This window comes from Xyrauchen texanus, chromosome 10 (assembly GCF_025860055.1).
Source record: "Xyrauchen texanus isolate HMW12.3.18 chromosome 10, RBS_HiC_50CHRs, whole genome shotgun sequence".
NCBI lineage: Eukaryota > Metazoa > Chordata > Actinopteri > Cypriniformes > Catostomidae > Xyrauchen > Xyrauchen texanus.
The window spans coordinates 13,611,628-13,683,716 of NC_068285.1; the positions used below are offsets into that span (position 1 = coordinate 13,611,628).

A 72,089-nucleotide genomic window follows, 5' to 3' on the forward strand; every position below is an offset into this window, starting at 1 on the left:
TTGTAACTGAACACTCAGGAACAAAACAAACGGTGCACATGACTAAAAGACTTAAAAATGTCTTTGTTTCTGTGTGGATAAACAGACCTGATGCCACTTAGTATTTTCCATAGCTGTGCGAAGCCCAAACCGATATTATAGAGCAAGCTTTTTTTCCCATCAACACATTGTACAAATATGTTCTGTGGTAATCATAGTTTCAGCCCAAAGTACCTCATTTAGCATAGTAATTGTTAATAAAGCTGTCAAATTGGTATTAACAGTTAGTGGTTTCTGAAAGCTTCTTACACTGTTTAAAAGATTGCATTTTTAATTACTTTGATGCTGTTTTAACTAAGTGTAAAAACTACACTTAGAAGGGTACATGCCAGGAGTTACAAAACAGTACTGCAGTAATACCATGGTGCAGCAATGGGATAAGATGGTAATGCCACCAAATTGAATAATGATCATATACATAAACACCACTAGTTTTACATGGTACCCGAGGCTACTTTCAAAGAAACCGTGGTATTACCACGTTTTTTCTTATGCATGTGCATAAGAAGAAAATTAAAAAAAACATGATTTTACCATGGTAAACCTTTTCAGGCTAAAAATATTTAGGGTAGTGACAATGAAAAAATATTACTGTTTACTTGAAGTGTTTATTGTTGCCATTCTGCAAATGCATTTCTACTTATACCGACTCAACTGCATATGCAGTTCAACAAGGGCAAAATGAGGAAACCGACAGATGCAAAGGAATTAAAGGACAACAAGACCACTTGATCCGCTTTTACCTGTTTTAATGAACCCTGATTACAGTTTTAATTACAAGAGCAAAAGAAACCACATGAGAAAAAAAAAAGTGTATACATGGTTCCTTGTAATGTCAAGTTTCGTCTCTTTACAAGTGTTATATAACCGCCGAGAGACCAAGATTGAAAGAAGAGAGAAGCATAAAGGTGGGAGACCTTGAACACAACAAAGAAATAATTGTCTTTTTCTTACATCATCCCCAAAAATGTAAAATATATATATGTACACATAACCAAAAAGGACATAATAAAATAAAAATAATGTGATAGCATTACATCACCCCTCCCCTTTCACCTGGTTTTCTTAAATACAAAAAAAACCCAGCATTAATACAAAGCCAGGGCACTATTAATCATGAGCACTTTTACAATGTGGTATCAAAGAGGGTAAAAGAGAATGCATTTGTTAAAATTATCGTTTTGAAAGGCTAAAATTTGGGTACGGGTTACAAACAAAAATACCAGCAATAATATCAACATTTAAAATGATAAATGGTCATATAAACAAGAGTATAATAAAACAGCAGTTTATACTGACAAGAGAGAGGAAAAAATATTTTCTAACACAAATAAGGCAGCTATCAGTTGAAATACAGATACTGAACCAGTTTAAGGCCGCCAAACAAAGAACAAACTCCCAAAAAATAAAAGAGAGAGAGAGAAATGAGTGTTGAGTTTGCCAGGTCCTATATTTCCTCCTCAGATGAGGGCTAAGTGTCTGCATGTCCTCTTACTTCGATTCAAACTGTCAGTTTAATAAAGCAAGGTCCCTTTTTTGAGGACATGGTCATTCAAGAAAACAACATCATTGTTTACTAGGATATCCTTAAAGTTTGCTACAAAAGGAGCTAGTCGTGATTAAATGACGTTGACGTTCGCATGTATGAGTGATCCAAATAGTGATACCTGTTCAATCTTAAACATGTTGAATTAAACACAGTCTCCAACAACTAAAAATACTGCAGAGAGGCAGAGTAGGAGAAATGAGCAAATGCGGCAGGAGGTGTGCGTGATCTAAGTGAGCGAACTATATACGTAGACCTTATAAGGCCAAGAATAGCTGTGCCACTCAAGGTTCTCAATGATTGGTCAGTAATGTTTAGCTTTGTCTGTAACAACACATTTCATTCAAAGTAAAGCACCGTAGGGCACTGAAACTAAACTCTGCTTACTTAGATTTTTATATAGATTTACCTTCAGAAATATAGCTCATATCAAAACCTACATTTTGAGTTTTTTTCTTTTATCAAATATATACGACTATCTTGGAATTAAGTGAGAGAATATATGCAATCTAATGCAATCTTATTTAGGATAATTTATTTTAAGGTAAAAAACTAAAAGGCATATTAGCAGTGTTTAAGGTCATGTTTCTAAGGCCTCTCCTTTGTGGGAGTTTGTATGTATTGTGGTTAAAATGAAGCAACCTAGTTAAAAGTATTGGGCATTCAGTCTTCTGTTTGTACATAAAAAGGCACAATTCTTTGTTCTTTAGAAGGCTTCATTTTCAAAGATGACCTATGTAATAGAAAAGGGGTATATGGTGAGGTATGCCTGAGATTTATGCTCAAACAATGGAGATTTTCTGCCTTTAAGAAAGACAGGGGTGTATTGGGTTTTATAAATGTGTTTAGTCAGTATTAAACATTTAAACTATAACCATACGTTCACTGCAACACATTCATAGCTTTTAAAGCACCTGAACCCACTTATATGATGCCCCAGTGTTCCTTCTACTTGCTTCCAAAATGGGTTAAAACTGCATTATAAAAAAAAGAAAATAACATCAAAAGGTGGAGAAGGAATAATCATATGCAATCCATAATTTGTATTCCAGCTTGTGGTCATGTAGATAGACTAGTGTATATAAAACAAATCCCCATTATATATACATGTACAAGATAAGTTAAGAGGTTGTTGAGTGGTCCCATAAGCCGAAGGTATAACTTGCTGTTCAACTAGCAAAGCTGGTGTCTTAAGCCTTGGTTGGACACTATGGCAGCAAAGGCAGCATTTCACTGGTAGCACTCAAGCATTAACTGCTCTGAAGGCAGTGACACAACACGAAGGTCCTGATTTGAGAACGAAAGGCAAGGTGGTTCTGTGAATGTCTGGGGGTGGGGGGGCTATGATCAAGTTTGAAGGGGGCGGCCAGCATCCTCCTGCACTTTTCACTTTATCCAAGAATGTCTGCTTAAAATTAGATAACGTCCACTGGACTGTGATCCAAATTTCCATGGGCATGAATGACAAAGGGGAAACAAGATGTTGAGGAGACCAATTCACAATCACATAATCACAACCCATATTTTACAGGTGTGCATCAACATCTGGTTCAGGCACTTCTGTAATCGCTTGACTTTGTTTTCAAGGCCTTGAGTTGAACCCCAAGCCAGAGCAAAAAAGAACTCAGGATGGTGGGATGGCGTTAGTCTACACAGCAATCAAGAAGTAATGAGTTCGGTAAAGGAGGGGCTCTGGCAAAATTTGGGGGAGGTGTCCTGTTACTTAAAATTCATAAGAGAAGATGTCAGTATTACTAATTCTTAGTGTCACAATATTTTGAAGCAAACCTTTAATTACAGCAGTATAAATGTTAGTTTGGGCTTCCAAGTCGAATGGACTTAAGCTGTTGCATGGTTAGATGGATCTGCGTGTAACTTCTGTGGTCGATACGAAAGCATTGAGCTTAAGGACGACTGCTCTGTGTAGGTACATTTATCTGACCGTGTCTCTTTAGCAAACATTGTTTTCTAAAGACAGCTGTGCGGTTGCTCGCTGCAGCTCAGAGCTCACCCTCCTCTGGCCCGTCCCAAGAGGTGCAACCAAACATTCTGGACTCTTCTGGTATCCAATTTCCTCCCCCAGTTTAGGCGCGGCCTCCTGGGTAAGCTCCTCCCTCTCGGCCCTACTCTTCTTGTCCTCTGCCTCTTCAGCTCCCGCCTCCATTCGCTGGTCTTCGCTCCAGCGTCGTTTAAAGCGCAGCTTGAGAGGGATGCAGAGTGTACCTCCGGGACTGATGGGAGCGCCCTGGCTTGGGTTAAGCTCTCTTGGTTCTGCTTTAAGACCCAGAAGTGTCGGGCCGATCCCAGAGGTAGGGGCAGCTGGAGTCTTGAAGACATCTTCCTCAAGATCGTCATCATCGGTCATTCGATTGTGGTTGGGTGGAGGGGCGGGGCCACCGTTGGTATGAGGAGGGGAAAAGACATCACATTCATCGTCTTCATGCTCTTCCTCACTGATATCGGTGACCTCAACTTCTTCCTCTGACTCCATGTCTGAGATGGGTTCAACCTAAAGATGGAAACAAAAAGGAGCAATTACATTTTCAATGCAACTTCACTTTTTCAACCCACTATAGTCTTTTTAGAATGATTATATTTGCATTTTATTCAAAGTGACTAACAAAACAAGTAGTACAACACTTTGTATTCATCATGAGAGTAATGTTAAAAGTGCACTGATAGAGCCCCATCAATGATGCATTGATGCTTAGACACAATCAGTTTAAACTCAAGTATCAACCAATCACCAGTGTATTAAGTGATTACATTATATGGACAATGTTATATGGGAGTTAATGGGCTTATACAGTATATGCACTTTGCTTAATTCCGTTGTGCTCCGTCTAGCTGTTTCTGAATGTAAAAACCTGTCTTGTCTGAAAATGGGCCATTTAAGTTAATTTTAAGTCTAAGCCCAAGGTGAGTGCAAAGTAGCCTATAGGCTGTTAACAGATTTAAGTAACTGATCACCAATAAAACTATGGCAGAACTTAAAAGAAAAGAAAACACACCTTGATCTTTGGTGGCACTACCAGGGTTGAGTTCATCATTCCAGATGAGGAAGAGTTTGAACCCTGCCCAGAAGCAGAACCAGGCTCACCAATATATGAGAAGGAAGCAGCTGCCCCTCCAGAGTTTGCTCCAGCTGAGGCTGACCCTTCTCGCTGTTTGCGGCCCAGAGGTGGTGGCTGTAGTTTAAACTTGAAAGGAGATAGATGAGGATCCTCAGCCTGGTAGTGCAGAGGGTGACATTGTAGGTTTGCACCTACACCTAAAGGACCTCCTAGCCCCTTGTCTGGGCGCTGGGGCTGGGGGATTACAATGTTTGGGTAGTGGAGGAATGCACGGGGACTCAGATGATAGTTGTAGACACTCTGAGTGTGAGCTTGCAGGTAGCGCTTCATGTCTTCTGGATTAAACGAGAAATGGGACCCCAGCATGGGTGACAGGGATGGGGATGGCGTGTAGGGCATGTGAGATGTGGGGGTCATTGAGAGAGCTGGAGAAAGAGCAGGAGCCAACAAGCCTCCAGGGCCTGGGAGAGGGGACACTGGGAAGGGGGACAGGGGTTCATGGTGTACCCTGTGAGGGGGCGCATGGGGCCCACTTCTGGACAGCCCTGTTGGGTTGGGTGGTGTACCGTAGACGCGGAACAGCGAGTCATGGGACAGTCGCGGGTGGAGAAGGTTTCTGAAGACCCGGTCGGATGGGCGGTCATCACCGGCAGCTATGCCTGTTTCGTCAAGCTCAGAGTTGGTAGAGGTGCCATCACTGCAGTCTGAGACAGAGCCACGAGCCATACGTCGAGTCACACCACTGAAGACACCTGGACTACGCAGTTCCTCACTGGGAGAGAGGACATCTGATTGGGTGGATGGTGGGAATCGGAAATGATTGCTAATGCCGGATGGAACAGGTGGAGCACTCTGTGGAACACCAGAACCTATAGAAAAAGTGATGGAAAATTATTACTACAACATTTTGAATTCTTGATAAATAAAATGATATTAAGAACACATGTTTCATTTTCAATATAGAACCAAATGAATGGGTCTTAGAAAGAGAGGGGTGTTAGGAACAAGGATCTTCACCTGCAGAGCCCATGTCAATGAATGGATAGTTGACCATCACCAGCTTGTTGAAGTTGAACTTGTAGGTGAATCTTTTCCCTTTGGTCTTGTGCAAGATCCTTTTGTTGTAGTAGTATCTGCAGAAACAGTGTTGGCATTGTTACACGCTTTATTTGAGCCATTATTAGGAGCCACAATTTGTTGAAGGCCAACGATTTGTGTTTGACATTCTTGCACTGGCTAAAATTTGCACGGACAATAATCAGTTTACAGAAAATAAAGGTCTGTAATGCAGCAAAAGCATTGAAAACTAGCAAATGGATAGTTGCTTCACAAATAGGCAGTGTTTATTCCAAAGCGACAACAATTTACTGTTATCTTTACTGTAAAACATCCAATAGGTCAAAGTATCTTGTAATTTTGTTCTCTCCCAATGAAGTATATATATATTTTATTGATTCTAACATTTACATTTTTGGGTGAACTAACCCTTTAATGGATCTGTAGTAGTAATGTATTGTAATTGTCAGAATGCAAAAAGTCAGGCCAGTAATGTTGAATCAGCTTGTCCAAAAAGTGAAAAACCAAACCATTTTAAGACTAAATCCAGACAAAATTATCTGTACCATTTAAGATTTCAGCATATTGTTATATACCCTATAACAAATTCAATTTAAATCAAATGTTACACTTTTGCAAACATGATGGAAAGGATTCAGTCGATTCGTAACAATGTTCACAACAATCTGAAGTTAGGATATTTAAGAAGAATCGTGAATTCAGTGTCTCTAAAAGACAAGTAAAGCTTAATTAAGACACCATTGATTGTGTGGAGACTAAATGTGCTGTGGCATCTCTGTGTGAAGACATTATATTGATATTCAATGGTGTAAAATGAAGCACAGAAAAGTTATGACTGCACATTGCTCACAGATTCAGTGCTGTTGCACATGCTCAAACCATACAGAAAAGGGCATATACACATGAACACAACACACCATTACACTCAGACACAAACATGCTGAGGCACACAGAAACACACTCTTTGAAGTACATTTGAACTAGCTTCAAAAGAGCACAAAGAGCTCTTAAGTGTGTCTGTCTTTGCCCATGTGTGGTGTGTAGACATTCATATAATAAGTGCACATGCGGCACATAAGCCACTCAGTAAACTGGCTGATCCAAATGGTTGAGAGTTAAGCTTTTAACAAAGATTACATCTACCATGGAAGCACTGGTCTGACTATATGTTGGTCTACAAGTGGCATTAGGTTAAAATATGACGAAGCAAATACGACAACTGAGCATGTTGTTTTTCATTGTCTTTTGGCCGTTTTTTCAAAGGCAGTCTGTTCAATTGTGTGTGTCGTAATTACGTCATAGGACGTCTGTGCAGCCTGAAGTATATTTGAATGGTGTTTGGGTGTAAAGAGTTTTAAGAACACATGCAACCTGTTAGGTACAGATAAAGAAAAATTGAAAAGAGAGAGAGAATTCCTTCAGGCCAATGTAAGGAATGCCGATGCTTATTTCTTCCCTTAATGACTAGACCTACACTGAATCTGCACATTTTCTCAAGTTTTCTACACTGGTTGTGGGAAAAAAATCTATAGAACAGATTTAACTATGGTAAAGTGTGTTAAACTGAGCTGAGAATACAAAACCAAAAGTTTTTATTTAATTAACCTTAAACGTTCATATATGTTAATGTCTATTTAAAAATGTATTCAAAACTGCAATTATTTACTTGCAAATAGTTTGATGGTGTTACATTTATTTTGGTTGTGTACTACGATAATACCATGTTTTTTGTTAAGCACCTATGCATCAAGAAAAATAGTTATTAACTAAATAGTACATAAATAAACAACAATTGTGTTGATGTCAGAGTAGTTGTTGCATTCAGTCGATAGCTGTATTGCAATGTCTGCTATTATTTCCAAACAGGCTAGCAAATTGTGTATAACTTTTGGGTGCACTCGTTAAGCATTAATCGAGAAGACATGTTTTTTGTCTTCAAAGTGACATCTCTCCATTTCTCAGAAGTCATCACGATCTCTGCTGTGACTCTGAAGAACTGCCTGCTCCACATCTGAACTGTACATATGTTTTTGCCCCCCCACCCACCCCACCACCCTTTCATCCATTCATATGTCTATATCTCTTTGAAAAATTGAAAGAGTTCTCAGAAGTGGAGAATGTACGCTAGTCCTGTAAGTGATGGCTGATGAGCGCTAAGTGGGCTTGATTATTCTGGTACGGTGAAGCCAGGTTCGGCAGGTTTGAGTGGGCATCCACAGGTTGCCATGGTGACCGGTCCAAAGAGTTGAATAACAGGAAGAGACAGACAAACAGGCAATTGGACAGATTGCGAGTGAAAGATAAGAATGGAAATAAGCCAGAAATAAATTGTCCGTATGGGGAGGCAGGCTAATGCATATAGAAAGGTGTTGCTAATGAAAAGAATGTCAAGAAGCAGTAATATGGCATGTGGAATTGTGAGATGTATGAAGTGAAATGAGATTCAAGACTCATTTACTGGTGCCACACAAATAGCCATCCTTCAAAGTCACGACTAGTGCTCACAAATGCAGATAGATTCTTATGTTAGCACGTTGCTAAGATATGCTCTATTATCAATTCTGTTCATATAAACATTTTTGGTTTTTTTTATTGATTCTTAACAATTTTAAATAAAATATGTATAAATGATATGTCCATCAACTATGTCATCTTGGTTAAAGTTTTTCTTAAAAACATATCTGGGACTATCCGTGAGGGATACATGTGATGCTACCTTAAGATTTTGTGCCAAAACGTGGTCTCCACTTGGAACAGTCTCTATTTTTGATGCCTATTCATGTTGCCTAGGTAGGCAGTTCACTTGGATTTGAACTAGAGCTATTACCTTCATAAATCCAGCTACTCTACGGACACCTTTTGGGCTATCAACGAAGACACAGCTGATGAAAATGTCAAATGACAAGCATATTTTGTGGATTTATTTGGCAAATGTAGTTTTTACCTGAGCGCTCGGCTGAGCTTGTCATAATTCATCTGTGGCTTGCACTTGCGGGCGCCCCACAGTCGTGCCACCTCGTCCGGGTCTTTGATGACAAATTCACCGTAATCCCCTTGCCAGGCGATAACATCGTGGTACTCCTCCTTCCGCAGCAGCTCCAGAATGAAGTGCCACAGCTGGATCTGTCTGGAACCAGGACTCGACTCCGGCTTGTACGCCCAGTCTGGGAAAGCAAACCCTAGTGATCAGACACAAAAATGGCTTTGTAATGCCTTTCACTTTCATAAAAAGTTTTGTTTTCTTTATTGTTCCTTCAGTGCAATCTAGTCATGACAGTGTTCACTGAGGGATGAGGTGAGGGTATGTTTTATCACTCTTGTCTTATCAAGATTAACAATGGGGTCAAGTTACTTCTTTTGTCTGTTCAAAAACTTTAAGCAAAGGGCAACATCCTTATAAGACTAAATTACTATGTACTGACAGTTAAGGATGATGTTTTTCCATGAAGTCTGCTGGACTTCATATTTCATATAGTATATCAATATATTGCATTTCTTGTACTCACAATATTGCAATGCTTTGAATCTTTATCACTTGTATCACAATGGTATTAAGTAGATGTGTATATCCAGCACTAGAAGTCTGTAGGCTCACATGTTCTTTCCAATCAATTCCCTGAATTTTAGTCTGATAAAAAGTTGCATGCACACTGGCTTAGAGGTACAGTACAATCTGTTTAGCTCCCAGTCACGTCTGAGAACATGAGTCTGAATAAGTCGTTAGAATGTCATGTTGTCAATTAAACAAATTTCAATCCAGAATCCTTGAGGCAGGAGTCAAAACAACACTCACACGTTCACAGATGGAGCAGCAGGAGTGTGCATGGTCTCTACTTTTAGAATCAACTTCAAGCAAAAGAAAAGCAGGAGAATGTTGGAGTCGAGACAAAAATGTGGCCATGACTTTGAGGATCTTCTGTTTCATTACCAAAACTGTTTGCGCTTTTGTAATAGCAGAGGAATATGAACATCTGACAAACGGTTACACAATGTTCTAAGAGACAGACTGATCACAAATCCATGCACAATGCTGAGTCAACGTGAGATCTAGAGGCATGAACACTATGGGACTGCAGAAATCTCTTTAAATTGACAAAGGTATGAGACTGCCAAAAGCCATTTGATTCAACAAACTAAGATGTAGAAAGCAAATTGATAATCTAGATTGCTGAAAACTCTTTGAATTTACAATCAATACAAAAAACAGAGAAATATGGAAGAAATCTGAAAATATTATTCCATATTTAATATTGGTTCAAGAAAGAGACCATAGAAAACAATTCAAATCAACAAACTACAAGAATGCAGAGAGCATTTTGAATAAACAAACTGAAACTGCGGAAAGCGTTTTAAATTGACATCACAGAAAGCTCTCTCTTACAAGCATGTAAAACAAGAAAGAGAGAAATATGGGAGAAATATCAAAAATATTTGCCATAAGGTTCAAGAATGAATAAGGCATGCATTTGAATTGGTGGTAAAAAAAAAAAATGCAAAAGAAAAAAAAAACCAACAAACTCCAAAAAGAAGTTAAGTATTTTGGTTGCCCCAAAATTAGAAATTACACAATTTCCCCATTGGTAAAGAAAACATTTAAATCACCCCAAAACACAATGACCAGTCTTACACTGAGATCCCATCTAAGCGCACCATGTCAGGTGGGAATGGACGAAAATAACACACAATATTTCCCACACTTCCAAACAAAAGAGAAAGACAGAGAGTCTTGGCACACAATGTGTTGTTTTGCTCAGTGGAATGCCCCTTTCAGACTGTTTAGAGCTTGGCTGCTAATAAAGCAGATCGCCGTGTTAGGCAGCTAACACAGAACAGCTCAGCATTACCACCACCGCCAACCCCGCACATGTGCTGCGGGGACCCACGCTGCGCAGGGGGGCGGTAGGATGACTTGGACAACGTGGGCTGGTACTAACTGTCCGTGACAACTGCTGAACAGTCGGCAATGCGGCTTGACTCATGGTTGAGATGCTTGTTTGAGAAATCTGGTAGTTCAAAGATGGTAAACTAATTTGACCCACTGAACAGAAGCAAGAGATCAGAAGCATTTGCCTTGCTTGCATGGGTCAAGATTAAGGATGTTAATGAACAATCAAAGATTGATTTTTTTGATGTTAATAATTTGATCGATAAAGCTTATTTATCATTGATTAATCAAGCTCAAATAGCACAAATAAAGAGCTGATAAAGCACATAGAGAAGGCTGTCATACAGTCCTCCGCCGCTAGAGGGCACACCGTTGCGTGCGCGTTGCAAGTCATGTCTAGTCAGGAATGGAACAGATACTTATCCTTCACTTCCTTGCTAATCATGGAGTGTTTCTCTAGATGAACGTTACGTTTACTGCATAAACTGTGTGTTAAAGTACAACATGAAAAGTAGGGAGGGATGTGCGAAACGACTAATTACAATTATGTTTAAGCCTACATTTTGGAGTGGACTAGTCTAAAACGTAAGACACCCTCAGAAAACTGCCAAAAGAACATTGTGTGTTTATACAACCCAGTTAAAATACTTAATCTATTCCAAATCAGACCCTAAATGTATGTGATGTGCTTGCCTTGCATTATGATCATTGTACATTAAATACAGAACATGACACGCATTCACTGAATCAAAGTTACCTAATACAGGCATATTTATTGGAAACAATTGAATGAATAGTGCTGGACCAATAGAGCACCCCTAATAACCTGTTCTAAATGGAATTCGCCAAGTAAAAGTTACTTAACATCATTAAACATTGGTAATTAAACAGGTAAGCCAAATCTGTGTTGACATTAACATGTCACCTGACTCACCTGATCATTCTTCACTTGAAAAAGTCAGCTCAGCGGGAAAAATAACTTGCAGGCACTCACAGATTTAAAGTGTAAAAACATCCATAGCGACTTGCGAATCCACTTTCCACACCACCAACAATCAAAGTGATTTCCATAGCTACCATAGCTTATCTAGCGTGATGCATTTTCCTGTATGTGCTGCGATTGTCAGAGGAAAGAGGCATGCTCGGCCTGAGGTGAAATTAAACTTTGTATACATGTTCTCCAGATATTCTCTTTTTTAATATTTTTTTTTTATTATATTTAAAATGTAACATTAACATGACATTAATTTAAGCGTATCCTTTGTGAAAATACGATAGCTAAATAGAACAGTTAAATGGGAAAAAATATTGAAGGACTGGTAATTCCAGAGTCGACTAGCAGCATCAGTACCGTTTATTCGACTAGTCTCACACATCCCTAACAACGAGCATTGTTGATCTGCCGGTCTCCCTGCATCATCTACACTTACAATCACATCAGTTCTAAACAAGCAAGCATTCAGGTTTGAATTCACAAATGTACACAAAACACAGCATGATTGTATTATAAATACACTTAACTTAAAATAGGCTGAGAGGAAACTTTTAATACTTGCATTATAGAAGTGTATTTGTTTAAATTCTTTACACAGTGAGCTACATTGACAAATAATGCAAATCAATGCAAACCAATTAATAAAATTTCTTAGAATTTACAACCCATGTCTGGATACTTTAGAGGTTAAATATCCAGTAATGTTTAAGAGCATTGGGGGATGTATCGCGATATCTTACCTCACAACACTACATTGACATTTAAAAACTTAAAGCCAATGCAAATTATTCAAATTTGTACCAAAATCAAAACAAGTTGTGAAACCTGTATTAATACCCAGCACTACATGTGGTGAGTAAAAAACATCATTTTAATTTTTGGGTGAAGCATCTTTTAATATGCAATGTCAACTAGTAAGCCATTTGTAGGTTGATTTCCCCCAAAATTTGAATACTGTGGCGCTCCAAATATTAGTGTTTAATCAACCAGCCCCACACAGCAACGTTGGCTTCACCAATGGCATAAGTTTGGGGTGGAACCAGCAGTTTGTCCAACCAGAGGAGTGTCTAAATGCTTTTTGTGATGCTAGTGGTGCAGAAATTATCCACTTCACCTTTAAGAAAAGTTGCAGAAACTTGGTTTGAAAAGGCATCCAAAAAGCCACAATCCTATTGATTTTAGCCTATAATTTCAAACCTTCTCCCAGCAACAAAGTTCTACAAAGTTTGTAGAGCACGACTTCAAAAAAGACCCCAGATCCTCAAGTGCCATGCTTAACATGTCCCAGCTTTCATCCTTTCTTGAGACACCTCACACTAAACAGTTCATACATGATTAGTTGAATGTTTGTGGGACCAATCCTCCACCAAGAGAGTGGGCATACAGGAACACAAAGCTTCCTACTGCGTGTGCACGTCAGAGCTGACTCACGGCATGCGCGTGATTGTATTTGTCATTCAGCATTCATAAGAAGTGCTCCTTTTCTCTCTGCTCTCATCCATTTGTTCACTGGGTCCCTGGCTCCCACACAATCTCCTAGCAACAAGACAATTTAGCTCTATAAATACGCATAGCTGAGAAAAAATTAACTCAATTAATCAATTAATGAAATCAAAATGGAAAACTTGTGACATATCAAAAGGTACATTGATGGGACAATAAAAAATAAAGAAAGATTGAATGAGAAAGTAACAATTGGCAATACGGTCATGATCAACAGGTTGACATTCTTGGAGAAGAACGAAGCAGCAGCAACATTTTTAGTGCATGTGCAAAACTCACCACCATAATTCTTTGCTATGCAGTTGCTAGGATGCTCTGGATGGTTATGATATTTATTTTTATTTTTTGTGCATTTTATCATTTTATCAAAATGTTTACAAACGGGATGCAACGAGTAATGTGCTGAAGTTTAATACTTGGGGTTATTGGTTTATTCAAATCCCTTAACCTAAGAATGAGCAACAGTACAATTGACAAAACTGTCACAATCAAGAGGTAGATGTTCTTTGGAAAAGGGGCTAAAAAAACGAAAACACACCCCATCTAAAAATCAGACTCTGGGGATGGCTGAGAAATGACTTTACAAGAAACCACTTTGAGGTTCTTTCAAACAAACCAGTATACCATAACACACTTTTTTCACACAAGACCACAAGACAACTTAGCGTGTGCACACAAACACTCTCAATCAAAGTGCAATAACAGCTATAACAGGCACGTCCCTTGGTGTCTGTGGGTTCTGTTGGGACTGCCATTTCTCTGATGGTTACTGTCACTAATAGCTATAGAGTCTGGAGACCGCCAGACAAAACCCTCGCTTGACAGGGCCCTGTACACACACATGCACAAACAATATGATACAAGCCTTACATGATACCATCTGTACAAACTCAAACACAAATAAACAATCCAGCTGACGAACATCTGAGCGAATGTTACACAAGGAACGGTGCTTTTCAGACGCAGGAAATTGGATGGACGACAGTAATACATTAACGTTTGTTTAGGCCCTTCTCATTTAGTTCTTGCATTTCTGCCAAATAACCCATACGTAAAGGGTATAAAAGCAGCACTCATTGCCATCGTCTCTGTTTGCTCGGTTTAGAGTTCAGCTGTAAAAGCTCTTTTTTATGGTGACACTATGACGCAAGTAAGAAAAAGAAAACAAAATGCCATCCTGCGTCTCTGGTCTGTATTTAAAGGCTCAGAAATGTTTAGGGCCCTCGCGCTCGTTCGTTCTGCCCCCCACTTCCCTCCCTTCCTCCTATTCTTTGTGGGCTCTATATTTAGGTGGAGGAAAAGGTCGTTCTCCATTTACTAATGATGGTGGCGACAGGGGAAAAAAAAATTAAGAGTGTGTGCCACTGTGAATGTGTGCAGGATGAGTAACACAAAGACTGTGCTGCTGCCTAAACGTTCCACTTACAATCTGCAGGAAAATGTCACAATGCCCTGCAGAGCGGTGAAAAATCTTGAGGAACAGATGATACGGACACGTTGCTGTCCATCTGTGTACGTTTGGCAGTTTGTTGCATTGATCTGTCTACATAGAGTGAGTCAGCACTGTTTTGCTTGAATGCATGTTTAGCGCTATTCGCCCCCGACGAATAATAATAAAACTAAAACTCTGCAACTGAATTTTTGTTTCTCAATCTGGATTCCACCTTCTTATTTGCATTAAGACATTAAAGTGGACAGAATTCCTCTTCTGAGGTGCCCAATACCTATGGTCTGCTTGGTTGAGTTACCCAAGATGAACAAATAATCATTGACTCAACTTTATACAACATTGATAAAATGGTGTGTTCACGGATAAATCTAAACAATATATTGTATATCTACAATAACCTACATGATTAAGTTGGCAATAAGATGTCTGATCTCTTTTCGATGAAATTTAACCAATTTCATGATTTTCAGCAGATGTTTGACTCCACTGAATGACTTTGTTGCTTCACGCTCCAGCTAAGTAGGTGGCGGTAATTAACCATAAGCTGCCAACCACCAATAAACATCACATGAGGAAGAAATAATTTCATCTTTATCAACAAATTTGCAGATGTGACAGCAGTTTGGATCATGAAATAATGTTTAACTAAATAGTAGATAAATAAACAGCAATGGTGTTGATGTCGGAGCTGTTGTATTCACATGAATCCAGTATTGCATTGTCAGTGCTGTCTTGTATGGTACATAACGATTTCATATTAGCCAGATAGCTAGCTAGCCTCATCACTTGTTTACTAGGGATGTAATGATATCAAAATCTCACGGTACGATACAATTTCGATATTGACCTCACGGTACGATATTTATTGCGATATTGTGGAAAAGCTCACGGTATTGTTAAATAGCTCACGATAGTGTTTGTGATGATAATAGCGAAAAAATACTGACATTTATTCTGCTTTTGCCAGTCAACAGGCAATTTATTGTTGTATTTATGGATCATGACAACATAAAACGCTGATCACATAGTGCTTTTTTTTTGACACGGCGAAACCAAAATGTTTCCAGACATCTGATTTAAAAGCTGCAGGGCCTGGCACAATCTCAACTTTGGGGTTGTTGTTTTCATCCTTACATGTATCGCTGTCGGCCATGCTGGCTTGCAGTGAGCTTGTGTGGACAGCGTGCAATCCTATTGGCTTAACAACGGTTGTTGTTACGACGCAGCGCAAAGGATCATGGTCTATGTAGTTAACAATGATTTGTTCCGCGGGACTGTGTTTAATCCTCTTGCTTTTTGACGGACACCTGTCCTTTTAATATTGTAACCCAACCACGATGATATCGAGACACGTTTACCACCACAATAGCACGATATCGTCAATATCGTTACATCCCTATTGTTTACATGACAACAGGGTGAGTCAGCAACTTGCTAACCGGCCGATTTCATGACTGTGATTTAGTTAGCAAGTTATGTGTATAACTTTGCCAAACTTCTTGTGTTGTTAGTTACATGCACTTGATCTGATCATCTAGATGTCTAGAACATAAGCTAAATTAGGCCTGGGTGTTTTTTCAGATTTTACGGTTAATTTAAATTTATGTTTTGACACAATCTTTTATTAAGCCAGCCCGTCTGGCACCAAAAAATCATGCCACAGTCGAAATCACTGAGATAATTTTTTTCCCCATTCTGATGGTTGATGTGAACATTAACTGAAGCTCATGATCCATATCTGCATGATTTTATGCATTGCACTGCTGCCACACAATTGGCTGATTAGATAATCAAATAAATAATTAGGTGTACACATGTACCTAATAAATTGGTCGGCAAGTATGTGTGTATATACACTCACCTAAAGGATTATTAGGAACGCCATACTAATACTGTGTTTGACCCCCTTTCGCCTTCAGAACTGCCTTAATTCTACGTGGCATTGATTCAACAAGGTGCTGAAAGCATTCTTTAGAAATGTTGGCCCATATTGATAGGATAGCATCTTGCAGAGATTTGTGGGATGCACATCCAGGGCACGAAGCTCCCGTTCCACCACATCTCAATGATGCTCTATTGGGTTGAGATCCGGTGACTGTGGGGGCCATTTTAGTACAGTGAACTCATTGTCATGTTCAAGAAACCAATTTGAAATGATTCGAGCTTTGTGACATGGTGCATTATCCTGCTGGAAGTAGCCATCAGAGGATGGGTACATGGTGGCCATAAAAGGATGGACATGGTCAGAAACAATGCTCAGGTAGGCAGTGGCATTTAAACGATGCCCAATTGGCACTAAGGGGCCTAAAGTGTGCCAAGAAAACATCCCCCACACCATTACACCACCACCACCAGCCTGCACAGTGGTAACAAGGCATGATGGATCCATGTTCTCATTCTGTTTACGCCAAATTCTGACTCTACCATCTGAATGTCTCAACAGAAATCGAGACTCATCAGACCAGGCAACATTTTTCCAGTCTTCAACTGTCCAATTTTGGTGAGCTCTTGCAAATTGTAGCCTCTTTTTCCTATATGTAGTGGAGATGAGTGGTACCCGGTGGGGTCTTCTGCTGTTGTAGCCCATCCGCCTCAAGGTTGTGCGTGTTGTGGCTTCACAAATGCTTTGCTGCATACCTCGGTTGTAACGAGTGGTTATTTCAGGCAAAGCTGCTCTTCTATCAGCTTGAATCAGTCGGCCCATTCTCCTCTGACCTCTACCATCAACAAGGCATTTTTGCCCACAGGACTGCCACATACTGGATGTTTTTCCCTTTTCACACCATTCTTTGTAAACCCTAGAAATGGTTGTGCGTGAAAATCCCAGTAACTGAGCAGATTGTGAAATACTCAGACCGGCCCGTCTGGCACCAACAACCATGCCACACTCAAAATTGCTTAAATCACCTTTCTTTCCCATTCTGACATTCAGTTTGGAGTTCAGGAGATTGTCTTGACCAGGACCACACCCCTAAATGCATTGAAGCAACTGCCATGTGATTGGTTGATTAGATAATTGCATTAATGAGAAATTGAACAGGTGTTCCTAATAATCCTTTAGGTGAGTATATATATATATATATCCCATCCCTATCCACCAATATGACAAGTGTACTAAAATGGAAAAAAAGCAAAGTAAACAGCAGAGAACCGAATAGGGTGAACAGTGGATGAGAGAGGCAGACAGAGAGTGGGAGAGGATGTGGAGTCAACCAGAAAAAGAGAATAAACACTCAGGTTGAGAGGAGAGGATCAAAGAGTCAGCCAGTCATCTGTGCACAGTGCCAGCCTGCAACCCTCACATGATCCTCGCCATGCAAGCTTACATAACACGCTTTTTGTGTGCGTGTATGTGCCCACAACAGTCATGCTGCCTGCCAACCTTGACAATAAATGTTCAGGGTTGTTGCCCCTGACAGGGAGCAGACAGGCATTCAAATCCCTCCGCCTCATCTTTCACCTCCAAAACTTAAAAAATAAACAACAAAAAAAAAAAAAAATCATTCAGACCCATATGACCTCATAGAGCAGTGCTAACTGGAGAAGACATGTTGATACTCTGTTGGTTTATCTCTAGTTACCCACTGAAGGGTCAGGGCAATGGGTTGAGTTTCTTGAGGACACTGTTGAGTAGAACTGGGTAAAAGTATATACACTGGCAGCCAAAAGTTTGGATTAATGTACAGATTTTGCTCTTATGGAACGAAACTGGTACTTTTATTCACCAAGTGGCATTCAACTGATCACAATGTATAGTCTTCTCTTTACTGTTGTACATGCAACTAGTGTCAAGCGGGTAGAATTCAATAAAGCTGTCAGCTGAGTACATGTGAGGCGTCTATTTCTCAAACTAGTGACTCTGATGTACTTATCCTCTTGTTTATTTGCACATCTGGCCTTCCACATCTCATTGTCCTTTGTCTATGAAGACTGTAGTGTACACCTTTGTATGAAATCTTCAGTTTTTTGGCAATTTCAAGCATTGTATAGCCTTCATTCCTCAAAACAATGATTGACTGATGAGTTTCTAGAGAAAGCAGTTTCTTTTTTGCCATTTTTGACCTAATATTGACCTTAAGACATGCCAGTCTATTGCATACTCAAAAACAAACACAAAGACAATGTTAAGCTTCATTTAACGAACTAAATAGCTTTCAACTGTGTTTGATATAATGGCAAGTGATTTTCTAGTACCAAATTAGCAATTTAGCATGTTTACTCAAAGATAAGGTGTTGGAGTGATGACTGCTGGATTTGATCAAAAATGACTTTTTTCAAATATTGATGGTGCTGTTTTTTACATCAGTAATGTCCTGAATATATGTGATATGTGATCAGCATAGAATGGATGAGGTAAAGCCATAAGATTCTCTCATTCATATTCGCTCATTCACAGATATGGTAAATGGTCTGCACTTATATAGCGCCTTTTAACCTTAACGGTATTCAAAGCGCTTTACACATAGTGTGACACATTCACCCATTCATACACACATTCATAAACCAATGCAAGGCGCAAGCCTTGGCCGGCCATTGGGAGCAACTTGGGGTTCAGTGTCTTGCCCAAGGACACTTCGGCATGTGGAGTCCATGTGGAGTCATGTGGGCCGGGATTCGAACCACCAATCCTCAAATTAGTAGCCAACCCACTCTACCACCTGAGCCACAGGCCCAGTCAGATGCTCTTTTCAGAGATACTGGTGATGTCAACCATATGCAAGCAAAATGGACATTATAACTGAAATGTACCCATATCGAATCAAACAGAAGTCGAATAGGGAAATATGCATCTAAAAATATTCATTTGTGTACAGTAGGTCAGTCAGTCACACATATGGGATGGAATTAGTAAATTATGACAATTAAACTTTTTGGGTGAACTATTTCTTTAAACTCAAATGATAAACACTTTTTTGAATGTAACAATTCACCAAACGTTTGCCAACATCACTTTAACATCACTTTGATAAATTGTGTTGTCTACATCATTTAATTTAGCAAAGCACACTGTGATTAGTTTTTTAATTTTGGAGGCTCATTAAGCTGAAAAATAAAACTGTCCTGCATTCTGTGAGTGTGAAACTGGAACAGTTATCACTTTAATTGTAAATAAGTCAAGGTTGATTGCACAGCAGGCTATTTCCATCAGGGCCACCGCTGAAGTTCACAGACGCATGACAATGTGCAAATGAATTTGAAAAGCAGTGACAGAAATGGCATCAGCAACAGGTTTATACAGAGCATGGCATCTCTACAATGGAGGTACGTTTATTCAGCGTTGACAGGCTGAAACATGAAAGGCCAAAAAACAAGCTCAATAAACAAGTGACAAAAGATTAATTTCTAAAGCACTTTTTTATTAAGGGAAATTAAAATGTTTATATGATGCAGGTTATCAAATTACTCGCACATGTTTTTCACATTTGAACCGAGAAAAGTTTTGAAGTGACTGGCTAAGACATATTTAAATTTACTAGATATATGCAGATTTTTTTATATTAAACCTCACCACTTTAGAAAAAGGTACAACTCTAAACATTTTTGGACAATAAAAAAAAAAAAGAAATACACTGCATTTAAACTGTACAACTGCAAATTGTAATTACGTGATAGAAAATGTTTCCAAGTATCTATGTTTCTTCCCCAACGAGGGTAGACTCCACTATCCCAACAGTATGAAAATAAATAACACAATCAGTAACCCACACCAAACATTTTTGTTATAGTCATAATATGGATAATCGGTCTCCTTGATCTAAATTGCTTCATATTCCACACTTAAGACAGGTGTTTAAGGAACACTTTAACCCAAATATGAGGGAACTGAAGGCAAAAGGGATCAAGTGTTTGATTTAGGGCTGAAACTAATGATTATTTTGATAATTGATTAATCTAACGATTATTCCAATGATTAATCATTAGCCCTTAACTGATTTCTCAGCTTGTGTACTTAAATGGTAGTATTAAATGTGCTCCCTAACAATAAAGAGGAAAAAATGATCTTTTAAAAATACATCTAAATGACATTCACTGAATTAAAGGGGAAAAAATATACTTTAAGTTTAATTCAGAAAAGAAATTCACTGCAAAAGATCCTTTAGTAATCAAGTGTTTTGTCTCGTTTTCCATTTAAAATTGCCTATAAATCCTTAAAAAAAAGATACATTTACTTGAGAAGCAACATATAAGATATTTAGCCTTGCTCTAAGAGAATGTATATTAAATATAAGTATATTTTGTTTATAAATGTATTTTTCGCTTGATTATAATGCTGCGAGTGCAGTAAATATACAATATATTCTATTCAAGATCTATTCTCTAAAAGCAAGCATAAATATCTTATATGCTGCTTATCAGGTTTTAAAATATTTGTATTTTTAATATCATATTCAACATTCTCAGATAGCAATTTTTTCTTATGCAGAATATTTCTTAAGTAAATGTACGTTGTTTAAAGAGTTTTACATATTTACATAGGAAACAAGCCAAAACAAAAACAAAAACTTGACAATTTTCTTCACGGTAATAAATGCACAGTGACATTAATTATGATTCAATAAGTCGCAAGCAATCACGTTATAATCTAGCTGCAGCAAGGTGACGAGCGTCCCCGCGACAGAGTGTGTATCAGCCGGATGCAGTTTCAATCTCTCCCCCTTAGATCGGGACACTTCGCACAACTCATAGAAAAGGCGCTACCCGCACAGAGAAATGCCAGTTTCGGAGTTTGTAGTTATTTACATGACCTGCTTGCATATTATTGAACTATATTAAAGCTATAACGCTCAACACGCAAGTTTTGCTGCAGCGACAGCTCCACTTATTCCACAACGAGTGTGCTTCTCTATTTACTTATTTTGTATTTTTGCATTATAATTCCCTCATACTTTGCGATCTACATCACCTTAAGCTGTTTGGAAAGTTTAGAGTGCATCTGGACTGTGAGCTGTGTAATTCTTCCTCTCTTCAATCAGCTGCGAGCTGCAGTGCTGCTCTCATGCCGTCATTAGAGTTTAATGTGATCTCATGTTACATTAAATAAGACCAAAAGGACTATTCGACAATGAACATTTTTGACATTATTTTTATTGTCGACATGTCGATAATGTAGACTAATCATTTCCGCCCTAGTTTGATTATGTTTGCACGAGTGTTATACTTTACATGACTCAAGACTCTAGGTCATTTGGCCACCCATGTCACACCTTGAGGGTATTTCCCACCCAAGCAGACAAGAGAAAATTGCCTTATGTCCTGACAACCGTCGCCATTAGCTACGTCTAATACTTTAACAGCTGTGGCTCTCTAAGCTAAACATCTAGTAGCTGTTATTTTCACATCAACAATTTTCATGTCAACACCGTCGAGACCAAAACTCCAGTTACCGGCACACAGTGGTGGAGACAGTGCTCCAGATGTCCGGGACGCCGCAGTACGACGGCCAACTCTGCCCAGACAGAAACCAGACGCGTCACAGGGGAGTTCCTCGTAGGGATATGATTAAATCAACCATAAATGGCCAGGCAGGGCGCGTTTCTGGGCCAATTTTCCTGCTATGTGAGGACTGCTGAGCATGAGGAGCAGCCTGCAATGGCTGCCTTCCAAACAATCCTTACCAACAGGCCTGTGCAGGTCTACTGAACTGTATGTGCACTCTAACTGGGCCTAAGAGTTTCACACAAAAAGTACTTTTCTTTGCAAACACTGTACCTCACAACATGACAGTGCTTTTTTCAATACCGATTCCTATAAATAAGCTGATTGTAAGCAGATTGTTAAAAGGTGCACCCAATAAATTTAGTCATTAAAGATGACTACAGTAAGACTAGTCATATTAGTAACCTTATAAAATTGGTTTATTCTTCACTGAGAGGCTCCCCTAATGGGGGCTGCCATGGATAGACCACATGTCGAACCAAATACTATTCGCTTAATCACAGTAACTGCTCTGCAGTTAAAACAATACAATTTAAAACTTTACAAAATGAATATATGCATTTCAGTGATCATTCTAATAAGCAATTAGGGCTGGGCAATAAAACAAAATATTTTTTTAGAGAATAATAATCTCAATATCGATATTTAGCCGATGTTCTACATCTAGACAATCAGATCAGGTTTGTGTCGCTAAAAACGCAAGCAGTTCGGCAAAAGTATTAGTATAACTGCTAACTGAATCATATTTATTAAATCAGCTGGTTTACATTTACATTTATTCATTTGGCAGACGCTTTTATCCAAAGCGACTTACAAAAGAGGAAAAACACAAGTTACACTAGCATCAGAATAGTATTCAAAACAGATTAAAGAGCAACAAGAAAACATTTTTTGTGACTGGTTAAGTGCTCATGGAAAAGATGTGTTTTTAGCGGTTAGTAAGTATTAACTGGCTAGCACCTAGAGGTGGGTAAAAATATAGTTTTTCCAATTAATCACGATCTTCATTTGAAAAATCTCAAAATTGATTAAGTCCAAAGATCGATCTTTCACTCAATGCACAACCCTCTTCTACAATGAGAGGAAATCAATCACATTTGCAAACAAATGCCATGCGACTAAAGTGAATATATTTGGCAACTGGCTGATAAATGTTTACATTTCACTCACCAGCAAATGTGTAGTTTAGTCGTGAAGTGTTCAGCAGCGAGATAATTTCAGCCTGTTGAGAGTAAAAGTTGTTCTGTGTAATGTGTCTCTGAAGAAGAGATTCACGCAACCCATTTGTCATTGAATACTGTCTATTTAATACCCTCTAATACCCTGTTCTTTAAAGTCAGTTGTTGATCAAAAACAACTACAAAAAACATTTAATTCTAATCATGCATCGCACAGATGAGGTAAAGCCATTCAAGTCCGCTCTAGTTAACATAAGCTCAAATTCTGCGGGAAATCTGTATCAATACCCAGCCCTACTAGCAGCTACCTAGACCTGCGGTCAAGTAAACCAGTAATGAGACTAGGTAGTTAGTTAGCTATCCAGCTAATATATCTGTGTGTAGCAAACAAGAATGCATTGACAAAGCAATACAGCCATCGACTGAACACAGCAACAATTCTGACATCAACAGCATTGCTGTTTATTATGTACTATTTAGTTAAAAGTTTTTTCATGACACATAGCCCTGTCAAGTCAGATAATATTCTGTCATAGGTATAAAAAAAACAAATTGTTTTAAACTATTTTTCTTCCTTTACATTTTATGGCATTGGAAAACCAGCTTATGGTGCCTTTTCGCCAGATACTGGGCTTGAGTGTGGAGCAACAATGTAGGATAGTCACCAATATACTACACAAAATAACTTACCTCAAATAATAATAACAAAAATAACAATAAAGTAAAAAGAAAGAAAGGCGTGGGTAAAATTGACATTAATTACTACTTAAATCCTATTAAATGCCTAATAATATTTTTGGCCATACTGCCCAGCCCTAATACCAAAAGTTTAAAAAAAGTTTACAACTTAAATTGCAATGCATTATAAATAACAATCAAAACACTCAATAGCCAAAAGGCTAGGCTTCACAGTGTCCCATTATGTCTTGAGCAGGGTCGAAAGTTTTAGACCATGTATACTCTTTTGACTGCAAGCCCATAGGGGGGTGTTCACCATATACACACAACGACTGTTTTGCGATTACTTCTAGTACAGTCATGTGCAGACTTTCAGCGAACAGCACGGTTATTCTAGATATTTGGACAGTCCACATCTGTGCATTATGTACTGATGACAAAATTTGACCAACAAAAATTACAAAAACACTAGACTGTGTGCGAGACATACTGTCATCCAGAAAACCGTAGTATAATTTGTTCTTAAATATTCAGTAAATTTTTTTGGGCAAGAAAGAGATTTTATATAGTCTGAGTGGCACCTTGGAGGTTCAGTTGATTAAAGGCAGCCACATTTTATTTAGTAATCCAATGAACCTCTAATAATATGCATTAAAACCCTGACACAATAAGAGTTCACTAGCTCAATATAGAGTTAGAAATAAAAAGAGTTTGATAGTGTCACACTTTTAGGTGAAATCAACCAATAAACTATTTTCACTAAGAAAAGTCACGAGAAAGAAAGTCATTGAAAAACTTTCACATCATATTTGAGAATATAAACTGATTTACGATCAACAAAAGCGAAGTTGGAAAGGCAAAAAAACAGCAACCCCTTAAGTTCACTGATAATGTGCAATCTTCAATCTTAAGACTCCTCCAGTCATCACATTCTCTTCATCAGAGTATTAAATCACACACTCCAGTGGCCTTCGCTCAGGTAGCTGAGCAAAAGTCATTAGAACCGTTGAGGTTGCAAGGTTGATAGTGGCATTACGTTTTATCAGCAAGATGTGGATTTTTATCAGAGTAAAGCTTTCATCCTTGATTTATCTTTCACTGGGAGCCACATCTACATGAACTTTTAACCTATTTCTTTTCCTTCCCCCACTTCTGTTCACACTTAGTCATGGGCAGAGAGTCTTCCAGAAGGATCAATCAAAGGAAAACCTGCACAGATCTGCTTGCTTTATCCGGTTCCAGACACCACTTCCAGATTAGGCATCACAAAAAACTGAGAAGTCAGTCACATAGGTCAACCTAGATGTTTTAATGCAGTTTAAATACGTGGCTTTTCATAAAAACTTTCTAAAATTTGCTGAAAGTCTGGCCAAATCTGAGATACTCCCAACCAACAGTATTGTGTGGAAAACATGGTAACGCTTATAACTATAGTGAAACTAAATGAACCTCACCCTCCATCTGTACGAGGGCAGGTGGAAGTCAGCCAGCTTGAATCTGGCTACTATCAATCTCAGTGTTTTCTCCTTGATGCTCCAAGCTCTTTCAAAGCAGCTAATTTTAACTGCCATTGCCCTGCCTATGTCAGATTATACTGGGTTTGGCAGGACCAATCAGGAGAACTCTTCTCTGGAGTTGCCGAAACACAAACTTGTGGATGTGCAAGGCAGCCAAATGGACTTTGCAGAGCAATAAACATGGTGTACTTTTATACACTGTCTCGCCCAATCACTACTATTCCCTGTTATTGGTCGGTTCAGAAAGTAGCTTACTAAATTCTGTATGGTGTTCCCTCCCAGTTGTGGGTTTTGATTCAGGTTCTTCTTTGTCCAATTGTTGGGGATCATTGTTCTATTATTGGCTTTTTCACTTGGCTACAACTTGTGATGGAAGCCGTACCTTCCCTTGCAGCAATATAAAGCCATTCAAGTTCAAAAACAAAATAGGCGTGTTCGTTGGCGAACCCTGCAATTTCCATGAAGTTGAAAACAGGATAAGACAATTCTACAGCAACAGAACCTCAAGACATCTAAAAGATAGCATTTTAATATAAAGCAGAGAAGCTTGTTACAGCATGTTTGAAGATGTCCTCAGTTGATGTCCCCATTGTAAGATCTACCTGTTTGATGGGGGGTGGGGTGGTACTTAACTGATTTGCAAACTTAGTTGAGTAGGGTAATGCTTACTCAAAAGATACCAAAAAAATTTTTTTGTCATAATGGCATCATTCAAACTTTGGAGTGCTGGATTTGAGAAATGCGTAGAGACATCATTGAAGCAAACTTATCTGCTGCTGCTAAGTTTGCTCTTTGTCAATGATGCAATGTCTGATAACACAAAGTGCCATTGTGATCGTCTGAATTCAAACCTTGGCACCCTGCTGAGATCAGTGATTGGTCTACATCAACAGCATGAAAGCATTATTAAACCCAAAGGCTGGCCAGGAGACAATCATCTGGGCTCCAGGTGATTCTCTAGATTGTATATCTGTAACCTGGCTGAGTGTGTGTGTGTCTGTTGTGGAATGTATAAAGAAAAGAGAACGAGTGTTAGAGGGTGGCAAACAGGAGACTAGGTGTCTGAATGTCTCCATGGGGACCCTGGAGGCAACGTTTGGTGCGCTGTACCTCCCCCGTTTAATGAGCAAACACAACAGGCAACAATAACGACTTGTGTCTCACCTTTAATTCCCCTTTCCACATCAATAACAGCAGGGATGGGCATTTTGGTCATTTTTAAATCTTAAGAACGCAACAGATAAATCAACAGAGTCCTTGGGGGGGGCTACGACTGCAGTGATGAACATCTGATTTTAGTTTCCTCCATGTCCTCCTTACCTGGCCAGGTTGCCCAGTTAGGTCCTCTGTCGTGCAATGTACAAAATCATGCAAGGAGTCTTGGAGTGATTTTAGACTCCTCGTTACTTTTCAATAAGCAGATTCAGTGCTGTTGTCAAGGGTAGCTTTTTCCACTAAAATAAAAAATATATATTTCCCATAGAGACTTGGAAATTGTGATCAACTCACTTATTACATCAAGGTTAGACTATTGTAACTCATTGTACACTGGTCCCTCAAACTGCATTATCCCGCTTATAGCTAGTTCAAAACGCGGCAGACAGACTTTTAACAGGGTCAAGAATGTGGGATCACGTTTCCCTGGTTTTAGCATCTCTACACTGGCTTCATGTGAAATTCAGAGTCGATTTTAAATTCAGATTTTTTTACTAAAAGGTACTATCAGGTCTAGCGCCCCAATATATCAATGACCTTCTACACCCTCACTCCCCAACCAGAGCCCCCAGTCTTCTGATCCACTTCTATTGAGGGTTCCTCGTTGCTGCTATAGATCTAAAGGTGACTGTGCCTTTTGAATAGATCATTGAATAGTCTGAAATGGATAAATGCATGATGTTGTATTTAAATGTTTTATTTTATTTTATTATGTTTTATATTTAACTTTAAATCAATCTGTTTTTATATCACTCTTTCATTTTATTTGTTTGATCTGTAAAGCACTTTAGGTCAACTTCTGATGTTTTTAAATGTGCTCCACTTCTACAGTGTTTTCTATTTGAAGCCAACTAATTTCATAGTTGAGAAACAGTGCAGCAACAGAGAATATTACTGAGCAAGAACGTATGTTAAGCATATTTCAAACAGACCCTGCAATGGCAATGTAGAGGCCATATATATATATACACACACACACACACACACACACACACACACACACACACACACAGTACTGTGCACAAACAATCACTTTTGCAAATAGAAAATATTCGAATATAAGAACAGGGCGCTCTGCAACAGATGTCATGTCCCCCACAAACCCCCACTGAACATCGTGTCAGTCTGAGTTTACATAAAGAGACAGAAGCAATCGAGTCCGCCTAAATATATAGAAGAACTGTGATGAATTCTCCAAGAAGCTTGGAACATCCTATCTGCCAACAACCAAGAAAAACTGTGTACCTAGGAGAATTGGGGCTGTTTTAAAGGCAAAGGTGGTCACACCAAATACTGATTTAGCTTTTTTTTATGTTTACTGGACTTTGTATGACATTAAGTGATAAATGAAAACTATTTATGTCATTACTTTTGAAGACATCCTCACTATGCAACATTTTTCACAAGTGCCTAAAACTTTTGCACAGTATTGTGTGATTTTATATATATATATATACACACACACACACACACACACACTTATAGATATAAATCTATACATAATGTGTGTGTGTGTGTGTGTGTGTGTGTGTGTGTGCACGCACATGTGTACACACACACACCCCAATCAGCCACAACATTAAAACCACCTGTCTAATATAGTGATCTGAGTTACTGTAGACTTTGTCAGTTCGAACCAGTCTGGCCATTCTCTGTTGACCTCTCTCATCAACAAGGCCTTTTCATCTGCAGAACTGCCCCTCACTGGATGGTTTTTGTTTTTGGCACCATTCTGAGTAAACTCTTGAGACTGTTGTGTGTGAAAATCCCAGGATGGTGCCCATTTGTCACTAACAATCATCCATGCGATTATCTAATCAGCCAATCATGTGGCAGTAGTGCAGTGCATAATATCATGCAGATATGGGTCAGGAGCTTCAGTTAATGTTCACATCAACCATCAGAATGGGGAAAAATGTGATCTCAATGATTCGGACCGTGGCATGATTGTTAGTGCCAGATGGGCAGGTTTGAGTATTTCTGTAACTGCTGATCTCCTGGGATTTTCACATGCAACAGTCTCTAGAATTTACTTCGAATGGTGCCAAAAACAAAAAACAAATGGCTGTTCTGTGGACGGAAATGTCTTGTTGATGAGAGAGGTCAACAGAGAATGGCCAGACTGATTCGAACTGACAAAGTCTACAATAACTCAGATAACCACTCTGTACAATTGTGGTGAGAAGAATAGTATCTCTGAATGCTATTCTGAGATGCGGGTTGGTGCGGTTTTGGCGACACGAGGGAGACTTAAATAATATTAGGCAGATGGTTATAATGTTGTGGCTGATCGGTGTGTAGTGTATATATATATATATATATATATATATATATATATATATATATATATATATAGTAGAGTGCATAATTTTGCATGCCCCTCTTCAAAAGTGGTCCGGATGGCCACAGAGACAACAGAAGTGTTAATTGAATGAAATTCCAGATCAAGTTTATAGCACTAAGCCAATCTCAATCATTAATAACCAGAAGATAAAAAAAAACAAGATCTGGTACACAATGCTAGACTTTTAAATTACAAACAAGCCCAAATTACACCTGATTCATTAAAAAGACTTGGTTCAAAAGAGTCATTTGTTCGTTGTTTCAGAGCTTTCATGCTTGAAAAGACAAGAGATGCGTGGAGTGTATTTTAACACTTCCTCAGCTGATGTCCTTCCTTCAAATATTCGATTACGCATGGTACCATGAATACTTGGACAAACAGATGAAGACTGGATAAAACCATCTGCTAAATAGATTAACAGTTAGTGTACCCCACTAACTTTTTTCATAAAGTGTAATCAAATATATCTGCAATGGACTGAAAGTCATCATGTATTGTGTTGGCACAAATTGCTTTGTAACGTTGACAATAACAGCAATCTTAAAATTAAAAATGAGATCAAGAGAGAACAGAGCAGAGAGAGCATGATGGAGTGGAAAAAGGGGTGGCAGTGATGGGAGGGGGGTGAAAATTAGAAGTCAACAGATTGCCTCGTTTCAAGTGCTATGTTGTGGTTAGGTCTCAAGACTCGCTCTTCACTTTCATTTTCCTCCAAAGACAAACACACATACACACAGTCACTGACGGCACATGCCACGGCTCCAGCTATGGGATTTGAATGCCGTCTCCATGGTCGCTCCCTGTTTTCTCTCCCACCCCAGGCCAAGTCTGCAGCACCAAAAAACTTTGCCAATCCTTTCCCTCACTGCTAATGGGCCTTTCATTTACAAGCTTTCCATTAGCGCACAGACATCAGGCCTCCGCAAACTATGCACAGCCACATGTCAGTCACAGCCACTTGTTTTCAACAAAGTTAGAATTGGGTAAAATGTCCCATCAAGGCCAGCACAACTTTTTAGTTCTTTTTAAAGGTTCAGTTTAAAGGTTTTGGAAATCACCTAAATGCCACAAGACACCAGAATCCCTCTGAAAATGTTTGGTTCGCAAATGATTACATTTTTTAATACTCTAATTTCCATTGTTCTGCAAAAGTGTCTGAAAGTTCCAGCGCCCTATTTGGTGGCCTACGCGGAATCGGAAATCCACTGACAGGATCTGAAAGCACTCTCTCCTCCACACAGATCTCTGTGACACAGATTATGAGCTGTGATCAAACCTGCGTGGCCCACGTGTAGTAGGGCTGCACAATAAATATAATTATTGAGATCACAATACGGCTGCCACAATTAACTAAGTGAAATGTGTCAATTAAAGCAATAAATCAAGGTGTACTTCTCTCGTTCTATAAAATTTTCTATTTAAGCCCTACGAGGTGTTTTTTGCTACAGTTGAGCACTGTAACCAATTACATGACCACTGACCATCTAGGCACTTGATTTACTGATGAACAGTAGGCCTGGGTATCAATACAGATTTCCCAGTTTGATTCGATTCAAATTCACAAGCTCTCAAATCAATTAGATTCTGATATGACTGGATTCAAATCGGATTCATTTTGGTATGTCATGGTTATATTTTCCATCTTGCTTTTATATAAAATAATTTTTCAGCTAATGCTGTAAATAAAACTGGGAACCTTTGAACTTGGTCCATTATGAAATATTAATTAAAAAAACTACCAGCAAGGCCCAAACTATGCAGATCAATTGCCATTTATTTTACAGATAGAATAACAGCACAACCAAAGCTTAAGTAAACTATACAGTTTAAAGGTTGATCTTTGATTTTAAGAATCAATATTGGGATCATTAAAATGAGGATAGCGATTAATTGGAAAATCTTAGTTTTTTTACCCAGCCCTAGACCTGTCGTAATTATCAAATAATTGTCTGATCGCGTTTATTTCAGATAACCGTGATTATTGTGCACTTCAAATTCCAATCACATTGTACTGTCCAAATAAAGGAATTTTAAGTGTTTGCATTATGTGAGTACTCCAACTGAACTCCGACTGTCTCATGAAGATGCGTAGTGGACCACACTCAGAACAACTTTTGAAGAGCTGTGAATATTAACCAATTCTTTAGCGCAGATGCACATGCTGTCTGTGGAGAGGTTTCCGCCAAACTCCAACGAAAATATTAGCAAGGATTTAGATAGTGAACACAATGTTTATAAGTAAAATATGACTTAATAACTTCTGAAGGTGTATTAACCTCTTAACCAGCACCCCTATTTTTGAGAATTTTCTGAAAATGACATACCCAAATACAAATGTCTGTAGCTCCTAAACCATATGGTCCACATTCATAACTCTGATATTTTTTTAAACTAGACACTTGAAACTTTGTTACCCAAGAGTCATATTAATTCAAAAGTAGCATAGGAACAGAGTAAAACAAGGTCAAATTTACATGAAAGTGACTCACGATTTCTATGAATGAACTTCATTTAGGGAAAAATGTATCAGACTTTTATGTTAAAGGCCTGAAAACACCATAAAGATAAAACTGAATGTCTGACCATGTTCTGATTCAAATTTGAAGATGATACTCCCAAAAATGTAGTTTCTGTAAGCTTTTATTCAGGGAAAGTCTAGGCGTCCTTTCCAAAAGGCCATTTGGAGACTCCAAATGGACATCTGGTAACCAAATGACATAAGGAGTAAACACTACATACTACATACATGTATATCAATTCAGAACTGTTCTGCTCATCAAACCACACAAGAAAAAATGATTTCAGCACAACATTTTAACAAAAAACTCTTTATTTTGAACAATTCTGATAGCAAAAACAGTGAAACAAAAAAAACTCACTTCATGTATGCATTTCAAAAGTGATCGTTTTACAACTAATTAATAAATTATATAAAAAGAAAACAACATTTGTAATTGCAACAGTGTTTTTTACACAAATAAATTACAATAAACTGATAATTATAATAAATATCCAATTACTAAAGAAAAAAAAATACAATTACAGTATTTACAGTATTTATGTTGATCCAAGGCAGTCACTAACAAGGTTCGTTACCAACTGGAAACCAAAGCCACTGAAAGACAGGAAAGATAAAGATATTTTTGTTATATTATATGCATCATAAATATAATGTGTGTGTGTGATATAAATATTATGTCTTTATGTATAATATACAGCTATCACCTAGCTACTCGTGTAGCCTCGTGTCTTTGCTAGTCATTTTATAATCAAAAACATGATATGAACAGAAAAACTGCCAATACTTCATAAACATAAAAACTCAAGACGATGTGTTTCAACTTACCGATCTAATACGGGATCGAGTCCATGGAGAAACATCTCCTCTTCAGCCGAATCGACACTCGACACCGTGCTCTCTCTGTCTAAGATGTCTGTTTCTGCGTCTTTCTGCTGTTCTTCATCGCTACTCCTCATTATCTCCTCCAAAACACTCTCAACACCACAAAAACTCCTCTTCAGTCGACGATCCATGATGTAGATTGTTAGATATAATGTTGATGATGATGAATAAATCCGCGCGTTGAAACGAGCTCCGTGTAGCAAAAAAAGGTAAAAACTGTGCGCGCTGTGCGTAAAATGACGAAGAGCGCACGAGTGGACGCACTTGTATTAGACCTATGTATTAGACAGATCTTCTGAGGTAAACTAAGCAAACTGTCAATCACTGCAATCGTGTTTTAGTTGGTTAATACTCCCATCCATCAAAATTTTGCTGACCAGACATTGGGTGGCTTTTATCCAGTCAAAAACCGAGGTGCGAGAGTGACAGGTCCCGCAGCCTGTTGTTGCGCTCCCTTCATATTTTGGTCATTACAGAGCCTGTGATTGAAGGAGAGAAACAGGGAATGGCTCATTTTATCGGAAACAGTCCAAGCTACGGGGAGAGATGGTTTTTGAACATTGGAATACAAATTAGAATCGATATTTCATTGAAAGTGAACATGATGGATTACTCTAACTGGAAGCGCTCATGAAAACTGAGGAGGATATTTCGTTTTTTTCCCTATTTTTTTGTTGTTTTGGATTAAAAAGTGGGATGCATTTTGAAGAGTAGACCCTTACATTGAAATGTATGCTGGTGTTTCTTGGATTCGTCCGAACTGATCTGAACCATAGGAGATGAAAGATAAGTATTGCCGTTCATTTTGTTCATATTTACAGGGTCAGCATTTAATTTAACCCTTTCCTCTCTGGTGTATTGATTGCAAAAACAAGTTCAGAACGTGATTCTTGAGTGTTTTAGCTTTCAAATGATGCATAGTTTATGATAGTTGATTGAATATTTGTTATAAAACAAAGGTAATAAAATTATAAACACGCCCCCACAGCCCGCCCACGCCCCCCTGCTGGTATAAGGCGTTAAACACACATACACCTTAAAACACACATAAACCTTAAGTGTGACCATTTTTATGACAATTAATCATCATAATCTTGAAAGCCCTAAAGCAGCTATATAATCATCATAATCATGTAATTGCAATTACAATATCAAGGGAAATAATCTGCAATTATGATTTTTGTCTTAATCCTGCAGCTCTACTAGTCTCAATTAATATAGTCTCACTTAAACAGTTTAATATCTGACCCTTTGCACCAGCACTGGATCTGCCTGCAAAAATAAATTGGCTGTATAAAAATAAAAGTATGAGCGAGTCAAAGTGGCGTCACCACAAAGATGGCAGCTCAAGAGACGGAGAGAGCGCACAACTGTGAGAATTAGGAACGTGTGTGTGCCTCCTCCTTCAGTGCAGGCTGGGGTATGTGTGTGTGTTTGTATTTAATGCAACACAGACAGCAGCCATTAAAGTGGAATGTGGGGGGTCCGGCCCCCACTAATAAACTATGTGTGCTGCACACCAAACACTCGCTTAAACCGTGACTCCTTGTCTTCATTACAACCATATTACGAGGAAAGGGTGCGTCATTTTCACAAAACCATTATCATTTATACTTGTGAGAATGGAACATATTGGTTGCCACAATATAAAGAGGTTAAATAATAGGAAAAAATCTGGAATATCCATACTAATCCGTTTCCATTTGACGCCATAATTTACCAAAGTATGCAGTAATGGAGAGCGTTTTCGAAACAAATTTTTCGGTGGAAGATAAACAACTCTTCATGGTGGATGAGAGGTGTAAGCGTAGACAAATAAATGCTTTTTCAAACAAAAATGTATTAATGTTGACGTGACCTTTAAAGACACAAAATCTTTAGAACATTTAGAATTTCATTTAACTTCTACGAAACTGTGGTGTCCAAAGCTACTCATAACAAAGTTAAGTTACCCTTTTGAAAAGTAGTTATCAACACTACAAGCTACTAAAAAAAATATTAGCTAACCGCATTCATAGTGGCAATATTATTAAAATTATAGAGCCCTATCTAAATATCAGATTAGACCATATCATGCGCAAGAATGTGATTGTATCAAGATGTAGATTGGAATGCAGGTGCGGACTCAAAAAAACTCAAAAGGGGACCACTATTGAAAATGTCAGAGAACGTATACACAACTCAAACTAACAAACGGTTACACGAGCGTGACCACACCAAAACCACACGCTCGAACTGTCAGACATGGTCTCAACAAAACCTCAGAGTTCCCACCAAACTGTGGCCTCTACTAGACACAACACTCTGAAGGTCGGCCGTGCTCAAACCTCAGTTGTCGACATGTTTGGCACACTGACACAAAAGAGCCTGTGCACATGGCATTAGGGGCACTGGCACCAGAATCTTAAAATGCAGATTAAAGAAAGGTGTGCCGTCAGATATGACAAAGACCCATAGATGAACCTTAGGCTGACTATTGTAGGAACCTTTGCTTCTATGAAAGGTAACAAAGACCATCCTGGCAGGCAAGAAGTAGAGGAAGCCACATGTGTTGTGCACAATCTCACAAAAGTATTGCTCATCAAAGAGTTATTCCTGTTTTTTGAGAAAACTGTGGTTTCTTCCATCAAGCATGCAGGGAAAGCTATTGATCTGAGACTAAAGACAGGAAAAGCAAAGCCTGCAGTCACAAATGCGACTGAATCTAAAGAGATGAAAAGGAGATCTTTTCTTCAGCTTTTGAACAAACATGAGCCGTATTATTTAGGTCACAGTGACTGCAAGCACCTTTAGATGCTGGAAATCATCTGGTCTTTAACTTTCCACTATAGCTAAAGGACTTTAAAGGACTAATTCACCCAAAAATGAAAATGCTGTTATAATTTTCTCACCCTGAGAAATGTCGTCCTAAACCTGTATGACTTTCTTTCTGATGTAGAACACAAAAGGAGATGATAATGAGTAGGCTATACCAGTCCATCTTTTCAATACAACAGCAGTATAGTGAATGACTCACTTTAAAGCTTTAAAAAAGGACCCAAAAAGTAGTCGCCCAGGCTAGATTTTCACTGAAACATTACTTAAATGTTGAGATGTTTCTCATCAAAACTTATTGTATGAATTCAGAGGACTTGAAATACGATGGACAAGTCCCATGGACAACTTTTTTAGGTCCTTATTTAAGCTGCAATGCAAGTCGTTACCAACGTTGCCATTATATTGACAAAACACATTGGTATATTCATTAAAACTCCTGTTGTGTTCCACTAAGGAAGAAAGTCATATGGGCTTTGTTGTACTGACACAAGGGTGAGTAAATTGTCAACATTGTCATTTTTGGGTAAATTATTCTTTAATGCAAATTACATTTCCAACTTAAGCACTGGCAGAAATAACCCTTGTTCAATGGAAAAAATAGTAGCCAAGCTCATTTCTTTATGTAATTAGAGATTTATTTGAAAAGGTGTACAGATGCAACAAGAGAGTAGTTTCAATTCCACATCTGGTAGTTAATTTCTACACTTGAGTTCCTTTTGGATAGTTCTCTAAATACTCTGCAGGGCGAGTGGCTCACCATTAAACTAGCAACATTGTGCATGTCTCTTTAAACCCAAAGTACACCACTATATGTCTAACTTACTTGAGTGTTACTGTGTGGCTGGTTAGATGTTCATCTGTATGGGGTTTCCAGGAAAACAAAAACAGGCCAGGAAACACAGCCAATCCGCTGAGCTGCGTACAACACATCAACCAAAGCATGCTTCCTGAGCAACTCTACAGCAATGGCATACAAGTGAGAAAACCTAATGACATATGTTAACCTAAAATCTACAAATAATATAATTTCCAAACATTTAAATCAGGTTCTCAGGAGATGCACCTCCATGTCTCTCCATTCTAAATGGCTCAGAAAATCTCTTGCAGATGCAGGCAAGCATCTGTTTAAGGAAAGGCTGTATAGGCAAACTTTAAATTGAAACGTCTGGGATGAATTTGGTAGCATTAACTGCCTCATATCTCATATGTCTTCCTAAGCTAACAAAAAGAGAAAAAAATAAAAACTGCAAAAAATATCCTAATAGTTAGAAGAACATCTTAAAACACCCATGGCACTTCCATGCCAATGGAACAGTGAATCATACCTTTGTAGCAAAGTTGAAATTACACACTTCCACCTACGCTCAGCCCACTCCGACCTGGACTTTCCTTTGAAAAATAATGGCACCAACCACCCTCCCTAAATGCTGGCTAATTGCCCATGTGGGTCCCTTAACTTCATACGATGGAAGAGACAACAGCGTGTTTCCAGATTTGAGACCCACGAGTGGCAAAGTGTTGATATAATGAATAACACAATTGGAAAAACTTACTAAAAATAGGCCACTTATTGGTCTACAAGACAGACAGACATCTTGCTTAGCTGGGCGGCAAGAGTTGATGGCCAAACAGAGTGCCAAAGTGCAAACTGATGCAACTGTGTGTCTTTTTTGCATTAACCCTACTGATAATATGAGAAACAAGTTGGAAATTCAAAAAGTAATAGCCCAGACTTAAAGGAATGGTCTGGATTCAATACAAGTTAAGCTCAATCAACAGAATTTTTGGTTTAGTGATAATAAACCAGAAAAAATGGACTCACCCCTCGTTTATTTATAAAATAAAAATATTTCAGTAAGATTGCACTTACAAAAGAAGTGATGCCAGTCCATATACATTCAAATACACACTCTTTCAAAAGTTTAGCCACAAAACATAAACATTGTACATGTTAACATGATTTTATTGTGATAAAATTACTTTCTAAACTTATCGGTGCAAATGTACTATCCAATACCAGGATTACAAGGCTTTGTTGTCATGACAATTGAAGAGTAAATATTGGGAAAGATAAGCAATTTACACAGATAAGCAATTTTAGCACTGAAATAACATCAACATAAAATTCTCATCTTGCATCTACACTTTTAAAACAATGAAAATTTTAACCTTTATGGACTGGCCCAATTCACTTAAATTGTTAGGGCCTAACTGTAACCATGATGTACAAATGTAACCATTTTTGCTTTAAAAAAATATATAATAATAAACAAGGTATAAAACAGAAATATGTTTTGTGGAAATAAGACATAATGCCACAAATGCTGTTAACTGACCTTAACTTTGTTTTGAACATGGAAAATTCCTTTAAATACAAATACATAGAGAAAACTTGCTTTTCTGTGATTTCAACAATCTAGGTCAAACTACGTTCGAAAACTCAATAGAATAATAGTATACAGAAAACCCTGGATTATCGCCTAAATACAGCAGTGACTTCATCCCAAAACAATACTATTAACCAGCAGGTAAAATAGCTGGTTTAGATGACTCTTTAATCCCTTGGGTTGCAAAATAGCTATTCAAAAGCAGGGGACCAAGCTCATAGTTTTAAACACAAAGCCAAGGTGTCTTGGGCGGGGCACACCTCGCCTGAAAGGCACAACTTGATATGGCACAAAGACTTATAGTATAGTTCATTTCCGCTGACAAAAACTCTTTCACCTTCTGTTTAAGTACTGTCCAATTGAAAATGTAAGAGTTGGGTGAAGAATAACACTCTACATAGGCTATTGCTTTTACACCTCCCAGCTTGCAGAATTCTCTTAAGACTAAGCATTTAGTTCAGCAAAACAAAGAGTCATGCCCTGGACCAATTAAAACAACAAAAAAGGAGCTAGATCAGAAACTTGTGAGATCAACTACCTCGATAATCCCACTATGTTTAGATTTGACAGGAGTTAGTTAGTAAGTGTAGCACAGAACCCCACCTCTGCACACCTACGCAAAAACGCAGACTTGCATCCCAGACACGACGTACAACATGGAAAACTTCTACCATACCATAAGAAGGGTTACTTTATATGCTGGAGACCAAATGAGGGGGAGGAGGAATGGAAGAATTAGCTAATGGTTTAATGCATAAGAGCACGACTTCAGCGTTGGTGGAGCACTGACTCAAAAGACATGAACTGGCATCCTTTTTCTAAAAAACCAGATGAATATTCACCTGATTACTAAAGCTGCACTATGTAAGATTTGCCATTATTGATTGAGTACATGAACAACCAGTGTTCAAAACAATGTTCTTACCTTACCCCGATTCACTACAGTGAGCCTATAAAATTACTTGTAATTTGAGTCAAGATTTGCAGTGAAATCGCTGGATTACGACTTACATCCTTGGCTCGTGTCCGTGAACATTGGAAAGAGCCGGCTGTATCTTCCCATGTAAACAGTAGATGGCGGTAACGCAATGTTTTAGTTTGCGAGTAGCCGTTAAAAAGAAGAAAGAAACTACAGTTCAGTCATTCACACTCACACATTTCAGGACTAGAGCTGAAACGAACATTTTCGTTGTCGAATAGTTCTTTGATCTCATTTAACGTAACATGAGATCACATTAAACTCTAATGACGGCATGAGATCAGCACTGCAGCTCGCAGCTGATTGAAGAGAGGAAGAATTACACAGCTCACAGTCCAGATGCACTCTAAACTTTCCAAATAGCAAAATATGAGGGAATTATAATGTAAAAATACAAAATAAGTAAATACAGAAGCACTCCCATTATGGAATAAGTGGAGCTGCAGCAAAACTTGCATGTTGAGCATCTTTAAAGGAAACACCCCAGCGTTACATTTAATGCATTATAGCTTTATAAAAGTTCAAATAATATGGAAGCAGATCATGTAAATGACTACAAACTCCGAAACTCTCTCTGCGGTCAGCGCCTCTACTATGAGCTGTACGAAGTGTCCCGATCTAAGCGGGAGAGATTGAAACTGCACCCGGCTGAGGCACACTCTGCCGCGGGGACGCTCGTCCCTCGAGCGCGCACGCTTAATGCAGCTAGATTATAACATGATGGCTCGCGACTTATTTAATCATAATATGATTATATGAATAATTTCTTATCGTGTAGAAAATTGCCATTATGCAGCTTTATTAATAAGAGAGAGTTTGTTTTGTGAGTTAAAGATGGATTGAAGTGAACAGAAAGGTGAGAGAGGAAGTCTTCACCTTATTATACACTTAAACAAAATACGTTTTGATCTGTTTTCCAATATAAATATATACAAATCCTTCAAAACAATGCACATTTACTTTAGCAACTATACTGCAGTAGAAACAATTGTTATCTGAGAATGTTCAATATAACATTAAAATATCTAAAAATCCTTAAAAAAAGATGCATTCACCTGAGCAGCAGCATATATGATATTTAGACTTGCTTTTAGAGAATAGATCTTGAATAGAAGTATATTGTGTATTTACTGCACTCGCAGCATTATAACCAATTGAAAAATACATTTATAAACAAAATACACTTCTATTTTTTATACATTCTCTATATGCATATACATACTATTATAGTATTACGGTTCACTTATATAATCAACTAAGGCTGTGCAATATAATATAAAATAATAAAGTCTTACAAGCCAAATCACGAGTATCACCTCTTAAATTGTTAAATGTATTACAATACAAACATTAAGATAAAACACTTGAAGAAAATACTGGTAGTGATTGAGCCCTGTTTTTTATCTTATAAGCACTTTGAGTAAGTGTAAAATTAATTCATACACTACAAAGTGCTTTTCTTTCAAAATGAATGTGTCGTTTATCTTCATCAAAGCAAGTGATATTCCAGTTTTAAATGTTTCATTATATAACATTATATCAACATTAAAATAGCAAGTTATGACTCAAGCTCAGAATATCACAAGTCATGATCACACACAGGCAAAGTTCAAATCATGAGATTCATCTGCCAGAAACACGATTCACGTAAAGTGTTCTTCCACAAATTGCTTGCAATTGTAAGTTTCAAACACAGGTGCCGCTAGAGAGCACAACACGTAGTGCAACTTTAAGAGGTCGGTGGTTATAAGGCACAGATGACACATTAAACTGATTTATACTTTGGTTTAATGCAATACTATTGCATCCCAGATAAAAACTTTCCTAAACAAAAAGGGAATTTGTGCTTGACAATCAACCAGATCAATCAAGCAAGCAATAGTGTTTAAAGTAACGTTGGCTTATCCAAAAATGCAAGTAAACAAAGACAACCAGGACTTGGAGCCAAACTAACTTTTACAAAATAACCAATACAAAAATAAAGTTGCCCAAGTACAACAGGAAAGAAAAAACAAACAGAAATGTTAAATATCTTGCCACTTTTCTCAGGGCCAAATTGGTTGAATGTTGGATCAACACAACCGGTTATAAAGTCACAATTTACAATAATTTGAACATCTACTCCTAAACTGTTAAGCATTGGGAAGTGTAATAATTAAGTATATTATCGGACACATACCTATTCTAAAACAACCATGATTGTCTAACTCCAGAACAGTTCAATGGGGGGGGGGTTAAACCAAAACTTGTGTGCCCCTAAATACCTTACAGTTTTAATCGTTAACAGCGCACAATTTCAGCTTGATAAACACCATGTCGTGACAGCCATTCAAAAAATGTTAAACAACCGTAACAATATAAATAATGTTAAGTGAGGAAAAACTTGTGAAAACTAACTTTCTTTGTCAGCTAGCTGCTTGGTTTTCCTCACTTTTAACTTTTCCAGGCTTTTAAACTAACAAAGTCCCACCTAAATCTTACATTTAAGACCTTCAACGCTGTTCTGAGCCAAGTCTTTACGTATAAAGTCATTTCAGTGAGGCATAAAATAAACACAAACATTAAAGTGGCTAACCAGCTAATCAGACGGGAATTAGCAGGATGCATATCCACAGTGAACCCCCGTTAAACTCATCCAAAGCTACACAACACACACACATTGAAACTCCACAAATATAAACTTTTCCACCTCTATATAATTAATATTTAGCTTACAGTTGTATCAAGCATATCTGGTGTAGTTGTTTATAAAAACTTACCCGTATCGCCAGGGGTCTTCATGTTTGAGAGTATAGTCGCTTCGTTAGCAAGTCGTGCTAACTGAGAAAGAAGAGAGAGAGAGATAGAGAGAGAGTGAGAGAAAGAGAGATGAAATTAGCTTCTGTTCCTTTCGATGAGTTTAAGATCGCACACAAAACTCCTGTGTAAACTTTTCCTCCTCCGCTCAGATCCAGCCCCTTTACTCGTACTCCCACAGTTTGTTTGGAGTTTTATGTGTGTGTTTTGTTTTTCCTTCCCAACGTGGAGACGTTCGTTGTTGTCTTGTGGCTGGAGAGACTCGCTCTCTTGCAGTCAGATATCGGAGCGCGTCGTGCCGATGGACGAGGACCGTGTCCGTGCTGAACTCCTGATTACTTTATACGCGCTGCGAAGTTGCATATTCAAGCCTTCACGTTGAACACGGCGATGCCAACTAAATCAAAACACACGAGACGAGAGAAACACGATCCACTTTTCCTTTTCCCCCTCTCTTTTCACGGACTTTTTCTTTTTCCACTCACTCTGAGCAACTCTCTCTGTCCACTGCCCACCTCTCTCCTCCTCCTCCTCCTCCTCCTCCTCTATCGGGGTGTCGTGTTTCGTTCTTCCAGCCACACGGGGCCGCCCACGGTAAGCGGGGGAGGGAGAGGCGGGGATAGAATGCGTAGCCACGCCCATTCACCATTTGTGCTGGGGCTGGCGGCGTCACTGCAGCACGCTGGTCTGGAGACCGCCAACGCCGTGTGATCTTTGCTAGCATTGTGCAAGGCGATGTCGACGATGGCATGTTGTTCCACTGCAACAGATCTAAAACCGAAAAAAGCTGTCGTCAAAGGTGGTCTTGAAACGAAGTATAACTTTAAAGGATAAGTTCAACCAAAAATGAAAATTATCTCATCATTTATTCACCCTCTCATGCCATTCCAGATGTGTATGAGTTTATTTTAATTTTTTTACACAAACGAATATTTTTGGAAGAGTAGGGCTATATCAGCTCTGCAGGTCTGTACAATGCAATTGAATGGAGACCAAAACTTTAAAGGTTAAAAAAAAAAAGAAAGTAAAGGCAGCATAAAAGTAATCCTGTGGTTTAATCCACGTCTTATGAAGCAATCTAACTTGATTTGGGTGAGAACAGACCAAAATCTAACTCATTTTTAATTATAAATTATGACATCGGCAAACTCTTTGGCAATCGTGATTTCAAGTTCGATTACACTTCTATTCGTTTTGAAAATCAATATCGACCGGTAGAAGTGAAGTGCGTGCCGATACAATCACCGTTAATACTAGCCATGATTTCTGTGTCAGTAGATGAAAATGATTAATAATACTTATATTCTCTGAAATGTAATGGTGCCTATATCCAAATTCTGATGAGAATCACATTTACCATGCATATCAAAGGAGCGTGTCACTGTCATAAAATATGCTAGACAATCATCAAGTATGCAGTTAATGCACAAAAGAAAGTAATTTTTCTTCTAATTCATTGCATACAGTCCATTTACACACTCTTATGAATGTGCTGTCTTGGTTTATGTTCCTGGTGATTGAGGGAATGAACTATATAATTGGATGCAGATGGAGGAATAAAAACAGGAGAAAACCTTAGAATTAAATTGCACTTGACCCAGTCCATTTGCATGTTGCCTGTGTGATTTCACCAAACCTACTTGCGCCTAGACTTAGCACATGATGCACGGAAATACCAAATCTTCACGGCCATGCTCACTGACTTTGTGGTTATGGCACAGTGCACAGTAAGTTTAGAAGATAGCAGGCTATAAATAGGCTGAATTTGGTGTTTATGAGAAGAAGAAAAAAAGTTTCTTTTTTGCGAGGTTCAAGGCATTGTGTCTTAATAAAAGAGATTTGCAAAAAAACGCAAATGTCCTGTCTTTTTTTGCGAAAGTTTGCAAATTCTTTGAGGACATCTGTACCTATTTATTACTCTTTGTTTTCAGGGTTGTATTGTATCTTAATTTTTGGTATTTACGGCATCTGGATGGACCAACTCATCACAGTTCCAATATCTCACTAAGACAAGAATGCCCCAATCACGGGTAGCGACTCGCGAGCACTTGTCTTACAAGAGCACACACACATGAGAGCTTGAAAGCAGCTGCCAACATCAGAGCATGTTTGTACTTTGGTGTTATATCGATTATGGTGTTGTTATTTGGTGTTATCGATACTGTAGGAAACAAAGGTTTCATTAATGTATTACTTGATAAAATATAAAAATATGATATGTTTAAGATCAACTTGATACAAGCACTGGTACTGACATCACTACAAGAAAACATTCGTGGCTCAAGCCCCGGAAGCCCAGCCCTCCCCTAGTCCCGCCTATGTCTAGCGCTCTGCGTATGCATCAAGCCCTAGGAAATGTAATTCATCTTGAAATCATGATCTTGCCGAGAGACTAAAATGGCAAGATACAGAGTGAAAAAGAAGTTACATTTTGGTCTGTTGATCGCTTCAGAAGATATGGATTAAACAACTGGATTACTTTTATTCTGCCTTTATGTGCTTTTTGGAGCTTCAATGTTTTGGTCACCATTCAATTGCATTGTATGGACCTGCAGAGCTGAGATATTCTTCTAATAATCGTTGTCTGTGTTCACCAGAAGAAGAAAAAGTCATACACTGGGATGGCACAAAGGTGAGCAAATAATGAGAACTTTCACTTTTGGGTGAACTATGCCTTTAAGATTACCATTGCCAACCGATACTCTTGCCATTGAAGACATTCCAGACTAATTAACATAAATATCCATCATCCATAAACTTTGCAGAAGGTGAAGAGCCATCACATGGTAAAATAGCTTCTTATTTGCACAAGGTGAGGTGTCAGTGTTGTAGCATATGGATCGAACAAGTCGGAACGTTCTTCAAGGTTGTTTACTCAGAAATGTAATTGTGATTGGGAGTGCTAAATGTGGGCTGGAGTGAGAAATGAATGCGAGTCTGTAGGTGGCCTTCTGTTTTCCTTATCTATCATTCTTTTCCTCCACCTCCCTTTCTCACTGTGAGAGCTGGAGCAGTTGTGAGTGTGAACTCAAGGGTAGTAGATGACATTTGTAAAGCATTTGCAAGTGCTAAATTACCAGTTCCACGTTAATGCTACTTGCAAGCACACGCAAATGCTTTTACTTACTTTTTTTACACATACATTTACCTATTTCTGAACCCCCTATTTCCAGGGACCAAATGCTGAGAATGCAAAAGACTCCCACACTTAATCTTTAAAAAAAAAAGTTATATTAAAATACATTTTGAACAGCATTTGTCTTTCATTATGCATGATACAATTCACACAAGGCTCAGTTATTAGAATGCAATAAACAGAATGAAAAAGTGATGTCTACAAGTAATTGATGTAATATGAAGATGGCTGTGGGTGTCACACTCTCATTGCAGCCATTTGCTTGAGCGTAAGCAAATGACTCAATACGAGCGAGATAGAGAAAGAGACAGAGATTTGGCTTGTGGCCTCATTTGGAGATGTTTTCTTTCACTCCTCTCTTTTGTGGCACGACCCCTCCGTCTCTAATCAGGGTGACAGACAGACGCGCAGGAGAGAAAGAAAGGGGGAGAGACAGAGATGAGAAAGAAAGAGACAGAGGGAAAGAGAGGAGAAAGTCATGCTCAAGGCAAATGGGCCTTGGGAACATTCAATTGGTACATGAGGCAGGGCAAACCGTAGAGCTTTTAGAGTACAGTAATAAGAGGCAATTCACATATTCTTGTAACTTAATGAAAACCACAATGGTGAGCTTACAGAAATGTATGTAAGCCTTTTTTGGGAATCCCAAAAATATCAAAGGGATGGAAGAACATAGCAGTGTAGGTACGTCATAAAGATTATCCATACAATAGTCCAAAATTGATTCGTGGGGAGGAGGTAATTTATGAGCTATTTTTCCCATGGTATTAGCAGTGTTTAACTTTTGCCTACTTCTAATTTCCAACACGGACATATACATAATCATGTTAATAATTATGTCCCAGTGGAGCACCAGCAGATGGCTTTTAGGTGTCTTTGTCAAGCAAACGACTGCAGTAGCTAAATTGAATAAAACGAGCAGTTACGTCTAGCATGCCACCACCATTAGGGTCTAAACTAAACTCAAAACTTGATGTTTCACTTTTCTAATGGGAGTCTGATGCACACAGTAAATAATTGTAACTTTAAAAAAAACAAGATTTAAGACCTGACAGAGCATTCTATGAATAGGAATGGTTAAGGTCCATATTGAGGGTAAGGAATTGGATCTTCGAAAATGCAACTTGACCCATCTGAATTTCTCATTGGTCAACTGTTGCAACAAAGTGTTTGATTTCTATTTTCTTTGTTTTACCACGATGGACTTCACAGAGGATGAACTGCTACCAACTCTTACAGTAAGACCTGGGATACTTCACTGTCCATTGCCTGTACCTCAGGCTTAGGTTGGACCCCACCGAAATGAACCGTCAAGTTTCCAGCCGGACTACGAGGCACACCTCACTAGCCAGCAGCATCTTGGTCATAGTATGGTTTACACTCTCTTATATTAAAATACAAAGACGCTAAATTAATACCAACTTAAGCCTTATTCAGCCAAATAAAAGGACTCTGCATCTACGTGCACTTCTGCAAAAAATGTGGGATGGAATTCACAGACACTTAATTATTAATCTTAGAGTTCGTACAAAATACTTTAGTTTTCAACATTACCTACAACATCTACTCAGTTTACATAAATTAAACAAGACTTGTATTACACTTAGATAACAAATATTGGTGTCGTATCATGCTGTTTATCCAGAGGGGTCCTGATCCCTCCGGTGAGCCTAGTTTCTCCCAAGGTTATTTTTCTCCATTAACGAACATCTTTTGGAGTTTTGTGTTCCTTGCCAAGTCGCCTTTGGCTTGCTCACTGGGTTCTAAAGACAATCGTTTTTAAGGCATGCTTTTCATTTGAACTGCACAGTGTGGACTTTAATAGCATAATTTTCTGTAAAGCTGCTTTGAAACGATTTGTGTTATGAAAGCGCTACACAAAGATATATGACTTAACTTGTCTTTGCGACACACAACCCCCAATGATCAGTCAATGGATTTGCAATGTCTACTGACATAGTGTAACACTAGTGTGTAGGCACCTTTAAGTCCGAAGTATACTTTGGTTCTCCGAGTGCTGGTATGCAAATTTCCGGAATGAAGGATGTCAGGGTAAGAGTTATTTATATTAATGAAGAAAGCAATACCTGACAGAACGGTTCTGTAATATTCATCAGAAAAGTGCTACTTGATTTATCAGAGAAACTAAAATCCACCGCTAACTCAACCCCTAAACCTGACCCTAACAAATCAGGTAGCGCTTTACTCATAAATATGAATAACTCTTCCCCTGCCATCCTACGTTTCTGAAATCTGCTGCCAGTGCTTCTCACACACAGTGTGCATAACGAATTTTGTTATCAGCACAGGACGCACAAACTTTCCACTTGTGGCCTGGTTTATCTAAATATATGAATGGTCCGAGTCTTTGCGAGTCATCAGCGCATGCGCTTTCAGCTAACTGTGATAAAAGAGTACCACAAAGCTATTGTTGTGCATATGCATTGAACATGTCTGCATGGGCTCGTGGTTAAAAGAGTATCTTTTGAATGGCAAGTGGAAAAACAAAGTACAACCTAGCCTTAAGGCCTAGGTTGTAGGTTTGTACTTTTTTTTTTTTTAGCACTGTACGTGACTCTCCATGTTCAGACTACTTTTTTAGACATGCGGACAATTCCGAGTCTTTGTAGGCCATCGGCACATGCGCCTGGCATTGACTGTGCTAAAAGAGTATCACAAAGCAGTCACAGTGTGTGTGCGTCAAATACGTCAGTATGGGCTCACGGTCAAAAGAGTATACTTTGAAAAGCTGAGTGCTCAACTGTGTGCGAAACAGAACACCACGCGGAAAAAATGAAGACTACCCTAGCATTTAGCCTGCATTTAACATGTTGTATTAACAGTAAAACATGCTTCCCAACAGGACCTCCTCATGGCACATCTCTAATGTCGTTTTGAGTTATGTAGTAGTTTTTAGTTGTGTTATGTAGAGACCATTTTCCTTCAGCAACACACAATCCTTTACTTCAAATTCTCACCTACCGACAAGTCTCCACAAAGCATCACAATCATTGCAATTAGCTGTCCATCTCCCACACATTTAATGCCAATGATCACACAAATGGGGCTTTAGAATGAATGAAAACAATTAATCACTAATGGCTAACCATATTGATTGATGGTTGGTCATTAAAAGTTAATAAAGGATTTATCAAAGCAACAGCTTATATTTTGCAGTCAGATTTACACGGCAACAAATGGAAGACATTTGGGAAGAAATCAATCGGGGAGGAGGGGAGTTTTACCGCTATTGAAAGTGAAATCTAATGTTAATGCAATTGGGGTTCAATAGGCAAAGTGCCCCCCCTTAGTCATCTCTTAAACATGACTATAGTTCTAGTAGTAAATGGCCCCCCTTGACCCCATGAAGGGGGCCCAATATACACATCCACATATGCATGCATCAAGAATCCAAACACACACACTCAAACACACAAAGGGAGCTTTGTGCACCAACGATTTAAGGTTCTTGTGTGTGTGTATACGTAATTGGTGTTTTAAAGGTGTTGAAAGGTGTCAAGGTCAGCAACATACCATACCTTTTTTCCCCCACTGGCTTTTAAAAAAAAAAGAGATAAACTGTGGCACTTGAGGTCTCATCTTCCAGACTTTCCAGCTGAGAAAGTGGAAGAAAGAGAGAGAAAGAGGCCAAGAGAGATATGGAAGTGCTGTGGGACCAATGGCAAGGAATTCTCAGGGGAATCGGGGATTAGGAAAGAGTGTCAGGCTGAGAGAGAAAAGAAGGGGTGGGGATAAAATGCAAAAAGTGCAAGGGATAAAGCAGCAGCCCGAAAATGGAGGGGGGAAGGGCAACAGGGGAAAGAAAAAGAGAGCGAGAGACTCGGAGAGAGAGAGAGAGTTTATGTATACATATTTGCGTGTGTGCAAAAGAGCGTGTGTGAATAGACTCTTTGTGATCAAAAGACTTGTTTATTTTCTTGGTGCTTGAACTCTTCAGGAAACACATTTGGCCTGTCTCTCTGCTGTCTGCCATGCTAACATCTTAACACACACCTTTGACTTTACACAACTTCATAGAGAGATTTGTACAGTGCAGCAATCCCAAAGACAATCTCTTCTCTTCAAACATACATGTATATCTCAAAAGGTTTTTTGAATTCCTTGATTTGGACCATGCAAATTGGTGTCCATGTTTCCCTTTCAAGTCTCTCTCTCACATTCTGTTCAGTGTCCTCTCTCTCTCTGCTTCTCCTTGTACCGGCTGGTATTCACACTTTCTAATAGGATTACCACACTTTCACTTTGGGGAAGAGAGGATAGATATATAAGATGAGATGATGGGATGAAAGCATGGAGGTAGCGAAAGCAGTTATGAGGTTTAAAAGTATAATAGAGAGAGATCTAGAGTTCTGGTTAAAATAAAAGATTCCCTTATATTTAACACTGGGAACTGATTGATTTTAGAGAGTCGGTTCTTTCGGACGGTTCATGTATGTGAACTAGTTTACATAAATTATTCACTGATTCAATTGAGCCTGAACAGCCTTAAAGGGATTTTCCTCAATTTTTTTAACGTATTGATGCGGTTTATTACTATATTTCAATTTAGTAGTATAAAATAGTTTTTTTACTTTATACGTGTGTATTAAGTACAACTTTATAATACATTTACCACCCTCTTTGTTTAACCCTTAAGAAAAGTAACCATGGTTTTAAAACAGTAATATTGTTGTAACGATGACTGTTTTACATGTTCAGGTTCAGGTTACTTTATTTTTACCCGTAGGTAGATTTGGTTTGCAGTGGGTGAGTTCATAGGTTTTGTCATATTTTTTACAAAAAGTGTACACATTTTTTTTTTTTTAAATACTCTAGTAAAACTATGGGTAATTTTTGTGAGGGAGTGTCACCCTAATTTAAAAACTGATTGTATCAGAAGTGACTCCAGAATTAAACAATATCATCCGATTCTTTAAATAGCTTCAATGTTGCTAGCTACTTCTTGATAGTAACCTGTAGTGTATCTAACTACTGTTTTAGCACATAACTGGTAAACTGGTAATCAGAAGGTCGCTGGTTCGATCCCCACAGCCGCCACCATTGTGTCCTTGAGCAAGGCACTTAACTCCAGGTTGCTCCGGGGGGATTGTCCCTGTAATAATGGCTCTGTAAGTCGCTTTGGATAAAAGCGTCTGCCAAATGCATAAATGTAAATGTAAAGAGTAGTTTGACTGTAGTTGAAGTTATGAGTAGCTTGTAGCTTGGGAAGCTACAGTTTTAAAGTAGCTTTCTAACACTGCTAGTTCTACAGTACCTTCTAAAATGTTCTGGAGGTTGCCAGGGAGTTACTATGTGGCTGCTAAGGTACTCTAAATGGTTGATAGGTAGTTACGTATTGGTAATGTCTTTATACAAAAATTCTGTCATCTTTCACTCTCCCTCATGTTCTTCCAAACCTACTGTATATGACTTAGCTGCATGTAACACAAACGCAGATGTAAGGCAGAATGTTAGCATCAATCACCATTCACTTTCATTGCATCTTTTTTGCATACATTGAAAGTGAATGGTGACTGCAGCTAACATTCTGCCTTTCATATCCATTTGTGTTCAAAAGGAAGAAAGAAAGTCATACAGGTTTGGAACAACATGAATAAATGGTTACCAAATTTTATTTTCAATCCTTAAACTTTGAAAATCACTGATAAAAATATAGTGATGCTAAAAACAAAACAAAAAACATTAACCATAAACTCATAATGACATCAAATTAAAGATGACTGTCAGGTATATTGTCCTAATCCTGGGCTGGTGACATTGACTAGCTCCTTCCTATATAATGAGAATGCAGAATGAATATATCACACACATGCATACAAACTGCCAAACGCTGCATACGTGACCACCCTCGAGCTATTTAAAGGAAACATTAAAAACCAGGTGCCATGCGACCACTTGATTAGGTGTAAATAAAGTCTACTGTAATCCCTAAGAGAGGCAGACTGAGTTTGTGTATGCATAAGTGTGTATGTGAGGCCCCTATAAGCCAGCACAGAAAAGAGACTGAGGCACAGGAATGTGAGAGTTATATTTGACCCATTTCAGGCATTATGCCAAGCTCTGTGCCAAGCCTATGAGAGCAATGGAATGAGGGAAAGGAATTAAAAGTGAGAACAGAAGTAAACTGTGGAGCAGAGACATGAGGCACCAGTCACAAGAAACATTAGTGTACAAGTGAAGTTAAGTGCTGAAGAACTCCAAATGGTTACGAGAGAGTACAAATGTTTATGTATGTGTGAGGGCTGCTGGTATGTGCAGAACGGTGTCAGTCTATATTGGGCCCGGCATGTGCGTGTGTGTTGACAGCGTCTACTGTATCTCAGCTAGGAACTCTCTCTTCCTACTTATATTCACACTATTTGCAACTTCCTACTCTTCCTTCTCCTCTTTTTTCTCCCTCCCTCACATGAACTTGCTCTCTCTCCAATCTTTCTTTCGCATCGTGTAACAACCGAAAATAGTCACCGAGTGAAAAATGTCATGCTGCCATAAACCGACATCTCCACTTTGTTTTGGTTGGATGCGTCGTCAAAGTCTCTCAAAAATTTGTTTCATATTAAAGCAACAAAGTGAAGAGTTATATGAAAGAAAAGGACAGTGGGCTATGGAAAAAACGTGGAGGGGATTGAAATGATGGGGTAAAATTGAGATATATGGGGTATAAAGTAAACGTGAGATGGTGCGCTGGGTTTGGAAAGAGTGAAACGTTGCCTGGGCCGGGTGAGTCTGTTGAACACTGCAGACTGTGTGGCAACGGCGGCCTCATTACCTCACTGGCAATGAAGTCGTGGGCCTTTTCTTTTAACAATTTTTACACATGCAGTACAGAGGAAATGTGTGTGTGTGTGTGTGTGTGTATGTTTTGCAGTGAGAGGAACACAGTGTTGTTTTGTGAGAGAAAGAGAAATAAAGAAAGAGGGTGAGAATATGTGTTTGTGTACCCAGTGCCAGGATGACTGTGGTGTGCCGACAGCTTGCCAATGCTCCAACCTCAATCACGTTCATCTGGTGTCGAGAAACACCTCGCGGTGTCAGTTGCTATGGCCATTAGTCTGCAACCACACATAGACACAAGCCAAGCTAATAATACATGATTATTTAATGTTATTACAATAACAAGCCATCATGATGCCTACGTCGTAGTTTGGCATACTGAACAAAGGATTCAAGTAACTATATTTGCTAATGATTTTAAGCTTACACCTTCCTAAGTTGAGCACTATTATAATTGACTTGTTATATGACCTTTCCATTCACTTCCATTGTAAGTGCCTAACTGTAAACTTGATAATTTCTTTTTTAAGGGGACAAGTTGAAATTACTTTCTGTGGTAATCAAAATTATGTCACATATACTGTCCATTAAGCTTAACTTGTGTTAAACCCAGAATATTCCTTTAAAGTTCACCCAAACAGAAAATGATCGTATCATTTACTCACCATCATGATATCCCAGGTGTGTATGACTTTCTTTCTTCAGCAGAACACATTTGAGGAAAAATATCTTGGCTCAGAAGGTCCTTAAAATGCAAGTGGATGGTGATCAGACCTTTAAAGCTCCAAAAATCAAAGACAGTCAGCATAAATGTCATCCACATGACTCTAGCGGTTAAATGCATGTCTTCTAAAGCAACAAGATCGCATTTGGTGCAAAAAAAAAATAAAAAATTTAAATACTTTTTTTAAAAACTATAAATCATTGCTTCCATTCAGCAGCAGTAAGCATGTTCATTATGTTCATGTCACAAGAGGGCTTCATGTCTCTTGTGTGACGTATTCACATTGATATGTTACTGTCACGATTCCTGGTTGTCTGCCCTGTGTTTCTCGTGTCACCGTCACAAAGTTTCTCTGAGACACCCAGGAAAAGCACACAAATGCATATTGTGTCTGTGTCTTTTACGTCCTGCTTTCTAGCCTACACATTTGGCCAGTTTGTCTTTAACACAAGACCTTGACAACCTTGTTTAAGTTGTTGGGTTTTTATTTCAATGTGGAAGACAAGGCTGAGTGAATTATTGAGTGAGAATGCAGACACGGCTATCTTACAATTTCTTGCTTTTGTGTGTTCAGGCAGCTCAGGTGAATAGAGTATTATGAGAATGAGCATGCTCATCATTACATTCAAAGAGGGATTTTGAATGCCTTTCATTCCTCAAACTTTAAGCTCATGGTATGAATTTTGCCATATAATGCTTTAATGAACTATTAGTTTAACATTACAGTACTAAAATGCATTACCAGTACTTCATGAAGCAATAGCGCTTTGTTCATTTGGTTGGTCTGCTGCAGGTTTCCAACCAATTTTTATTATCTTATTTTTGTATTAGATTTATTAGTATTTTTTCTTCAGATTAAAATATAAAAAAATTAGAATATCGTGGAAAAGTTCAAAAAGTGGAACTTTATATATTCTAGATTCATTACACAAAAAGTGAAACATTTCAAGTCTTTTTTTGTTGATGATTACAGTTTACAGCTAGCTCATGGAAATCAAAAATCCAGTATCTCAAAATTTTAGATTAAAGTATTTATAATACAGAAATGTCGACCTTCTGAGAAGTATGTTAATTTATGCACTAAATACTTGGTTGGGGCTCCTTTTGCACTAATTACTGCATCGATGTGGCGTGACATGGAGGCAATCAGCCTGTGGCACTGCTGAGGTGTTATGGAAGCCCAGTTTCCTTTGATAGCGGCCTTCAGCTTGTCTGTATTGTTGGGTCTGGTGTCTCTCATTTTCCTCTTGACAATACCCCAAAGATTCTCTATGGGGTTCAGGTCAGGCGAGTTGGCTGGCCAATCAAGCACAGTATTACCATGGTCAGCAAATCAGTTACTAGTAGTTTTGGCACTGTGGGCAGGTGCCAATTCCTGCTGGAAAAGGAAATCAATATCTCCATAAAGCTTGTCAGCAGATGGAAGCATGAAGTGCTCTAAAATCTCCTGGTAAATGGCTGAATTGACTCTTGACTTGAGAAAACACAGTGGACCAACACCAGCAGATGACATGGCACCTCAAATAATCACTGACTGTGGAAACTTCACAATAGACTTCAAGCAACCTGGCTTCTTGTGTTCTGTGCCTTTCCACTCTTCCTCCAGACTCTGGGAACTTGATTTCCAAATTAAATGCAAAATTTACTTTCATCTAAAAAGGGGACTTTGGACCACAGAGCAATAATTATTTGCAGTAATTTGTGCAAAATTAGTCCCGACCAGGTATTCAGTGCATAAATTAACATACTTTTCAGAAGGTCAACATTTCTGTATTATAAATTCTTTATTCTAATATTTTGAGATACTGAATTTCCATGAGCTGTAAGCCGTAATCATCAAGATTACAACAAAAAAAAAAGGCTTGAAATATTTAACTTTATGTGTAATGAATCTAGAGTATATAGTTCCATTTTTGAATTAAATTATGGACAAAATTAACTTTTTGAGATGCACCTGTATGAACACTGTAAAGCAAAACATATACACAGAATCAATCTTAACATCTAATTTCTTTCTTCGGCAACACACAAACAAAGATTTTTAAAAGAATATTTCAGCTCTGTTGGTCCTTACAATGCAAGTGAATGGTAACCAGTAATGTGAAGGTCCAAAAAGGACATAAAGGCAGTATAAAAGTAATCCATAAGACTCATGTGGTTAAATCCATATCTTCAGAAGTGATATGATAGATGTGGGTGAGAAACAGATCAAGATTTAAGTCCTTTTTCCACTGAAAATCTACACTTTCACTTTTACATTCTGGAGTGGAAGTGACTTTCATTTTCAGCCACCTTTCTGGTTGGGGCTAGTCAAAGGTAGATACTGATAGTAAAAAAAGGACTTACATATTGACCTGTTTCTCACTCACACCTATCATATCGCTATGGATTACTTTTATGCTGCCTTATATATATATATATATATATATATATATATATATATATATATATATTGACCTTCAAAGTTCTAGTCATCATTCACTTACATTGTGAGGACCAACAGAGGTGGGATATTCTACAATATTTTCATTTTTGGGTGAACTATCCCCTTAATGCCATAGCAAACACCACTAGTAGTGAGTCCCTCAAGCCTATGTTAAAAGGCAGTAAAAAATTAACTCATAGATATTAGATGTGTCTGATAAAATGCAAGAGAAATGCAATAAATTAAGGATTATAAACATCAAAGCATGTGAAAAGGAAGATCTCATATCACTATTTGCAGTTGTTCAAACCTAATGTTCAGAGTCACAGCTAACATTCAAATATGTATTCAAAATAACACACCTATCACCCCGGGTTCAGTCACGAAATGGGAAGTTAACAGTCAAAAGGTTATTTACATGAATTCACACCGAAGACACTAAGTCAGTTTTGCAAGCTGAAATCTTCCCGTGATCTAGTGAAATCCATTCTGTGGAAGACTGAAAGTAGCCCAGAGCCGTTTGAAATCAGATAGAGGCGGGAGTCCACGTAGTGGTTAACGTTGGCATTGCAGTTCTCTTCAAATTAGAACCTTTTTGCGATTCAAAATTAAAATAGGCGGGAAAAGGGCCAGTGGGAAACGTAAAGACGTGTCTTGCTCACGATTATATCGGAAGAAAATACTTGATTGAATTTCCATGGCGAGGCCTTGAGGTAATTTCCGAGGATAACATAAACATAGAAATACTGGTAATTTACAAGAAGCATTTATGATTTTGCAAGTAAAGGCTTATGATATATAACCAGTAATTTGTTGTTTTCTATTTTTGATTAACTGAGGTAGGCTACATTAATGCTAACAAAGTACTACCATGGTATTTTGAACATATACCATGTTAATAATTCCAAACTCCTAAAAAAACGGCTTAAACCAGCCTAAGATGTTTTGCTGGCCTAAGATGGTCTCCCAGCCAAATAAGTTCTCAGCTAGCTGGAAATCCAGTTGGTCCCCTCTAAAACCAACCCTTAGACCAGGCTGAGAGACCAGTTAAGACCAGCACAGGCTAATTTTCTTCTTTCTTTTTATTTTCAGTTCCACACCCTTGATTCCAAGGTATACTTCAATAGTCGGCTAGTTTGTGTTAGGTTGTGCTGCATCAAAGGTAGGGATTTTAAACCTCTCAAATATTTGTGTCATGTGTTTAGAAATGACAGCACAATGACGTCACACAGTCAAAGGGGTCAAGAGACTGCTGTGTAAATGTTAGTAAGTGATGCTTGACCGGCATTTCAAAACATATCATAGCCAGCTTTTAAGAGAGTGATTATTAGTGACTTAGACTCGAGGAGTCATCAGCTTGTTAGGGTTATTACTTGAAAGTGTTTGGGAATGCCAAACATTCCCATTCTTAATGTTTTGTCTCCAAATGAACTGGATTTCCATTGCGTAACCGATGTCTAACCATCTCAGAAGTTTTTGAAATTAACTAGATTAACTATAATTAGGTAATTATAGTTATTTTCATGTCTAAACATCTAAAAACCACATTATATGTTTGGTAGTATATAATCTGACCTCCAGTGCCTCTGCAATAAAGTGTACGGAGACATATATATTTTTTTATTACAGAGCACTATAAAAAACTCACGCTGGGGGATCGCCAGTACAGAAGAAACTCACTTGCGAAAGGCTTAACAGTGCTTGCAATGCTTTGGGATACAATTTCATTTGGTTGTATATTTAAGATGTGAATATTTCAATTGAAAAAGTTTTGCACAGAATTTCATGTATTTCAAATATTCACCTTCCAAAATTCAATTCAGTTCCAAAAAATTCACCCGAATGCACCACCTGGTGATGTAGCCAAGAAGCAGCAAGTGAAGATTGTGCATCGATACTCGACTCCTTTCCTGCAATGCCAGAATGTACAAGGTTGAATTTCCAACCAAAGTTTTACCACTGAAAGAGGCAAATTTGCAAAGCGAAATATTTCCTGTTCAGTATTTAAGATGACCTTTTAAATTACGGAATTTTTGGAACTGAATTTTGAAAGGTGAATATTTAATATTGAATTGTTAATGATTAAATTGAGCAACATTGAAATATTCTAATCTTAAATATGCAACCATATGAAACAGCATCCCCCCCAAAATGCAAGCAATGTTAATACAATGCATTTATTTTTCAATTAGTGCAATTTAGTCTTCTTTTTTTGTTTCATTTGTCATTAATATACTTCCATACATACTGTATGCTTTCAGTAATGTTCAGAAATATCTGCATTTTCCTCAAATGCACAAGCAATAATGTAAAAGAGAAAACAAAACCAGACCGGGAAACATTTTTTGGTCTAAAGTTGCAGTTTAATCCTAACACTTATTGGCTGTTTGGCCCCCTCCCTTCTTTCCCCACCCGGTCCCACCCAATACAACAGGCACACAGAGAGCGATGAGTAACAGTTCAACAGTTCTGAACAAAATCCAGATTAAAATCCAGAATGGATTACAAAATCCACGGAGAGCTTCTGAGGTAAGAGTGAGACACACAGAAAGAGAGGAAAAAGGATCTTCGCAAATGCAGAGATACAGTGTCAGAATTGACCATCGTCACGTACAGTAAGTAGCATCGTCATCAACATCAAATGTAAAAAAAAAAAGTGTAACAAGTATGTTTCCCGAAAACAAAACTAAAATAAATGCATCTGCATGTTTCCTGACAACATGGTGGAACTCTTTGGTTTCAACTCTTGAGGTTTTAGCAATGAAATCTTCATTTGCTGACCTAATCATTTACCTTTGGATTTAAGCTGTATTGGTTGGAGGAAAGAAAAATGGAAGGAAAACATTGAAACAACCGATATGATGCATTCAATATTAATTTAATCCCACAATGTTTTATGCCGACATAATTTGATCTAACCGAAGTTCCAATTTGAGTACTGTAGCTAAGAAAATTCTGCCCATAAAATATGTTGCTGTGAAATGGTCAGTTTACCTCAGTTTGGCAATGATGTACAAAATATAACAACAGAACATACTGCACTAAGTCATTTTTGATGCTGTTGAGAACATTCCTGCTGCATACGGTTGAAGAATAATTTTCTGTTGTGTCCGAGTGCGTATGTCTTCATAAATGTCCATGCATTTTGAGTGTGTCTAATATGTGAGCGGTCCAACAGTAGAGGTTTAACTTTGGTATGATTCATGGCCCTCTACAGCAGAGCCAACCACACACAAACACACAAAGATATATACAAAAACGAATAATCACATAAGCAATGTACACAACTAAAAGAGAATGTAAAAAACCATAAACTGCCATCAAAGTCAACTGTTTTTCAAAACTGATCGTGAAGTCCTGACTATGGAGTCTGGTGGGACAGATATTGGAACTGGACTGAGGACAGATAATCTGGGGACATCTGTGAACCGTTATACTCATGCAAAAGATGCTAAAAGACCCTCTCCTGAGCAATGTCTCCTCTGCTCCCCTGTTTTCAAATTCTTAAAGCTTTTTCCCCATCTATTTGGCATTTCTAATCAAACATGAGGTATATGCAAAAGCGTATCTCTCTTACATATTTAAAAAACACCAAAAACAAAACAAGAAAAAAGAGTTGGGGCAAAATTGTGGACATCAAGTCGTACTTAACATAAGCCCATGTCTATATATTTAATTGCCTACATTGAGAACCAATAATAACCGATCATTTTTGATTCTATCTGTTATCAAAAGTAGTGGACAAATTCGATATTGTTGGAAAGCTTGTGCCCATAGAAACAGTCAGTTTTAGTAGCTAGATCTGGTTTCAAAACGTCTTATGAAGTTTACGAAGAAATTATCTTTTGTCTAAACAACGACACAGGCATTGGTATTTTTTTTCTCAAGGTACCCTATAATCCCCCAGTTTAGAATTACGAAGATTAAAAAAAGGCCAAATCAATAAATTAAAACATTATAAATACATAAATAAGCCAATAAATAAGATGAAGTGTTGGTAACATATAAATCATCAATACACCCTCCTCCTCTCACAATAAAACAAAATTTTGAGTGAAAAAAGAATTAAAAGAGAGACAGTTTAAAGCTTTTGTTCTAAAATCAAGTCATCATCATCAACATTTCATAAGGACTATTTTCATCACAGTCTTTTTTTTGTTTGTACATTAGCAATAGTAAGCAGTTTAACATAGACCCCCCCTACAAAATCTATCAAAGCACTAACAGGTACATTCCCTCTAGAAGTGTAACGTCAACTGGATTTTCAGTTGGTTTTTAAACCCCAAACCTTCCCCAAGCCCACCTGCCAATACATTTCTCATAGGTATTTATTTGTCCATGGTTTTCCATGAGTCTAAGATCACATTGTCAAAAACCGTTTTGTTGACACACTGAACGAAAGTTATGTTGGCTTACTGGTCATTTTTCGGTTTGGTTTCCATGCTGGAGATGAGCTTCCATGTTCACACACTCGTTCACAAACACACGCACTCAAAATACTGTTATGCACGTCTTCTTAAGTCACATTCGCACACAGTTCTCTCTCTTTGTTCCCTAAATCTTCTCAAAGAGACCTAGCACCAATACAGTAGTCTTCTTTACACTTTGCGCATTGGTTTGGTTGCTATTTGGTTTTCTTGTGAGTCTAAAAAAGTTTTCGCTTTGGGTATTTTTTCAGTTTTGGCTTATTGTTTAACAACATTCACAATCGAAGCAAAACTTGGAAGCTACATTTTCACAGTACTGTTTCCAACCGCCTGATGAGGGAAACTCCCCAGCACAACAAATTTAAAATGACGAATTAACACGAAATATGAAAATAGGCAATACAATACCTCATTACCCCAAAAATATAAAGCAAAGAGACAAGGTCATACAGCATAAACAGACAGACCAAGAGAAAAGCCATAAAACAAAATATATATATTTATATATTCTGAAGTTTAGTTCGATGAGGTTTATAGAGATTCTCCCACCCAGAAAGGAGAATGAAAGCATCGACTTAACAGAAAGGAGGGAGGAGGTGAAGGAATGGTCTCCTAGTCAAAGCCACGTTGAGCCTTTTCACATACAACAATATCAGACTGTGACTGACAAGTTTCTAAAAACTTCCACATTTGTCCACCTCCTGTATGTCCACTCCTAGTATTTGGTTTCGTTTTTTTCCTCATTCCACTGAGCAAAGTTTAGTTGTCCATTGGTTTTGGTTTGGTTGAATTTTTGGTTTAATCCTTCTGTTGGAAAAATAAAAAAGCGACAACGGTGACATCACATGTCCCGATTGAAATGCTCCCTTCCATTTCATGGTTGAAAAAAAATTCCCCTGCATGTTCCTCTGATCCTCTTCGGTCGCTTCTCCTCTTGCCCGATGTTGGTCCCGCTCGTCTTTTCTTTGTTTTACCCTTCATTTTTTCCCGAGGCACAGGAGAGGGTTCCAGAGAGGATGGAGGGCAGTGGTTTTTGGGGCTTAGGGGGAATTTTTTACATTTTATTTCTTTGTCTTCATGTGCATGTTGGTTTGCTTTTTTGACACGTATGAGGTCTCGTCGTCTGAGCACTTTTTAGCTGACGCAAAATGTCAGACAAATGCTTTGGTATCCAAGAAAGTGAGTTAAAGTTGGAGGCATGGATGAGTTTTGAATGAATGGACAACTGAACAAATAAATGATGGAAAGGGAAAATTTAGGGAAGTGCATCACAGTAGTTTTAGTGTATATGTGTTTGTTTATTTGACTGTTATGTGCTGTTTGTTTGTTTGACTGTTTATGTGGGTTGAACAATCAGGCAATACTGTTAAGATGCAGATATGAAATTAGAGGGATTTTTCAAAACACCCTCCAAATTGTTCCATTGTTGTGGTTTTGATCTAAACAATTTTGACTAGAAAATGTTTCTGAATATAATGAAATAATAGAATACAACATAATGAGTATGTCTAACTAGTTAGATAGCAGAGGTAGATTGAGTAAGACACTTACAAATAGTTTAAAGGAAAAAGATATTTAACAAAAATAATAATCATCATAATGATAAGCGGTGCATGGAAACTTACAGTAATATGCAGGAAATAATAAAATGAGCAATATTTTGGTGTTGTGTAGAGTTAGATCTGATCCTGGACAAGTCAGGTTAAAAAGTCTTAGGTAAAGCTTTTCTCTCCGATTTTTTGGTTTTTGGCAATTTTGGCATTTTTGTCATTGTGAGTCTCTCCATTCTTCTTCCATGTATTTATTTTTTGGTTTCTCTTTCTACCATCCAGTGACACTTGTCAGATGTCCCTCCTTTGTTCCATTCTTTGCCACCCGTTTTCATAAATTTTTGTTCTTTTTTTTCCCCACCGTAATGTTCTTTTTTTGGCTCTCAACCCTGCCCTCAATTTCATCTGTTATATGCAAGTTTGTCTTTTTCCATTCAGGAATAAATGTACATTCTTAGTAGCTCCACGAAGCCACCTCTCCACGTTTATACATATTTTATTATTATTATTATTTTATTTTTTGGTTTAAACAGTTTCCATTCTCTTGTTCCCTCCTCATCCTCATTCTCTCCTGCTAGTTTCTCCCTCTATCCATCTGTATTTTTGGCATTAAAAGACTTAATGAGAGAGAGAGAGCGAGAGAGAGAGAGAGAGAGCAAAAGAGAGATATGGAGCGAGTGAGAGATGGCTTTGGTTGAAAAGGCGAGTTTTGTTTTTCTACTTTCTTCTGCCCCTATGACTCCCGTCAAGTGCAGCAGGTTGTTGTGGGCATCACTCAGCCATAGCTCCGCCCAAATGGGGTGGTGAAGCTTCGCCTAATGAACAAAAGGAGGCGGGGCTTGAGCAGGGGGAGATGGAGCATGAGTCTGGGCTCACACCACTCGCACCAGGGTTCGGAGAAGCCCTGGAGGTGCTGACCAGTCCCATACCTGCACCCGTTGCCAGGGGCAGTAAAGTGGGAAGGTTTAGGAAGAGGGATGGTCGAAGTCCAGTTCCTGGACCTCCAGCTCCACCCAGGAACATTTGACCACTGCTCTCAAGTGCAGAAATGGGTATCTGGCCACCACTGGCCGCTAGGGCTGCAAAACAGATCAGAAAAGAGAGAGGAAAAGAAAATGGCATATTAGAAAATACAGTGCATTTACGCTTCACCCAAAAATGTATAATTCTCTCAATCATTTACTCCCCCATAACTGTATTAATTTCTTTATTCTGTGGAGCACAAGTGAAGATATTTTGAAGGATGCATGATGTGTTTTTTATCCATACAGTGTAAGTCAATGGGATCCAAATTTTCATGCGACCAAAATTTTGACCAAGTTAAAAAAAGCACATAAAGGTAGCATTATCCATAATAAAGTGGTTTAACCCATGTCTTAAAAAGTGATAAAATCGCTTTAATTGAGAAACAGACCAAAATGTAGGTCCTTATTCACTATAAATCTCCAGTCTCCTCGGCGCTTTCGTGAAAGAAGCTCATTTACACTTCCTCACGCTTGAAATGCCTGGGTCTGTTTCTCACCCAAAGTGATTGTAAGACATGGATTAAACCATTCGAGTCATTTGGATTTCTTTTATACTGCTTTTATGTCCTTTTTGGAGCTTGAAAATTTTGGAGCCCATTTACACATTGTGCAGTGTATTAGCAAATTGGTCATTGTATAGAGAAATATATATCCTTCCAAAAAAGTTTGTTTGTGTACCGCAGAAGAAAAAGTCATACGAGTTTGAGATGGTATAAGGATGAGTTAATGATGAGAGAATAATAATTTTTAGGTAAAATATTGCTATATATTCCTGTACTATAAGTCTAAGTGATGAGGATGGAAATGAGTTTTCAAGTCAACACGAAGCAGCATTCGCAACCCATTTTACTTCCATAATGTGAAGTATTTCTGAGTGAAACAGAGAATTCAAAGAATATATATATATATATATATATATATATATATATATATATATATATATACATATACACACGTGGCGAGCCTACATTTTATTCATCCAATTGATTTGATCGTAAAATATTGGGTACCAGCACCCACTTTTGTGAAGGCTTTTTGAAGTTCCCCCTGAGAGTATCTCAACATATTGGCTTTTGTTTTCCAAATCTATCGATATTTGCTATTATTGCCTTAACCTAAGATTAATATTTTAATATAAATCTAATAAAGGCATTAAATATAAAATGTTATAACATGCAATGAAGAATCATGCACAAAAGACATGAACATGTAGCTATTAGGTAAGAAAATGGGGTCAATTTTGACTTCATGTTGACTTTATGAACAAATGGAAGAATATAGAAATGACAGGAGCTTTGGAATGAGACAGAACAAGATCCACAAACACAAACAATTCTTCACACACACGCAAACACACACACATGTATGTAAGTAGTGGGGATGCAGGTGTCATAGGTATGTAGTGAACATATTTAATTCCTCTGGTCTGCGTTGAAAAAAATATCACTAACATCATCTGAAAATTGTGGAAGCCTCTTTGATGATGGAATGATGGACAGGTTTGATTGATAATAATTATAGACATCTAATTGTCTTCATCACCCCCCCAACCCCCTATTTAAATATTATGAATATCCCCTATTAAACCATGCCTTTTTTTGTCTTCATGCAGAATTCTCTTTTTCCCTTAACTTGGTATATTTATTTTTAAGCGTAACTTATTTTGCCTCCATCTTTCTTTCCTACCCCTTATTTTCTTGTCCTCTCTCTATCACAAACCTTGCATTGTGGCCAGAGGGTTGCTGCCGAGGAGGGCCTGGTTCATTCCTGTGCTTACACCCATCATTGTGTTCCTGCAATGTGTTTGATGTCATTTACACATGCCCACAAACACACACCATTCATACATGCAGAGAGAAGCAAGGATTTAAAATGACACTTCAAGAGCAACTGTGTGCTTTTTGTGGACAGAGTGCTTGTTTTTCACATGCTGAAAGAGTTACATTAAGACAGATGAAGCAAGAAAACTAAAGAACAAGAAATTCAACGTGCTCTGTCGTAATAAAATAAGAATAAGAAGCACAACAGAGTAGTGTAGAAGTATGATAAGAATACAGTTAAGCTGTAATTATTTCAGTATAATAAAAATACATACTGAAGTAATGCATACTCTTATAATAAATATAATATAAAATATAATATAATAAATTTAATTAAAAAAGTAATTAGCGATTTTTATAATTCTGTTTATAGATAATTGATTGAAATGTCAAAAAAATAAGTGATTTGTATTCATTTTTGGGGTTATTTATTAACCAAAGTTAACCAAAGTTAATAAATGGTTCAAAAACAAAGTGGAACCGATCGATCAACACAACACTACTCCAGCCAATTGTAAACGGGGTGGTTCTTGCACGTGCACAGGATGGAGGGTGGCTGCAGAGATAGAGGGAAATTCATTAGAAGAGTGAAAGCAAATCTGTCTGATGCAAACTTTCTAAACTCTAAGGAGGACACATGGCTGAGAAACAGAACAAGAGAAAAAGGTCAGATGAATATAAACTAAAAGAAGGATTATGATAAGTCGAGGGCTAGGAGCCATGTCAACATCGGCGAGGCTTTTCATCTGCAGAGAGACCTCCAAGGGGTAAAATGGCTTGAAGACGGTTGCAGAAGTTGCTCTTTTTCTTCTCGATAGGTGGGTAACATAAATTTCGCTATGCTTCACAGAACCCATATATGCTGTTGTTGTGATGTTAGATTTAGTAGCAGGAGAGTTGTGAGTGTCTGGAGCTGGTGTGCGTAAAACCAATATAGCTAGGTTTATTAACTTTTGCATGTGGACTTATTCTTACCCTGTGTTCAGCCCAGGGCTGCTGAGATTGGGAGGGCTTGGGCTCACTGTGCTGAGAGGAGGCGGAGTCAAAGAGGAAGGGGCGGAGCTCATTGCTGCATGTCCACTGGGGTTGAGGGGGCAGGCCATGGAAGGTGTGGGACTGACAGCTACATACGGAGAAAGATTTAGTGTCTGTCCTTTTAATCACCAATGTAAAATGTGCATTCTTTTACAACACAAGCATTCTATCTATGCAGTCTTAGAGAAATCCTACCTGTTGTGCTGAGACTGGTGGCTGCTTGAATCAGTCCCTGACTGGACATCTAATTGAAAAAAAGACAGCATAGTTAAGTTCTAACTTCTTTTATTGGTTGTGCATGCAAAGGCTGCACAATTATTCGAAGAAATGAATGAGATTACAATTGCATTCGATACAAATAACTAATCATGAAATGTGTCAATTATGTCAACATTTCATGCTTCTCTCGTTACGTCAAAATTGTCTATTTACAACATATTGTTTTGCTGCGGCTGAGCATTGTACTGTTTTAGTAACAGTTCTGTTCATCATGCTATTAAACTGTAATTAAGTAATTTATGAACACAGTTCTAAGATGGTTTTAGTCTACATAAAGAATATTTATGTAAATTCTATCAATCTAAATTAATCACAATTAAACAATTAATGGGAAAAATCAACCACTATGATTTTTGTCATAATCATGCACCACTAATGCAAACTTTAAGGAAACAGCATAACACAAAATTAAACTTAACCCAAAGCTTCAAACATGCACTCTAGTTCTTTACAGGGACTAAAAACGAAATGTTTTTCATTTTGGTTCGTTCTGAGCAAAAACTGTATTTTTTTCGTTCCGGTTCCGAAGTTCCCGAGCCTCCTATCCAAATGGTAACCGGTAAGAACAAAATAAAAGAATGGTTAATAATGTTATTTTTAAAATGACAGTACTCTGAGCTTAGGAGTGAGTGAAATACCAGTGTAGTGTTGCCAGATCTCACAAGAGAAACAAGCAAACTGTTCTGGAAAAACAAGCCCAAAATAAGCCACTTGCCTCACCAAAAATAAGCAATTGTGTGATGCTGCAGTTTCCTTCAGGTTAAAAGCACAATTAATTTTTGCAGGTACAATGAAGTGGTGTAATTCCAAAAGTTACCTTTGGTTTAACGGAAAAATGATCGGAACGAAATTAACCAGTTATAACCGGTTGTTACCAGCATTTAAAAATATATTTTTCACTACGGAACAATTGAAAATCCCTTTATTCACTTTTCTGTTACGTTCTGCAAAATATTTTGTACATTTTCAGTTTTCATTTCATGAACCGTTTTTAGTCCCTGGTTCTTAAAGTACATTGTTGAAGTGTAGCTCAAGTTAGTTTAACTGAAAAGAAACAGACAGAAAATGTCCATTAAATGTTTTTTTAGGCTTAACATTTGAATTTCTGGTCTTCTTTTTCCTGCAACATTATTCAAACACATCATGACCAGACATGCCTTCTCTAAACTGCATCTTGCACCCATTCTCACCATGCTGCATTCAAATATCATTTCAAAGGAAGGCATCAATTTAAATGGCTTTGGGATAAATCAACAGTAAAATATGTGAGTGGGTGAGTCATACCATGTGCGGGCTGTAGCAGGGGGGTTTGTGCGTCGGTACAGGGGCTTGAGTGGGCAGGGGAGGGGTAGCACTGGACGGGTTTATACGTTTCTCTTTCTGCCGTCGGTTGCAGAACCAGACGCGGATGACCTCTTTCTCCATGTTGAGCTGCTCAGCCATCAGCAGGATCTCTTCAGAGGTAGGCTTCTGGTTCTACGGGGAGCGAGGCGGTGTTATTAGTAAAAAAAAAAAAAACATTTTAAATTCAAATTCAAAAAATGAATGAAGACATTTTTGTTATCTGAAAAAATTTAAACTAAACTGACATACATTTTCGTGACTCCAAAAAAAAAAAGAAGAAGAAGAAGAAAAAAAAAAAAAGGCCACATTTTAAATTTAAGATTCACAGTTTATAATAATACAATTTGAAACCTTCACAACTTGAAAATACCACTAGATGGCAGTGAAAACTAATGAAAACAGAATTAAATTACACATTTGTTTTGCGTAAGGACACAGGTAGTGCTGAAGCCCGTCCCAGCCTTCAGGACAAGGCAGGGAAACACCCTGGACATGTGGCTCAGTACAAGAGAAATGCCAAACATGTGCACCAAGGCTGAGTTTCAGCCCAAAACACTTTCATGTTGATGCATGACTGATTGATTCAGGTGTCTAAAATGCAAATTTTATCATGCCTGGCATGCAAAGATGTGTGTGAGAAATAGTCAAGTAAATGAAAATAAATACAATTTTTCTTTTTATGTTTTTTTGGGAGCATGTGCACACAGGAAACATGTTTTTTTTTTTTTTTAAATAGTTTTAGGACTTTTTAGGGTGTGTTTCCCACACATAACACCCAATACAAAATGTAATTGTAACGAACACAAGTTGAGACAGTCACAACGTTGGATGAAAACCGCTTTATTAAATAAAAAGCAGTCCAGACAAACGTACACACAAGGGGCAAATCCAATGAAGAATAGTCGGGGTAGCGTAGGGTCAAAAGCCGGGGAATCAAAGATAAACAGGATGAATAACAAGAGGGGACTAGAGGGAGCAAAACACAGGGGAACAAGAAGAGTTGGCAAGCTAAGAGGAAGACAAGAGGAGTTCAGAACTAGGCGAGACTAGCGGGGGGCAAAGCACGGGAAACTAAATACACACAATAACCAACACCCGTGAAACGGAAGTGCTGGGTATTTATAGGGGAAGGTGCAGGTGTGAACAATGAAGGTGACGAGACGAGTGCAGGTGAATCTAATGTGTGGGGATAGGAAGCGCGTGAGTGCAAGTGGTCATAATGTTCAGGCTGAAGAGCCGAGTGCGCCAGAGGGGGGAGATCGCTCGTAAAAGCAAAACTGGGCGTGGAAGCCCGATGGAGGAAAAAGAGCGTTCGCGCTCAGGGGGGCGGAGCGAGGGAGCGGGAAGCGAGTGCCTGTGTGCGAGACGGGAGATAGTGTGCGTGTGTGAGGAAGCTGAGATGGGGCAGAGGAAAGGGCTTCGTGACAGTAATATGGTAATTATGAAACATTATTAAACTATTTTGGAACTGGATATTGTTAATAATAATTCACTTGTTAAAGGGTAAGTTCTTGAAAAATTCTCTCAAGATTTACTTAACTTTAAGCCATCGCACATGTGTATGATTTTCTGTCTTCAGCAGAACTGAAGTGAAGATTTCATCTCAGTTTGTTCATACATTGCATGTAAATGGGTGCCATCAGGCTGCTGGCTGTTTGATGGTCCAAAAGGCAAATTTAGGCAGCATATAAGTAATCCACATGACTCCAGTCAATCATTAATGTGTTCTGAAGCAAATTGATAGGTTTGTGTTAAATTAAATCGCTAATTAAAACTTGAACTCTATTCCTGCCAGCTGTCAATGCATCAATGACGCAAGCGCAATGGCGCAATCATGCGCGAAGTCGGAAGCCTGCGCTTTGTACACAATAGAGGAACAAATGTCACGTGAGAGTCATTACAAACAGAAATACAGCACTGGGCGGATGCAACAATTTAAGGTTAAAACGTTTTAAATATCTATTTGTTTCCTGCACCAAACTATCGGTTTGCTACAGAAGTCATTATTGATTGACTGGAGTCATGTGCATTAATTTTATGCTGCCTAAATATGCTTTTTGGACCATCAAACAGCCAGCAGCCTGATGGCACCCATTTACATGCATTGTATGGGCAAACAGAGCTGAAATCTGCATATAAAAATCTTCACATCGGTTCTGCTGAAGATGGAAAGTCATAGACATCTGGGAAGGCTTAAAGTTAAGTAAATCATGAGAAAATGTGCATTTTTGTGTGAACTAACCCTTTAATAATTCACTACAGTGATTATTCTAATAACTCACACACTGTTGATCTATCAACTGCTATGCAAACTGACCTGTTCCTTTCAATTTATCACCATTTGAACAAGGGACATATTGATTTGACGGTGGACTGTATTACTTGATAATGGAACTATGGTGTTTACATCCATTGTCTTCTTTTCACATAGGCCTACAATTTCCATCAACATCACACCAGCTGGGTAAATGACTTCCTCAATAATGAAATGAGACTTTTATGGTTTCTCCACAAAAAGCGAAATAACATAAGATGCCTGTAGTGCTTTGGCTCATACAATTGTGGCTTTCTACAGTTTACCTAAACTTGACTTTGATTTTCTTTGGAAAAATTGATCAGTCTTACCAACACGTTTGCGTGTGCTTCATAAAAAAAAGAGTGTCTGTGATAGATTTGTGACCAGCCGCATAAAACAAAGTGATCTTGAAATGAGTAAAGTTTGAATTTGTACTGTTAGTGTTACTTGGGGTGGCGGGAGTTGGATGTTTTTCATCCATTTACTTTGTTCTCTTGCTTGCTGCACTCATAATCATAATCAATGCCTATGCCAAACTATGTTATTTGAGAGTTAAGCCTTGGTTGTAAACTGGCCTATGATACTATATATGCATAAAATATGTTCACGATTCTTATTAGCTATGGTTCTTTTTGTGCCAGATTTACACTGGCGGCCAAAAGTTTGGAATAATGTGCAGATGGAAAGAAATTGGTACTTTTATTCACCAAAGTGACATTCAGCTGATCACAATGTACAGTCAGGACATTAATAATGTGAAAAATGACTATTACAATATGAAAAAAAAAAAATCAGAACTTCTTAAACTACTTCAAAGAATTCTCATCAAAAAATCCTCCACATTGACAGCTTTGCAGATTCTTGGCATTCTAGCTGTCAGTTTATCCAGATAATCAGGTGACCTTTCACCGCACACTTCCTGTTGCACTTGCCATAGATGTGACTGTCTTGTCGGGCACTTCTCACGCACCTTACAGTCTGATCCCACAAAAGCTCAATGGGGTTAAGATCATAACACTCTTTGTCCACTCTAACCTTTTCTTTTTCTTTTTCTGTTTCAAAAGTGTCTATTTCTTTGCTATTCTTCCCATAAGTCCTGCACCCCTGAGTCTTCTCTGTACTGTTGTACATGAAACTGGTGTTGAGCGGGTAGAATTCAATAAAGCTGTCAGCTGAGGACATGTGAGGTGTCTATTTCTCAAACTAGAGACTCTGATGTACTTATCCTCTTGTTTAGTTGCACATCTGGCCTTTCACATCTCTTTCTGTCCTTGTTAGAGCCAGTTGTCCTTTGTCTTTGAAGACTGTAGTTACACCTTTGTGTGAAATCTTCAGTTTTTTGGCCATTTCAAGCATTGTATAGCAAAACAATGATTGACTGACAAGTTTCTAGAGAAAGCTGTTTCTTTTTTGCCATTTGTTTACCAAATATTGACCTTAAGATATGCCAGTCTATTGCATAATGTGGCAACTCAAAAACAAACCATGTTTGATATAATGGCAAGTGATTTTCTAGTAACAAATTACCAATTTAGCATGATTACTCGTGGAGTGATGGCTGCTGTCTAGATTTCTTTATAAAATAATTGCTTTTTTCAAATAGTGATGGTGCTGTTTTTTACATCAGTAATGCCCTGACTATACTTTGTGTTTAATTGAATACCACTTTGGTGAATTATTATACCAATTTCCATCTGAAACAGCAAAATCTGTCAAATTATTCCAAACGTTTGGCCGCCAGTGTATGTGGCATTTAATATGGTGGCATATAATTCTTATACTGTCTATTGCAATAATTTTGTTTGTTGGTAGACTTCTGCTTCTGCAGAGAGAAATCAAATGGCATCAGCAAAAATAAAACCAATATATTTTTATCATGAGACAGCAAAAAAGAGGTCATTCCTGCTGTGTGGAATAACAAACGAGGCAAAAATGATTTCTGTAAAAGGAAATTAAAATCATTGTAGTATGGCGCATGTGTTCATGTGTATTTCTAACCGAGATAAAGTTGCGCTCCAGGGCTATGCGGACGTTGGTCTCAATGCTGGTGCGTTTTTTCCGGCGGCGTCCGGGCAAGCCTTCAAAGCCCAGCATAGTTGAGGACAGTGAACTGGGGCTCGGCATCATGTTGTCTATTGCCATGGTTTCTGTACAATAAACACATAACATTGATCATAATGGATGGCAATGTGACATGCCAATAGGAAACAGACCTGCACGTTAACAAACACACACCTGCATCACTCAGCCATTTCTCCAGCAAGGGTTTTAGTTTGCACATGTTCTTGAAGCTGAGGTTGAGAGCCTCGAAGCGTGAGATGGTGGTCTGGCTGAAGTCATTGCCATATAGTTTCCCCATCGCCATGCCAACATCCCCCTACATGAAGACATGGAGCATGGTTAGCATTCACTTCATTCATTCAATTCATCAGATTCTGCTCATATAATGCTGTAATGGACATTTAAATATAAGTACTATTTTAATAAAAAAATTTGTTTTAAATGTATTAATGTCATATTAATGATGAATTGTACATTGGAGAACATTGTGCTTGGATCTTGTTGCCTGTATCTACAAAATTGCTAATGAAATGAAAGGTGTTTTTTAGTTTTATCTTTTAGTGTCAGACTTTAAAAGACTTTAAGTCTTTTCAAAATATGACAAAAAATAAATTGAGACATTAGCACACACCTGTGTGAAACCCAGTTTAATTCTCCTTTGTTTGAAGGTTCGTGCAAACTGTTCGAGCTCCTCCAGATCACTGGGCTCCTCTGCATGTGGGGTCATGGTGGCAATGGAGCTCATGGGCTGGGCTGAGGACGGGGCAGAGCTCACGGTGCTCTCCACACTCTTCTCCCTCTGCAATGACCACAGCCTGTCGTCAGGATGATGCTACAGCACAAATTGGGAAAACAGACTACTTTCTCAAACACTTGCGTAGTTTGACCCCATTTCGAACTTATTCCAAAAGATTCTCTCAATAATCATAATTACTTATTTCAAAATTCATCCCTTAGTATGACAATGTGTATAACAGGTATTCTTTCTGAAAGTAAATATGCTGTGCAGAGCAAAAAACTCTTTTTGAGAGTGAAGTGATTTTACTGCGGGTGGGCATATGCAACAGGAGCCAGCTGGTACATCATAGTTGTGTGGTATGTGTAAACCTCACTCCCCTGACCTCAAGAGGCACACTAGTGACTGATGCTAGAGGCTGTAGCCTTAGGCTCCTCGTTAGTGTACCTGCCACCCATACCGGCTGACACCAGTTTGAATCCCGCTCCGGGGTTTACACATACCACACAGCTCTCACATACCAGCTGCTCCAATTACACTCAGCCCCTAAACCTCACTCCCATCTGGGTCACAGCACCACTGTAGCCGGTCCTACTTGACCCGCTCTGAGCGGGATTCGAACCAGCGTCAGCGGGCATGCGCTAACAAGTTGGCAAAAGACTAGGCCAGGGGAGTGAGGTTAACACATCAGTCTATCACACACCAGCTCAACAGAAATAGAAACCAAGCGACTTGATGTTCTGTTGTCTGTTGCTTGTCATGATCGCAACTGGTTTACGAAAAAAACTGATGGAAGAGGCCAGATTTATTTCTTGTGGCCTGATTAGGTCACTTGTCTCATAGTACCCTTGTTACAGTTGGCACATGACTGGTGTAAATTTGATGTATTCAGCAGCAACATTTCTTTCAATTCACTGGACTTTTCAAGTCTACAGATCACGCCAACGAGTATGAATTCTGAGCACAACTTTGACTGTTCCTCATTAGTGAAGAATTGTTCTTTGCCTAGGCTCTTACATAGGCCTGTGTGTTTACCTGTCCTTGGAGCCCCAGTCTAGGTGGGGTGGTCAGGAGACTCCCTGGGCTTTGCTGAGGTAGTGGAATCAAATTTGGTGTT

The 72,089-nt window shown here is 38.3% G+C and overlaps 2 protein-coding genes across 3 annotated transcripts in view; both read right to left on the bottom strand.

Moving 5' to 3' along the window:
* Positions 1-777: 777 nt before the first annotated feature.
* erf (Ets2 repressor factor) lies at positions 778-41,827 on the bottom strand. 2 transcript variants are annotated; one of them, XM_052136454.1, is made up of 5 exons: positions 41,283-41,827; positions 8,681-8,900; positions 5,677-5,792; positions 4,597-5,528; positions 778-4,094 (listed from the first exon to the last, which is right to left on the bottom strand). In XM_052136454.1, the coding sequence occupies exons 1-5, from the start codon at positions 41,302-41,304 to the stop codon at positions 3,537-3,539; spliced, it is 1,848 nt and encodes a 615-aa protein (XP_051992414.1). In that variant the 5' UTR covers positions 41,305-41,827; the 3' UTR covers positions 778-3,536. The 2 variants fall into 2 exon arrangements, with proteins under 2 accessions (XP_051992414.1, XP_051992413.1); XM_052136453.1 differs by having other exon boundaries at positions 8,681-8,915.
* A 19,320-nt stretch (positions 41,828-61,147) lies between these two features.
* LOC127650872 (POU domain, class 2, transcription factor 2) overlaps positions 61,148-72,089 on the bottom strand; it is a 55,349-nt gene continuing 44,407 nt past the window's right edge. Inside the window, exons 8-16 of the mRNA XM_052136505.1 lie at positions 72,008-72,089; positions 70,868-71,068; positions 70,411-70,552; positions 70,174-70,322; positions 65,820-66,011; positions 64,452-64,500; positions 64,197-64,344; positions 63,121-63,194; positions 61,148-61,455 (exon numbers count right to left, since the gene is read on the bottom strand). The exon at positions 72,008-72,089 is cut by the window's right edge and continues 10 nt beyond it. Coding sequence (XP_051992465.1) covers positions 61,148-61,455; positions 63,121-63,194; positions 64,197-64,344; positions 64,452-64,500; positions 65,820-66,011; positions 70,174-70,322; positions 70,411-70,552; positions 70,868-71,068; positions 72,008-72,089 — 1,345 coding nt within the window. The remainder of the gene's footprint in view (positions 61,456-63,120; positions 63,195-64,196; positions 64,345-64,451; positions 64,501-65,819; positions 66,012-70,173; positions 70,323-70,410; positions 70,553-70,867; positions 71,069-72,007) is intronic.

Bases quoted from the DNA above. Each gene is read 5' to 3' on its own strand.
- erf (XM_052136453.1), bottom strand. From the start codon at position 41,304: ATGAAGACCCCTGGCGATACGG. The intron at 5,529-5,676 runs GTGAAGATCCTT...CTTTTTCTATAG, and splicing joins CATTGACATGGGCTCTGCAG to GTTCTGGTGTTCCACAGAGT. The intron at 4,095-4,596 runs GTGTGTTTTCTT...TTCCATCTTTAG, and splicing joins TAGTGCCACCAAAGATCAAG to GTTGAACCCATCTCAGACAT.